The 70,526-nt window shown below is 37.6% G+C and overlaps 6 protein-coding genes and 1 pseudogene across 13 annotated transcripts in view; 4 read left to right on the top strand and 3 right to left on the bottom strand.

The window, feature by feature from the left end:
• Window positions 1-528: 528 nt before the first annotated feature.
• LOC103945442 lies at window positions 529-2,714 on the bottom strand (annotated as a pseudogene).
• A 1,305-nt stretch (window positions 2,715-4,019) lies between these two features.
• Window positions 4,020-13,040, top strand: LOC103945443 (50S ribosomal subunit assembly factor BipA). The gene is given in 20 exon segments (XM_009356012.3): window positions 4,020-4,479; window positions 4,624-4,698; window positions 4,821-4,971; window positions 5,806-5,874; window positions 6,125-6,144; window positions 6,146-6,298; window positions 6,773-6,910; window positions 7,390-7,515; window positions 7,956-8,054; window positions 8,773-8,893; window positions 9,077-9,140; window positions 9,633-9,687; window positions 9,766-9,890; window positions 10,233-10,306; window positions 10,655-10,704; window positions 11,098-11,184; window positions 11,743-11,793; window positions 11,890-11,973; window positions 12,233-12,283; window positions 12,629-13,040. Coding segments are annotated over 20 exon segments (2,016 nt in total). The 5' UTR covers window positions 4,020-4,140; the 3' UTR covers window positions 12,713-13,040.
• A 1,493-nt stretch (window positions 13,041-14,533) lies between these two features.
• LOC103945444 (acyl-coenzyme A oxidase 3, peroxisomal) lies at window positions 14,534-19,343 on the top strand. Its single transcript, XM_009356013.3, has 13 exons — window positions 14,534-15,090; window positions 15,204-15,321; window positions 15,407-15,514; window positions 15,704-15,876; window positions 15,978-16,077; window positions 16,158-16,232; window positions 16,362-16,492; window positions 17,082-17,217; window positions 17,295-17,414; window positions 17,948-18,094; window positions 18,209-18,313; window positions 18,405-18,506; window positions 18,915-19,343. The coding sequence occupies exons 1-13, from the start codon at window positions 14,633-14,635 to the stop codon at window positions 19,164-19,166; spliced, it is 2,025 nt and encodes a 674-aa protein (XP_009354288.2). The 5' UTR covers window positions 14,534-14,632; the 3' UTR covers window positions 19,167-19,343.
• A 584-nt stretch (window positions 19,344-19,927) lies between these two features.
• Window positions 19,928-23,265, bottom strand: LOC103945445 (transcription factor VOZ1). Of its 2 annotated transcripts, none has more exons than XM_009356014.3 (5): window positions 23,108-23,265; window positions 22,618-22,883; window positions 22,326-22,505; window positions 21,164-21,677; window positions 19,928-20,961 (listed from the first exon to the last, which is right to left on the bottom strand). In XM_009356014.3, the coding sequence occupies exons 2-5, from the start codon at window positions 22,840-22,842 to the stop codon at window positions 20,486-20,488; spliced, it is 1,395 nt and encodes a 464-aa protein (XP_009354289.2). In that variant the 5' UTR covers window positions 22,843-22,883; window positions 23,108-23,265; the 3' UTR covers window positions 19,928-20,485. The 2 variants fall into 2 exon arrangements, with proteins under 2 accessions (XP_009354289.2, XP_048439925.1); XM_048583968.1 differs by having other exon boundaries at window positions 22,618-22,913; window positions 23,108-23,242.
• Window positions 23,266-43,579: 20,314 nt separating this feature from the next.
• On the top strand, window positions 43,580-47,803 carry LOC103945446 (transcription activator GLK1-like). Of its 6 annotated transcripts, none has more exons than XM_018647015.2 (6): window positions 43,588-44,670; window positions 45,121-45,261; window positions 45,774-46,217; window positions 46,709-46,792; window positions 46,969-47,091; window positions 47,320-47,803. In XM_018647015.2, the coding sequence occupies exons 1-6, from the start codon at window positions 43,981-43,983 to the stop codon at window positions 47,467-47,469; spliced, it is 1,632 nt and encodes a 543-aa protein (XP_018502531.2). In that variant the 5' UTR covers window positions 43,588-43,980; the 3' UTR covers window positions 47,470-47,803. The 6 variants fall into 6 exon arrangements, with proteins under 6 accessions (XP_018502534.2, XP_018502531.2, XP_018502530.2 ...); XM_018647014.2 differs by having other exon boundaries at window positions 43,589-44,670; window positions 46,966-47,091; XM_009356016.3 differs by having other exon boundaries at window positions 43,590-44,670; window positions 46,709-46,771.
• A 12,205-nt stretch (window positions 47,804-60,008) lies between these two features.
• LOC103945447 (26S proteasome non-ATPase regulatory subunit 2 homolog A) lies at window positions 60,009-69,014 on the top strand. The gene is made up of 25 exons (XM_009356018.3): window positions 60,009-60,212; window positions 60,511-60,611; window positions 61,519-61,639; window positions 61,746-61,805; window positions 61,970-62,037; window positions 62,230-62,272; window positions 62,687-62,752; window positions 63,219-63,257; window positions 63,356-63,438; window positions 64,371-64,485; window positions 64,730-64,804; window positions 65,232-65,390; window positions 65,577-65,684; window positions 65,777-65,881; window positions 65,977-66,117; window positions 66,192-66,296; window positions 66,543-66,764; window positions 66,981-67,094; window positions 67,323-67,538; window positions 67,776-67,835; window positions 67,920-68,033; window positions 68,128-68,213; window positions 68,307-68,415; window positions 68,510-68,688; window positions 68,775-69,014. Exons 1-25 carry the CDS (start codon window positions 60,093-60,095, stop codon window positions 68,848-68,850), a joined length of 2,685 nt encoding a protein of 894 aa, XP_009354293.1. The 5' UTR covers window positions 60,009-60,092; the 3' UTR covers window positions 68,851-69,014.
• A 996-nt stretch (window positions 69,015-70,010) lies between these two features.
• LOC103945448 (nuclear cap-binding protein subunit 2) overlaps window positions 70,011-70,526 on the bottom strand; it is a 4,744-nt gene continuing 4,228 nt past the window's right edge. For both annotated transcript variants that reach the window (XR_007258312.1, XM_048583973.1), the window contains exon 9: window positions 70,011-70,413. Coding sequence is in view for 1 of the 2 variants with exons in the window: in XM_048583973.1 (XP_048439930.1) it covers window positions 70,342-70,413 (72 nt within the window). In the remaining variant the exon portion in view is untranslated. The remainder of the gene's footprint in view (window positions 70,414-70,526) is intronic.

Genomic DNA, 70,526 nt, shown 5'->3' on the forward strand with positions numbered 1-70,526 from the left:
CCCATACGCTAATCTCCACTCTAAGCTACTTCAATCTCACGTCCACTGCCACACATCCAAATCAATTTGAACTGTACTGCTTGCTTCATTATCCGACGCCGTCCATATCCCAATATTCCACCATCATTCAAATTAATTGGGATTTAGACAAATTTTAGGTTTAAATAATTTAATATATTACTAAGAGATAATATCATGATTAAAATCACAATATTATTTCTCAATAATAACTAAAAATCATTTCAACCACTTTATCATTCCATGGTCTAAAATTCTACTCATTCAACGCCCATGATTACTTGGGCCAATAATGTAAAATCGGGTCCAAACAGTAGGTTAGTCAGATAGCGATAGATTGCATTTTTTTTCTTTTTAGTACAACGATATATTTTACACTAAGGGGAGGGAGGAGTTTGGCTACGTCACACAATAGGCAACTTCATTTGGTATCGAATCCGCCATTTATGAAATTCGAACCCAAAACCTCTCACTTACAAGTAAAGAGGAATACCACCAGACCGTAGTACTGATTGACGTGAAAGATTGCATATTCAGTAGCAGCCCCTGATAGTACTACACTTTCAAAACAGGAGGTTGTTGGGCGTTCTCCGCAGCAGCAGCTGTTGAAGGAATTAATAAACTCAAAACTGGAAACCTGGTGTCACTACCAGAACAAGAACTTGTGGACTGCGATGTCAACTCTGGGAACCAATGCTGTAGTGGTGGATTCACGAAGAAAGCATTTAGTTTCACAAAAGATAATGGACTCTCTCCACCGGAGAAGATCATCCCTACAAAGGATCAGATGGTACCTGTGATGCTGATAAATTGAAAACGGGCGCTGTGAACGTAAGTGGCTACGAAAGAGAATACCCGTTAATAATGAGAAAAGCCTACAAGCCGCAGTTGCTCACCAACTAGTCTTTGTTGCAATTGATGCTGGCAGTTATGCTTTTCAACTTCAACTCTATTCTTTATCTTCACTGGTCATTGTGGAAACATCAACCATGGAGTCACCGCAGTCGGGCTATGGGGAAGATAGTGGTAAAAAGTACTGACTTGTGAAGAATTCCTGGGGTCTTGACTGGGGTGAATCTCGTTATGCAAGAATGAAACGCAATTTGGTTGATAAGGAAGGTACTTACGGCATTGCATGCAGGCTAGCTACCCTGTTAAGGCTTGAGTAGTATGATAAATTAACCTTCTTCAATGTGGTAACAAGGTAAAATATGCAACGGTCGAATTCCAATTAGTGCAAAGAAAACAAGGAAGATAATTCAAACTTAATGGGTATTAACTGGGATTATGTAATTTATCAAATAACATATGGTTCCGAATAAGTTTAAAAGCGCAAACTTGTTCAGCTCTACCAAGAAGTTATTTTTCAACTCGAACTCTACTTGGCCCTAGCATGAAGTATTAAGAACCATGAATTTACCTTCAAATGGACTGAGTACCAGCTCCCGTCTACGTAAAGGACTGGAATCTATGGACTCAAAGAAATACAGGGAGCTACGACTTCAATTCTCCAAATCGTTGCCTCACAGAACAAGCCAGCTCCCATTCACCAGCGCCAGCCAACCTTTCAACAACCTTCAGTCTGGTCCTGATATAAGGTATAAATCCTCCCTCCGTCATCCTAATCACCACCTTCCCCGCCAAAATATACTCACCCGCATCCAAGCACCCTTTAACCACCAATTCATAGCTCTCACAGCTGACAGGGTAACCCTCCCTCTCTAAGAACCTAATCATCTCAACTGCTCTCCATATCTCTTTGTTTGCCCGCAATGCTACTGCCACTTTCATAACCGTCCCCTGCCTTGGTGTCAACCCAAATTTCTCCACTATCTTTATCATATCTACTGCCTCAGCTGTTCTTCGGTCAGTGCACATTGCACCAATTACTATGTAAAAACTCTCCAAATCAGGAATACATCCTACCCTACTCATACCCTTTAAGAGTTTAACCGCCTCATTCAACTGATCACAGAACACAAAGAAGATATCAGGTAATTGCACACTCCACAGTCGGGATGATATCCAATTGAATGCATTTCCAATAAGATCTTAGACACGGACAGAGATTCTTTCCAGAAGTCCATCCAAGCAGAAGAGAGAAGAAGAAGGGTTTGGGGGACAGGGACGCAGCCAGAGCGAAGAGTCCGTTGGAGAATGGCAAGAGCAAGAGGGAAGGATTGGAGCTCTTGAGTGTAAATGAAATGAGGCAAGAATAAGTAATCTGCACTCGAGAGCAAGGCCTTAGAGGGATGAAAGACTGCAAAATCTGATCAACCACCAGTGTTCAAGGTTGTCGGGATAGGTCGAAAGGAGTGAGAAAGGATTGGGGTTTTGGCATGCTTGGGCAGAGGAAACGATAAGATTAGGTATTTTCTCGTATGCTCTGGCTTCAACCGTATTTCTTATGGTTTCCTGAAGCAATTCTGATGAAGAGATCAAGTGATTGGAATGATGCTGCAGGAGACGACAATGTAAAGGAAGAAGACATCTGCAAAGCCTTGCATTTGCTGCTCTGAAAGCCATGTTGTATTTGTAGATTGTGTTACGTCAATATTTGCACGACATACGCGGTATCTCAACAATTACAAAACCAAATCTGAAGAATTTTATCATTGCAACAACATTAACATGAGTGTCTTGCCATGAATCTGCAGTTGGTATTAAGCAAATGAACTTGTAAACGTGCTACAAAGATAAGGATATTGGTTGAACAAAGATTTAAGAAAAAGATTACAAGGAATTTGTCTTAGAGGCAATGGCGTAGCCAAAAATTATTCGGTGGGTGAGCTAAGCTAAAATTATTACTACGAAATCAAGTTTTTAATCCTATGTTGCCTACATAAAGTTATATAATAGTAAAAACTTGAATGTAGTAATTTGAAGCAAGAATTTTATGCTATGTTTTCTATGTTTCTAACCTTCAAAGTTTTCAAGTGAATAAAATAAGGAACCATTGTGATATGGAAGTTTTAATTTATTACTATTAAATATAATATTGGTTAAAGTGATGAGTTTATTTAACATCTATTAGCTCTTATTATTCTTAAAAATAGGCTTACTAATAAAAAATTTCATTTCTTATGTGAAATATAACAATTAAAAATCATAAACTAACCTAAAAATTAATATTTTAAAGCTTGAAGAACCAAACTCTCCCTATGCTATAGCCTAGGGGAGCCTTGTACTTGGCTCCGCCTTACTCGAGGAATATTGTCGAACAGGAAGCAAGCATTCAGGGGCATATTATAAATATAATAACACGAGCATAGTAGAGACTGATTATATTTTGAGTGAATTTCTAGGAATGAAAACTGACAAATAGGATTTTGCATGTTTTTATTTATTTATTTTTTATGAAATGATAGATCTTGTTAGATTATAAGTTAGATTAGTCATCGATGGAGTTTGAACTCACGCCGTCATGCAAGAATTTATCATTTTTTCACCATCGTGGTAAGAGGCCACTTGCTGCATGTTTATAATTTAAGAATGCATATATGATATTTTGAAAATGCTTTTTTAGAATGGAATGTAATTCAGTGTTTAGTAGTAATGGTGGCACTGGTGGTAGTAGCTTATGGTGGTCGGGCAAGGTTCCCGGACTTCCATGCGGTTTTTCTTTTGGGTAGCTGTTCACTGTTGGATCTCGCCATACAACACCGTTGGACTTCCAGGTGATTTTTCTTTTGGGCAACCATACATCACCATCGGATCTTGCCCTCCTATAGTTTTCTTTACCGAGATATCTTTTTTTCCATTGTTCTCAAGTATTGGCTGGTGATAGTAATGATGACAATAAAGATGTCACTAGTGGTGGTGAGATAAAGGTGGTTACTAAACGACATTTAATTCGAATAATTTTTTTAAATGATCTTCCAAAAAAAAAAAAAAAAAAAAAAAAAAAAAAAAGAAACCCGAACAATTCTAATTTTAAACTACGCAATGAAAGAACATTATTTGCAGAAGGTAGAGATGAGTAAATTGATATAATTTCGAACTTTCACCGTGGTGGAACATCATGGCCCATGTAAAATCTGGTTTAGTCTTGAAACAACGTTAAACCTTAAACCCTGGCAATTGCACCGGAACTACTCAGCCATTTCTGTCTCGGTGTTAGAAATGGCGGGGCCTTTGCTTCGCTCTCTCTGGTCTTCCACGCGCAACTCCTTCTCTTCATCCTCCGCGTCCACCACTCTCAAACCCTACCCATTAACCCCACGCGCATCTCCACTCGCACGCGCCTTCTCGGCAGCCACGGCGGCCTCCAGTGCCACTTCACCGAACAGCTTCCTGGATCCTAGCCGCCTCCGCAACGTGGCGGTAATAGCCCATGTCGACCACGGCAAGACGACGCTCATGGACCGCCTGCTCCGCCAGTGCGGCGCCGACATACCCCACGAACGAGCCATGGATTCCATCAGCCTCGAGCGCGAGCGCGGGATTACTATCGCCTCCAAGGTCAGGACTGACTTTGTATTCAAGTGTAATCCTATATTGCTATGCGAATTGGAATCTGAAATCTTAAAAAAATGGAAATGTTTTTGTTTACTTCGGTTGTTTTTTTATTGTGGTTGCATCAATTACCTTAAAATGGTTTTGCAGGTTACATCAATTCCGTGGAAGGAGAATGAGTTAAACATGGTTGATACGCCTGGACATGCCGATTTTGGTGGTGAAGTCAGTCCCTTTTCGAAACCAATGACCAATGTTTTTGTTTTGTCCCTTAATGGATGTAAAGTATCTATTGCTTATGAATGTTGCAAACTCATTTCATTACATTTTTGTGGATGGCTACGTAGGTGGAGCGGGTTGTTGGTATGGTTGAGGGGGCGATTTTAGTTGTTGATGCCGGAGAAGGTCCGCTTGCACAGACCAAGTTTGTACTTGCTAAAGCCTTAAAATACGGGCTGCGCCCTATTCTTCTTCTAAACAAAGTAGATCGTCCTGCAGGTACTTATCCGTGCTTGGTGCATCTTTAATTTGAAAATTTGAAGTTATATTGCATGAATGCTTCTAGATTGGGGACATTAATTAAGGAGGACATTAGCAGTCTGGATGGTTTAAGAGGTCTTTGTTTGTTCAAGTCCGTATTGGGTGACATGTCATAGTATAACTAAATGAACTCCATCTGAAAATTGTCAGTGACTTGTCATAGTATAACATTTTTAGAATGAATACATACTTTATATAGGTTATTTGCGTTCTTTAGTTGCTTGGTTTGGGTTAAGAAATAATCCGTTAAAATCTTGATTTGGGTAAAGAAATAACTTCTCTATTTTGTTCAGCTTAATAACTTCTTTATTAGTTAAACTGAGTAACTATCCTTTTCCAAAAACTGGAGTTATCCAAAGATTGGGTTGTGCTTGAGTTGGCCGGGTTTATCCAACCAAAGTCCCACCTGTAGGACTGATGTTTTCTGTACGATATATAAACCCAAGTTACAAGCAAACACAGGTTACATCATAAGAAAAGAAGAGTTGTGTGAAGATGATTGTGGGTTGCTTCTTTGAAGGCAATCTGTTTTTGCATAATGCTCTCTCTGTATGTTGGGTGTCTGTGTCTGGTTCTCTTCACTTAATTTGTCTCAAAGTTTTCCCATTTACTGTTTTACATTCATCTTGTTTACTTTCTAGAATTCTGGCAAATAGTTTTTATTTCATTTCCAAAAAGAAAACATTTTTCATCTCTCAGATCACAATTACTCTTGTTTACTTTCTAGAAGCCTTAAAATATTTTCCGTTACTTGGATTATTGCTTATGTTATTCATTCTTGTGATTATGCAGTTTCTGAGGAGATGTGTAATGAAGTCGAGAGTTTGGTATTTGATCTTTTTGCGAATCTTGGTGCTACAGGTGTGGAAAGACAAGAATCAATATGGTTGCACCCACGTTTGCTGTTGTCTTTTTAATTTATTTTTTATTTTGAGAAAATAAAAATCTCACATCTGATATTTGAAGCCTTGCATCACAATATACAAAATCCTGGGTTTCTCTGTCCATTTCTATTTGGTTTTGCTTTATGTTCTAACTTTAATTTTCACTTTCCTAACTTCGTATTAGTCAGATGAAAAACTAATTAAACTTATTCCTATTTTTGAATTAGAGGAGCAGCTAGATTTTCCATGTGCTATATGCTTCTGCTAAAGAAGGATGGGCTTCGACCACTTTCACCAAAGATCCTCCTGCTGATGCAAGAAACATGTCACGGCTGCTTGATGCCATTATAAGTCATGTTCCTCCACCAACAGCCAATCTTGATGCACCTTTTCAAATGCTGGTTTGTATACTTATCCCCTGTATGCTCTCATCTTCCCCTTTAAACTGGAAATATGCAGGTTGAGTCAATATTAATTATAAAGTGCTTTCACTTGAGATTTCCATGTGCACATTTCAAATTCGATAGAGGCCGTTGTTCTTGATTCTTTGTAGAAAATAAAAAAGTTCTAAATAAAGGCTGTGTTCTTACTTTCCTATATTTTGCTCACTATGCACTGCGTCTTTTTGTCTTTTGTGTCAAATGCAGTTAAGTTTGTGAACGTTTTGGCATACTTTCATTTGTAGAAGTCTATAATTCTGTGACTGTAAAACCTGTGTCATCTGCACTGACCTGGTAAAACAAACTGGCCAAGCAATATTATTATTTTTTAAAAAACTTAACGGATAAATGACTAATTTTGTATTTTCCTCTCGTTCATTTTATTGTTCATAGTACTGGCAAAATTAAATTAGCATTTATTGATGTTTTTGTAAGGTTTCTATGATGGAACGAGACTTCTACCTTGGACGAATATTGACTGGACGAGTTTCTTCTGGCAGCATTCGCATTGGTGACAGAGTTCATGGGCTTCGTCACAAAGATTCTGGAGTTGAGAAAATTGAAGAAGGGAAGGTTTGTGGTTCTAAATTTGCCTCATGGTTGTTAAAAATCAAGAAGTTTTCTTTTGGACTGGACAATGTTTGATTCTTTATGACAGTGAGATTTTACCCATGTTGGGTTAAAGCTCTTGTAGCGTTCACCATTACTTATCTGAAATGGCTTCCTTAATTTTTCTCATATTGGCCCCTTTAACTACTATTGCCCTCAAAAGCCATCAGTTTAAATTTGATTAATTAAATTACTGAGGCCTTCTAGCTTTATTTTCTCTGACTAAGAATCTGATATGAAAAAACAACATCTGAAGCATCTTCATCTCTCAGAGAACAATGAAAAGTTTGATATTTGTGCTCAAGTGCCTGCAGCTTTTTACGTTATTGAAAGGCTCAACTTCAGATTGAAATGTTAAAATACTAAAATACTAATTTTTTGTTTACTTCATCTTCTACAAGCTTTGTGGAAGTAATGTACTGGATAACTGCTTATTTCTGCAGGTTGTGAAGCTGATGAAAAAGAAGGGAACACATATGGTCGTAATTGAATGTGCTGGAGCTGGGGACATAGTGTCAATGGCGGGGTTAACAAGCCCATCTATTGGCCATACAGTTGCAAGCGTTGAGGTATATTAATGCAATCTTGGTTTTAGACTTTATTTTTAGTTCGTCCGCAATTCCTTTTGATTTTATTTTTCTCCTATTTATTTTAGTAAATATGAATTATAGCTTCGTTGTATATTTTCCTGTATCCATTGTACTTCTGTTCCTACCTTGAGAAGGCTTGATACTGGGGCCCTCACTAAGTTTTGTCATCTCCCTTTGTTGTAGGTAGCCTACATCCATTGTGTTTGTCCGTCAAATTAGTTGCTTTGATAACTTTAGCTACTTCTGTCTCAAGAAGATGAAAACATTATGATATGTATTTCTTATTTTGCCATGGTATTTTAGCATCATTCCAGGGTTTTTAACTTTTTATCCGTTTCTTTTGAGAAACTTTGTATCTTTTTATAACATGTCATGGTGGTACAATCTATGCAAAACTGACTTGTGGTTACATCTGATAGACAATGACTGCATTGCCCACCGTTGTGTTGGATCCGCCAACTATTTCCATGACTTTTGGTGTCAATGACTCTCCCTTAGCTGGTCGTGATGGTACCCATGTAAGTCATAATTTTTTCCTGTTTGCAATCAGTTATTAATTTATTATACATGCTCTATTTATACTACATTTTATCATCAATGTCTGTATTTTTCATTGAGTTGTTTTCTTGTTATAGTGGAAAACACATGCACTTTATTTTCTTACTTTGGTTTAAAATCATTGATTTATGAATTATCTGTACTTGATACACGCCTCGGATAGTGACGGAAATTATATGGACAAAATGTATATGGGAAGAGTAGAGATTTGACAGTTTGTATCATAATTCATTCTTATCATTTATTTGTTTTCCTAAATTTGACGTTAAAGTAGGGTTTGATTTATGTGTCCAATGGAAACTATATAGGACATGTAGCATGGTAGGAATATGGAAGATGTCCAGCAACTTCCTAGTTCTAAGTAAGGAATTTCATTGAACTTGCATAATAATATGTGAATAACTCCTTCTAGGGTACTCTATCCTCTCAGGTAATGTTCAAATATCTGTTTTTGTCCACCAACCTGTCAACACCCTAGGCATGTTCTCGACAAATGTTATTGGGTTTACTGTTCATGTTACATCTTATTTGAAGTTTTAACATGACCTTATCTACCCCTATTCCTTTCTACTTAATGTAAGGAAAAAAAAAAAAAACTGATGACTGCGTCTTTAAGAATGGGTTGGACTTATGGACCACTGTGCATAATCTGACATACTGGTGGTGTTATTTTTGTAGCTCACTGGAGGAAAAATTGGCGATCGACTATCAGCTGAAGCAGAAACAAATCTTGCCATTAATGTTCTCCCAGGCTTATCTGAATCATTTGAAGTTCAGGGGAGGGGAGAACTTCAGCTGGGTTTGTTTCTCTTAAATTTACAGTCATTTTCCGTTTTCCTTGTTTAGTTGCAAGAGAATATATCAATCATCAATAAAAAGAAGACACAGTTTAGCTTATATTAACGAGGTTCTGGCCCGTACATTTCATTGGCAATTAAGTTTAAACATATTATTGATGTAGTTTTCATATTGTGTAAAACAGGTATTTTAATTGAGAATATGAGGCGGGAAGGCTTTGAGCTGTCTGTCTCACCACCCAAAGTCATGTGAGGCACCCTTTTGTTGCTTTTATTGCGATGCAATGTGATTTTCTTTCTATATACATCGAGTTCCCCGATCCAGTGATTTTATCTTCAAGGAAAAAGAATCCCCATATTATGGAGATATTGAGGTTCTGAAAACATAATTGAGTAGATTGGTAAAACCAACCAAATATTTGCACCAAAATGTGTACTTTCTTTGCGAGATACCGATAGGCATAATGTTGTATCATACGCTTTACAAAAATGTATAATACCCAAATTTTACTTTTACCTGATCTTTGCAAAAGGGAATCAGTGATTATTCAAGTTGCAGCTCCTATTTTCTGTTTTATTTTGGTACATTTACGGCTTTTGCATGTGTTTATGTGTATGTGCTCACATATTATTGTATGTATATGCACACACAGATTTTTTATTGTATGATTATTCGTTTATTTTTTTATTGTTGCATTACTCATGTAAACAGCTGGCGCAATTTTTGCTTTACTGAATCAGGTACAAAACAGAGAGTGGTCATAAACTTGAGCCAATTGAAGAAGTTACTATCGAGGTATGACTTTGAGATGTAAATTTTGCTGCTCTTTTCTTTCAACAACTGAGACTCGTATGCATTGGCTATTATTTTCAGGTAAATGAAGAGCATGTGGGGTTGGTTATGCAAGCCTTATCTAATAGGCGAGCTGAGGTTGTTGAGATGGGTCCTGTTCCAGGAAGCGCCGACCGGACTAGATTGTCTTTGACATGTCCATCAAGGTTCTGTTTCCCTCTCAATGTCAATTCTCCTTTTCTTCTCATTTTGTTATTGTGCTGTATAAGCGATCATTATATCATTATATATTGTATTGTTTATATATTCTAGCATAGTGATATTGTTATCAGGAAAAAAATCATCATATCATCTTACTGATTTGGTCTCACGGTGACTATTTACCATTGCACAACCAATGTCGCATGGCATAATCTTTAACCATTTCAAAGCATGTGATCAATTAGTTGGATTATCATTTACGTTTTCCTTTTTTATCTGGACCCCATCTTGATGACAGGTTTTTGGCAATCAATAATAGAATTGATCTTTTCTGTTGTATTCTTCAGGGGCCTGGTTGGTTACAGAAGCGTATTTAGCAGTGACACACGTGGAACTGGATTTATGCACCGTGCTTTCTTAAGTATGATTTTCCCCATTGTTATTCCTACCTATCCATTCCTTTGCCTTTCTGGTTCCCTATGAATCTGTCATGTAATTGGGTTCTTGATAGGGAGTTAATTCTTATCCTAATTGTTCATTACCTAAATTAAGCCGGGACACGGCGTAACCCTGAGGCTGGAAATTGCAAGGATTTAACATGTTTTTGTCCGAATATCTGTGCCTATATTCATATATTAGGGGTGGACAAATACCACCCTAACTAAAATCTTACCAGTTTACCACCCAGACTCTTGTTTAGCTTTGTTGTTGCTTGATTGAAAATTCGTTTGATTTTAACGTTCTCATGCATGTTATCTGTTTTACACAGAATATGAAAAATATCGAGGTCCCCTTGGAGATGTCAGGAAAGGAGTGTTGGTATGTGTGTACTTGCCTTTAGATTTATAATGTATTCTGTTTTAATATTGTTAAAATGTCTTTATTGAATATTGATCAAACTGCTATTTTTTAAGGAGATGTATGTATTTAACGACATCTTAAATACTAGAGACGTCTCTGAAAATCTGCTTTTGGTTTTATATTTTGATCTAAAGCTCGCTGATGGTTGTGGCTCATTACAACATTGGCTATTTTAAAAAAATAAAATGAAATAAAATTTGTAAGCATGATTTCCCTTATTTTAAAACAAAAGATGATGTACCTCTGCTCCTAACATATCTTATTAAATCTTCTATATGTTGCCCCTGTTTTTTATATCAATGTTGTATGCGTTAGATGACAATTAATATCTGTTTGTGTTTAATTCTATAGGTGTCAATGGGCTATGGTACAACCACAGCGTATGCACTAATGAGTTTAGAACCTCGCGGAACTCTTTTTGTCACTCCTGGGATGGAGGTTGGTACATGTTTGATCGGTTCATGTCACTGCTTGTCTTCTTCCTTCCCACAATTTGATAAAATTAATTCATATTGACTGAAGGCTGCTTCTTTATTTGATAAGATATCAGTACGTTCCTTTTAACAATTGGCTCTCTGCCGAAAAACATCTTATATGCTTGGAATACTTTAGATCCTTTTTCCTAGAAATGAGTGTGGTCCAGTTCCGACAACAAAAAGAAGAAAAAATTGAGTGAAGTGCTGTTTTTCGTTTCCAGATTATAAAGAGAGTGAGAAATTATGGACAAGAACATCGGTGTTTCTGAATTTTTTGGGGCAAATTAACTGAAACAGAGTGGCCCAGGATAAAATTGATTTCAAACCACAATAACGGGTGAAAAATATGTGACTGTAGTAGAAGGGTCAAAGCTGTGTTTCATAGAAATAAATATGTTAGAAAACTGGATAAGCAGTTTGATTTAAAAAGAAATTAGAACCTAGAGTACCTTAGCAAAGGAACCAGGTAACTTGGTTTTGTTTGATAATAAACTTGGTTTTCTTTTGTTCGTTAACACAGACATATGATGGCATGATTGTTGGCGAGCACTCGAGGGACACAGATCTAGATGTAAGTACATTTTATGCTTTTCATGTTAAGAATTGTGTTAATGTTTAGGGTATCGAAAATTGTGTGGTATTTAGTTGACTGACCTTGCTTGTGCAGGTCAACCCAGTTAGAAATAAGGAACTTACAAATGTGCGTGCTGCTAGCAAGGATGAGAATGTGAAACTATCTCCTCCTCGCCTTGTACGTATCAACCAATCTATTCTTCTTTATTCTTGTTTCATAGCATGCATCGTATAGTCACGGCACTTTAATCGGGATTGGTTTGTAGCCATATTATAAAGATATGGATTATGGACAACGATCTTCCTTTTTTATTCTGCTGTTTTTTATGAGAAATTGGAAAATAATAGGAAGATCATTGCTGTAATATATAAAGGTTACTGCTATATATTTTGTATCTGTTCCGTGATTGCTAATATCTGAAAGCATTGGGATGCAGATGACTCTTGAAGAAGCAATAGGGTATGTAGCTTCTGATGAACTGATTGAGGTAAGTCTGATTTTAACTTCATCCTTCAACTTATGATTAACACCTAATAGTTAACGTTGGTCGTATATTGCAACGGAAATTACATTTCAAAGTTCATACAGATGCTAGTTGCTGAATTAGTTGAGAAAATTCTTATTGACTTGCTAATTCCAGAAAGAAAAAAAAAAAAAAAACAAATGGACGAATAGAATAATGTCGTTTTCTACTGTCTTAATTTTATGTCATTATCTACAAAAAAAAGGTTTGAAAACCAGAAGGTTACCAAACAGGTGCTAAGTTTGCTCGTTTTATATTAAAGTTGTTGCTTTAGACGCGTAATTATCCCATGATGCTTTGTACATACAGGTTACACCAAAGACAATACGGTTAAGGAAGAAGTATCTGGATGTTAACAAGCGTAAAAGTATGAGTAAAAGGCAAAAGGAATGAATCCCGCCTTCTCTGCAGTTTTGTAACGTCGTTAGGTATAATACTTGAATGTATCAAGAGTAGTAATTATACGATGTATACTCTCACTTTACAAGTAGACCGCATTTTTGCTGGAATTTTATGCGTCGCGGAAGATTTATTGGATGTCTGGTGTTCTTGATATTCTTGAACAAAATATTGATGAGCAAAGAAACTTGATGTTGTATTTGGTGAGAAGGAATAATGGAAGTAGGATATTCTTGATTCTTGCCATTTTGTGTGTAAACTTAAATGCACACACAAATGAAGCAAGTGTTAGAGTTAATAATATGATACCAGATTTTGGTTATAACATGTGTATCTTGTGGATGATTTTCCAAGGAATTAAGGTTTTCAATTTTCTATTATTCTAAAATTTTCAAATTGCACTGGAATTTTTCCATTCGGATTTTTCGGATTCTGGAATCGGAATTTATCAGAGCTTTTGGAAAGTTTTTAGATATTCTCGAGCTTCATATATATTCTGGTCCTAACTTGGGCCAGCTATGTATAAAAATAAACTCTACAATGTAACAAGTTATAATTTTTTTAGGTTCCGTTTTGAAGAAACTTGCCTCCACATGATAATAATTTTCTATAAATATGAAAATAAATGCAATGTCACAAATAATGTTGCTTGGGACCATAATTTATTTTATAAGAGTTGATATCATGGCTTTTTGAGCCTAGTAGTATGTAATATCTCGTCAATGTGGACATATTTTTGGATTCTTAAGTATGTTTACAATTTTTTGGTATGAAACTTTTGGTAATTTATGTATTGCGTTGTCAAGATTATCTCCTTCACCTTCTTGTCTACGTGCAACAATGATTTCTTCTTTAGTTAAAGCATACACAACTCAACACAAATATTTTCAGTTAGCTGATTAACTGGCATGATTGATTTTAGCGTGTGGGTCTTCTTTCATTTGTTTAATTTAATAACTATAAATTGAGGTCCATGAGGTTGAAAAATTTGTGCAAAAGTCCTTTTCATTTTTTTGTTTACGTTGACAAGCAACAAGAAAAGACAAAAGAAATTATCTAACACTTTATTTCGATATTGAATGTGAATGGCAAGTATGGATGACAATTCCCAATTCAAAAAGATAACATTCAATTAGTTAGCGTCTAATGTGACGAGCCACATTATTTAAAAAAATTTACAAAACTCAAAAAAATGAAGAAGAAAAAACTCCTTGTATACCACAATTATCATTTAATTAACTAGTTTTTCTTAATTATTAGTTTATTAAATAATGAACTAAATTTAAAAATCTGATTAATTCAAATGATGTAACTGTTTACGCCACCTAAAATGGTATAAAAATGTGGTATAAAAACTGTCCACTCACCGACGACTCATCGAGTGGATGAACCAGGTCTGGCCCACTCCCTCCCTGCGCGTAAATCCAAATCACTCTTTTTTCTTTCTTTTTTTCAAATAATGTGACTATTCACGCCACCTAAAATGGTAACCTAAAATCATATAGATATGTGGTATAAAAACTGTTCACTCACTAACGACTCATCGAGTGTATGAACCAGGTCTGGGCCGTCTGGCCCACTCCCTCCCAGCGCGTGTAAATCCAAATCACTCCTCTCTCCCTCTCTCAAATAATGTGACTGTTCACACTACCTAAAATGGTAACCTAAAATGATATAGAAATGCGGTATAAAAACTGTCCACTCACCGACGACTCATCGAGTAGATGAACCAGGTCTGGCCCACTCCCTTCCTGCGCGCGTAAATCCAAATCACTCCTCTCTCTCTCTCTCTCTCTCTCTCTCTTATATATTCATATATTAGTGGAGTCAGGCAACCACCAACCCCCTTCACCAAACTCTATCTCTCTCGCTCGCTCTCGAAATTCATCTGAAATTCCTCCTCCGCATACGGCGATGGATCGCGTGACATGGCGAACTCGAGTCCTCTCAAACCATCTCAACCAACCCTCATGGAGCTCGAACCCTCTTTCCCCCAACCCCTGCCTCGGCTTTTCTCCTCCCGAGCTCTCGGAACCCTTCGAATTCGACACCAAGGAGATGCGCAAGCTCCTCGACGCGCACAATCTCGAGGACCGGGACTGGCTCTTCGGCCTCATGAAGCAGAGCAAGCTCTTTAATCCGAGAGAGGCTGGCGGCCGGGTGTTTATCGCGCCGGACTACAACCAAAGCATGGAGCAGCAGCGGCAGATGACCATGAAGCGAATTGCCTACTTGCTGGATCGTGGGGTTTTCAAAGGCTGGCTTACGGATAGAGGGGTCGATGCCGAATTGCGAAAGTTTGCGTTTTTCGAGGTTATCGGGATTTTTGATCATTCCCTTGCTGTCAAGCTCGGTGTCCATTTCTTTTTGTGGTATAACCAATTGAATTTTCATGGCATTGTTTGTTATTTCAAATTTTCAATTGTGGAATGTTAAGGAAGGAGTTAATTGATTTCCAAGTTTTCGGATTGTTGATGAATTTCAGGGGCGGTGCCATTCAATTTTTCGGCACAAAGCGCCATCACGACAAGTGGCTGAGTGACACTGAGAACTATGCAATCAAGGGTTGCTTTGCAATGTCTGAGTTGGGCCATGGCAGTAATGTATGTTGAGCTCATGCCTGCAGATTGTTGTTTGTCTTATATTTTGCTTAGTTTTCGCTTATTGCTTTCGGAATTGTGTTTTTAGGTTCGAGGGATTGAAACAGTCACCACTTATGATTCAAGTACTGAAGAATTTGTTATTAATACTCCTTGTGAATCAGCTCAGAAGTATTGGATTGGAGGAGCAGCTAATGTAAGGATCATTATTTTTCTGATTTTTTTACCTTTGATAAGATAATGCAAGGATCACCTTAAAAGCATAGCGTCGTGCTTTTTATATTTCTTGCCCCAATTATATTTCATATTACTGCAAATTCCCAATAAAGTTTCTCCATCTGTGCTGTCTGTACACTGATATATTACTTTTCTTGTTGATGTTTAGCATGCCACACACACTATAGTCTTTTCACAACTCAGTATCTCCGGGAACAACCAAGGCGTCCATGCTCTTATAGCTCAGATCAGGGATGAAAATGGTAATGTCTGTCCAGGAGTTCGTATTGCCGATTGTGGTCACAAAATTGGCTTAAATGGTGTTGATAATGGTCGAATATGGTAATCATGTTTTTAGTTTTCATTTTAATTGACTATTCATGTCTATTACAGATTTCTGTAAGTTTAACTCTGGCTTAGAGGATTTAGAAATGTGTTTACAGGTTTGACAACATTCGAATTCCGAGGGAAAATTTGTTAAATTCAGTAGCTGATGTTTCTCCAGATGGGAAATATCTGAGTGCAATAAAAGACCCAGATCAGGTAGTTCTATTTCCAGCTGGACATATATGTTTTCCTTTTATTTTCTCTCGTTTTATTGTCACTTTGTTTCTTTCATTCAGAGATTTGCAGCATTCATGGCTCCATTGACATCTGGTCGTGTAACTATAGCAGTCAGTTCCATTTACTCATCACAGGTAATGGGTTTCAAGCATGGTGGCCATTAACTATTCTTGCATCTACATATTTGTAGATTGAGGGATTGCAGATATCTTCTGCCAACTGAATTTTCATCATTGACCAATCATTTATTTCCCTATGGTCAGGTAAGTTTAGCAATAGCCATAAGGTACTCATTGACAAGGCGGGCCTTTTCTGTTACGCCAAATGGGCCTGAAGTCCTACTGCTTGACTACCCCAGTCATCAACAGCGGCTTTTGCCTCTCCTTGCAAAGACGTAAGATTGTAGCATTGCAGTTTCTCGGTTCAATTGGAACTTATTGCTAGAACAGCTTTTGCACAAGTTAAATTATACTGTCTGTATAGAATCACTGGTTTTTCATGTCTAGGAAATACTTCTTATTGTCAATGTAGTTACTGATATATTTCATGCTCTTAGATCTTGGATATTTTGTGGTAACTAAGACAGCCAGCCAAGTTCATAATATATTTGCTACTTCTGTAACCAAACTCGTGACACAGAACCGAGCGCAATGGCGTTATAGGATTCATATAGCTGACCCCACTTAGTAGGAAAAGGCTGTGCTGTTGTTGTTGTTGTTGTAACCAAACTGAAGACAAATTCTGAAATTTCTTTTCTTGTTGGTGTCAATATTACAGTGAACATGTGTTCAATAAGAAGAAGTGAATAATAGATATTTTCTATTTTATAATTATGTGCTTAAGGGTCGGTCCTGATTCTTTCAGATTTGGTACAAGTGGCCAATGACTATGTGATGAAATTATTGGCACTGTGAGCAGAATGTTGAAACATTAAACCACTAGGTTTTGATATTATTTTTATTATTATTTCTCTGTTGCTTCAGATATGCTATGAGTTTTGCTTCAAATTACTTAAAGATGATTTATGTTAAGAGGACGCCTGAGTCGAGCAAAACCATCCATGTTGTTTCTAGTGCATTCAAGGCTATACATACCTGGCATAACATGCGGACTCTTCAGGTTAGGAATTGAATTATGAACTGCAAATTAAAGTTATTGTTCTATTTGGCCTTGCTGAACTTTGATGTATACTTCAGGAATGCCGCGAAGCCTGTGGAGGGCAAGGTATCAAGACTGAAAACCGTGTTGGTCATTTTAAAGGTGAATTTGATGTGCAGTCCACTTTTGAGGGGGACAACAATGTTTTGATGCAACAGGTAGTTTCAAGTCTTCTGTTCAAACTGCAAGATATTTTCTGTTGACATAGAATTTCTAGGAACTGAAGTAAATTTTTCTTAACTAGAAACGAAAAACGCTGATGTGAGCTGCAGTGTGTTCAGAACTTCTTTTATAATTGCCTTTTGACGCAAATTTGACTATAATATAGGAATGACCTTCTTGGATGGACATCATTTTATGTTCAAACAGGTTCCAAGTTTGTTACTTTGAAATTGATTGTAACTTTTCCTGTTTTGCATTGAAACCAAGCTGTTAGTAAGGTAACATATATATGTGTGTGTGTGTGTGTGTGTGTGTGTGTAAGATTAATACTATATCCGGAAATGCTTTCTTGCTAGAATGTTTAGTAACACGGATGAATTAGGTTAGTGGACGGATAATGGTGCGACTATGCTAGTAGATAAGTATTCTTTTAGTCTCTGAACCCGCCAGGAAAGTAGAGCATTGTTTTCTCTTTTGCCATTCATCAGAGTTCTATCTCAAATAGTGGAATTTTTGGATTTTAACTCAGGTCAGCAAAGCATTGCTTGCAGAGTATATAGCAGCTCAGAAGAGAGGCAAACCATTTAAAGCTTTGGGACTAGAGCATATGAATAAACCTTGCCCTGTCATTCCATCTCAGCTTACAAGTTCTACCCTCCAGTGTAGCCAGTTCCAGGTTGATCTTATTTCTTAGATCCAGTGGTTTATGTTTAAATAGTATTAGAAGCATCATTGGATTGTTTTTTAAGATTATTCATGTTTAAATCTTCTCATTGATTGTCGACGTTAGATGGACGCTTTCTGCTTAAGAGAGCGAGATCTATTGAATAGATTTGCTATGGAAGTGTCACAACGTCAAAAACAGGGAGAAAGCAAAGAGTACTCAATCATTCTTGTAAGAATCGTCTTCTCCTTACTAAAACCTCTCTGTCTCTGTCTCTGTCTCTGTAGAACTCTCTCATTGCTCTTCACTCTTCCTGTACCAGAGTTATCAGCTTGCAGGGGACCTGGGCAGAGCTTTTGCAGATCGAGCAATATTGCAAACCTTCATAGATGCTGAGGCGGCACTACCTGCTGGTTCATTAAAGGTAAATCTTACCAACTGTTTTTGACATTGTCAGACATGACGCTTGATAATTTAGTCCTAGGATCTGAAACTGCTTGTTTATTACTGCAGTACACATTCTAGTTTAGCATATGACTGAAGTAATCGGATATGCAGTCATAAAACTGGATTAGAATGAGAGATGGGTTGAAAGGGAGGGGGTGTTAGATTTATGGATGCAGAAATAATCTCAGGGTTTTTCTTTGCGTCTGAGTCGAAATCGTCCCTCATCGGACATTTTTGTCTGGGTTCTTTTTCTGCCTGAAGATTGCTTTCCCCACTATAATGATGTGAACACTTTCCAATCTGGAATGTTTGTTAATAACCTCGCTTATGCCCACATCATTTTTAAAACCTATGAAGTTATGGTCAGAGTTTTGTTTCACTGCAGAATGTCTTAGCTCTGTTGAGGTCTATGTACGCATTGATTTGCTTGGAAGAAGATGCGGCATTCCTCCGATATGGGTACTTATCGACCGATAATGTCGCTGCTTTGAGGAAAGAAGTAAGCAGACTCTGTGGTGAATTGCGGCCGCATGCACTGGCCTTGGTGAGTTCCTTCGGCATCCCCGATGCATGTCTGAGTCCCATAGCTTTTAACTGGATCGATTCAAATTCGTGGTCTTCAGTTGAGCGGCATTAGCACAACTAGCAGCTTTTCCCAAATGATTTCTTGAGCCACAAGTATTGTCGTCTAATACTTGTAATAATGTACGCCATTTTATATCTAATTAATGGCATCAACTCCAAAGTAATGTTGTGAAAATAAATCTGCTGGCTTTTAACAACAAAAAATGAATCCTGCTCTTGTTCTCATTTAGTTTTAATCCTCGGTTTGTTGGCTTTTTTATTTTTTATTTTTTATTTTTTACCAAAATTAGAGGCGGTGTTTGGTATTGTTCTTTGAATTCGGTTCAGTTTTTGAAACTACCGAGTTCTCAATAATTTAGCTACATTTATCATTTTTGCAAACAAAAATTGGATTCAAAACGGATACCAAGGACTTTTAGTAGGTTACCTTCTATAACAAGTAGAATGGACAAACGTTAAGAAGACTCAATAGTGGGACTTTTCATGAACTTTGTTGTCTCATATTTTTTTACATATGTTAGCACGATAATTGACATTAAACTGTAAAACGATAGAAAGTCCATCAAAACCAACGAAAGTTGTGTGCTACACAAAAATATACGAATGTAGCAGCACAATTATTATCTGAATGGCTGGATTTGAATCTTTGAAATGAATGGTCCTAAATGAACCAAGTAGTTGAAACACTTTCAAGCTTGACACAATCGACGCCAATCGACACAAGGTCACAAGGTTTTGTTGAGATTGGAGAGTAGGGTAGTAGCATTCATTGTCTTATTAGACACAACGATTTTCATTGAGCATTCATCGATTCGAATCGAGAAACTTGAGTTGAGATTCCAGATATTGGAGTCAAACTGATCCCTGTAAACATCTTCCAGAATTTAGGAAACCTGCCAGCATCAAAACACTCTAGGGAAAGGAACTAAACATATCGGTCCCCTCATGACCGAAAAAGGGGTGTGCTATCCACACCCTGTTTTACTTCTAACATACCCTTTAATAATTTCTGTCCGTTGATCTTCTTCAATTCATCCGATCCGACGGCTGAAAATCAAAAAGGTGTGAGAAGTAAAATGGGATGTGTGGATATCACACCCCACCGAAAAATAGTGTTTAGGTAGAAAAACGCCATCCCTGGCGAGTAACCCAAACAAAATGTCACTAAACTCCAGCAACTTGACCACTTGATCACTTGACTGTTATATACGTTCTACATGCAGGCAAGTATTCACAACCAAGTGCCACGGTCGTCAAGTCATATTAGAGGCGATATGATTAAGCGATCACAAAACTAAAGGTTTTGGTGAATGCTGCCGTCGTCTACTTATAGAGCAAAGCTAACCTAACATTTCCAACTCATCTCGGAGTTTAAGTAGTTGGAGTTGTTTGATTATCCGAGCCAAAAATATTTCCAGCATCAGCCTTTTTGCCAGCTTTTCCCTTACTGTTGTTTCCAACTTCTGTAGAAGCCTCAGCAGTGAGCCTTCCCATCTTTTTCTGCAGGTCAGCCAGCGGATCACTTGATAATTTTCCTTTGGAACTTTTCTTTGCCGTGCCAAATTTGAGCTCCAACCTATAAAGTGCACAGGCGTCTGAGTTGTTGACCTCATACTCGAACAAATGCCACTCGTGATCGCTAGAAGGCTGTGGATCCATATAATAGGACCTTTTCTGCCCCCCATATTCCTTCATTACCTGCTTTCTTGATTCATGCCAACCACGCCCGCTGTAGTCTGGCAGTGACCTCTGCTTCCTATTTCCACTCTCAAAGGCTCTTCTAGGCCTACCAAAAAAGAGCCACTCCCTAAGCGTTTCACCCTCGAGCAAAGAAAGATGAAATAGCTCTGCAATATTGAATTATTGGTAGCCAGTCAGTGATAAATAAAGTAACAATTTACTTCACTCCGAACCGATAAATGACTTGCTAATAGGAAAAATATGACAAACAAAAGTAGGTTGACAGAAGTGAGCAATGCTGTAGAATGGTCTGGAGGATAACACCAAACAAGATAATATATATATAAAAGAGGGGACTCCGGCATATACCTGAATCTTTCCATGGAGATCTTAGAGTAGCAGCCCCATCACAATTAGGGATTCCGACATCCTTCCCCTGTGTCTTAGCATTAAGCGCAGCAAAAAGTGAACCATCCTTCAAAGCGATGCCCCCAGGTCGTAGAACCGGAGTGTTCCCAGGAAGACCTTCATTTCTTGCTAAAAGGGCATGGCCACTACTGCAATAGTCCTGACACAAAACTTGGGCAGGCCTGGAACAATCCCAAAGAGCACATTTTGGCCCCAAGAAAGCAGATACTGGAGGACATATATCCGGCATAACATTTGGCACAACATCCTCTTCAGACTGTTTAATGTCATTGTGACTGATGAAAGGCCCTTCATTTAAGTAATCAGGAAATTCAAAGTGATTATCATTCATTTGAGTAGTCAAATCTGGGATATCGACCACTGTATTCGGGAAATTGGACGCAGTGTGGCATTGGTCAAGGTCCAATCCTTGAAAAATATCTTCTTGAGGTTCCTTAGAAGAAACAAAAAAGTCCTGAAAAATTGGTTAAGCATGGAGCTCATCAGTAATCAATCACAACTCAAGTAGACATATCCTTAAAAATTCCAAAACCACAGCATAGTAGAACAATGAGTACTGTCAAGAATACAATAAATCATACAAAGCAAATCATATGCTTAATTTCCCAATTCATGGTTTCTATCTTCCATTCCACGTTTGGGTCAATTGACAAGATTTACATTAGTCACCAGAAAGCAACCAATATGGGAAGAAAACATTGAATTGGACTTTAAAACTGTTGAAAACTAGCACAAAACATCCCTAAATCAAACAAATATGTTGTTCAATAAACCTCTTGGTTGTCCAGGACTCCAGATACTTATGTGAAGGACGATAAACACCAAACAATGTCAAATATATCTCAAAATCTTGTTCATTTGCAGAATTCCACAACAGGAAAGGAAAACCATGTTGCACTAAATGCGAAAACATCAAGAAAATGTCATATTGCGAAAACATCAAGAAAATGTCCTATTGCGAAAACATCAAGAAAATGTCATATGAAAATTTAGCTAATATACGATCAGACTGAATGATGAAGAAAAATTAAACTAATATGCAGACGAGTCACATAAACAACCGTTGGAAATCTTCCACTACAAAAAAGAAAAAAGTATTTACCTCGGTAAATTCCGTGAAATTAATCGAGTGAGGGTTTTGAAGATTAGGTTCTGGGCCTTCAAGCTTAGGTTGTGGCAATTCCTTCAATGGACTTTCTGCATCATCTTTCTCATCACAATGTTGTTTCAAGAGCCGGGCTAACTCCTCAGAAAATGATCCAAGGCTTCCATGGCTACCACCCTACAGATTTCGAATGTAATCGGATTTTATACACATACCAAACATTACTCGATACAAAAACATAAAATACGAAAACATAAATAAAAAACCAGCAAATGAGAAAAAAACCCACATGCAAAGAAGATGCAGGGGACGGGTCATTGAGCTCGGCACCCCACCCGCCAAGCATCTGATGCATTTGGTCCTCCCAGATAGCAATGTCGGCAGTCCGACCCTCCTTCCTGGCATTTTGAATATTGGTGACCATCCCTTGAAGCTCTTGGACTCGAGTCTTTGCTTTTTCCTTCAGTAGCTTGTGAGAAGCAGCCTCACACTTGCCCTTGGAGTCCTTCAGCATTGCTGCCCTCTGCTCTCTCCCTTCCGCTTCTAATAAAATCCCTAAAATTTTTTTTTTTTAAATTCAAGAATCTTTCTTGTATGTTAAGTTGATAAGCAATCTAATTAGAGAATTAAACGAACAAAAAACATAATTGAAATCATATTGGGGATAATACAAACCCTAATTATAAAAATCCAGAGAAAGATGAATGTTTGAATGAAATGGAAAAACGAACAGCATAGAGAGAGAGAGAGAGAGAGAGAGAGAGAGAGAGAGAGTATACTTCGAATCAACTGAACTAAACGTTTGTGCAGATTTTTGGGTTCCGAGATTTTGGCTGCTCTTCCGTCTCCTTCCGCGATTTGTTCATTCACTCGGCCGATCCGTCCCTCTTTGTTCTCGATTTTTTACCTATCCCTTATTTATAGGGTACAACGGCGGGACCTCTGTCCTTTTTACTTTGTACTGGGGTGACGTCTCCCGAGAGAGAACAAAAATGGTTGTCTTACCCTATATTTGTACTACTATTTGTATGAGTACTAAACTTTTTAAATTAAATTAACAAATCTGACGATCTGGTAGTAAATGATTAGATTATTAATTAAGTATTGATTAACATGTTTATTTGTTATTGATGACACATTATTTGATTTACGGAGTAATGTTATTCATACCATGTTTTTATATCACATTTCTATATCACCTTAGGTGGTAGATGAGTTTCAAGCTACATCATTTAATTTCAATCTTTTTATTAATTAAAACACTTAAATAATCTTAGGTGGAAGAAGGAGACTCCTGGTATACCATAATCATCATTTAATTAACAATTTTTTATTAATTATTGATTAACATTTTAAAATTAAATGCTAATTAATTTAGATGATATGGCAATCCAAATTAGATGCCATCTAAGATAGTATACAATTGTGTTACAAAAATATGGTAACAATAACATTATTGTTACTTATCACCAAACTTGAAACACCCATGAACATATTATGAGTTAGGTGGCGGAGAAAATTTGGTGCCTTGTTACGACTGAGACTTGTTGGAAAGGTTGGAACAATTATTTTTAAGGAAAACTAACGAAAAGTTCAAAAAAAACTTTAGTTCTAATGAAAAATAACAAATAAAGCTGTAATGATTTGTATTGATGGTTTTTCTTTTTTAATACGTTTCTACAAAGTTTTTGGGAACAAGAAACCTAGTTGGGGAAGAACGACTACTACATGGTGAAGGGAAAGTCTAAGAAGAAAAAAAGAATGGGAAGAAAATGGGAAAACATATGGGTCATTTGATACATCTAATCATGAGGAAGTCAAACTTGTGTCCAGAGAAGGTTGAAATATCTCGTAAGTCTTTCTGGTCTCCGGAATGGGTGAATAACTGTAGTTTGCCACTAATTGTCTCATTTTTTAGAGAAAAATATTATGATGATTTTAATGATAAATACGTAGTAAAAAGTTATACTCCAGCTTACCATGTGACAAATTTTAAGTAAATAGTAATGTCACTTGGTAAAATTCAGTTAAGGTTGAGCCCATCAGACGTTTTTTTCCTCCATCTCGGTCAATCTCGTTCGAATATGTGCGCGCGCTCGTAGGGTCTATATATTTGTGCGCTCCTGGGCCCACGTAAACTGCACCGCCACTTTCCAGCTATACCGGGCCAAATTGCACTTAGCCCAAATTAAAATCTTCTAAATCTAGCACCAGCCCACATAGCTCACTCGGCCCACTTAAAAATTCTACCGGTCTTTTTGTACTTTAACCATGAAATCCATGCTTTGTTCTCAAATCATGTTTTCAACAAAACTCGTACTTTGATAATAAAAAATAAAATAAAACTCGTGTAAAAGACATTCAACCCAACGATTTAATACAAAATCATGAATAAATAATAGGTAAAAGAGGTATGAAATTTGTATATAATTATGCATGCTCGCAACAAATATGAAGAAGGGATGCATCTGTTGGGAGACATCTTCTCAAATGGGTGTTTGCTCTCTGTGTTTCACCACACTTCAGACTTCATTTGAAAAGATGAGTCTATTGGTAAAAAATAATTAATTAATTATTAGAGCCCGAGCCCAAACCTAAGGTTGAGTCCAATTTTATTTTCTATGGTCTATCACTTCCAATCACTTTCTATAAGAGACAAAGCCTTATAAAGTGAGGGAACTTTTTGGTTGTGACCAATATGAGACGATAAAATTCTACTCAAAATTTCTAACAAAAGGTATACCACCAACATCGTCGATATTGTCCTCAACTTAATCACGTATTGCTGGATGTGACGTTTTATCACAAAATGCCTCTTTGAATCCCCCACATATCAGCTGTACACTATTTTGTTACATACTGATTGTGTGACTTGATTCTCCAACGTATATTACTACAATGATCTATAAGAGAATATCAGTATATGCATATAACAAATATACATGTACGCGTTACTGCTTAAGTGGTAACTTTGAAGTGGCGTTACTGCTTAAGTGGTAACTTAATTGGATTAAAAGGGTTCGCCTTGAACGAATTAGTGGTCTCAAACCATAAGGTCGTTAGTACAACTATACTGCAACGTAAAAGATCAATAGCTCAAGCCCTAGAATCAAGTTCTAGTTAGTCTTATAGATTCAAACAAAGCAGTGAGACATCACTACATGATTTGGAAGCATTTTGAGTAATAACATCATAGGAAAGCTTCTACAACGCAATATGCCTACTAGTTTAGTGCTTACGGTTGACATCAAAAGGAATTAGTAAATAATTGACTTTATTGCAAGTCGGAGAGTGTTAGATATGCCCTAAAAGCCAATTATAAGATGGAACGTTTGGCCAATACAACTGATTAATCTAATCATGCGGCAAGATCTCTATTAAAGACATAATCTCATATGCCTAAACAGTGTTTTGAAAATAGGCCTAGTTGTTAGGCAACTGGTCATTGCCTCGATTAATGCATATTTACATAAAAAAATGAAAAGTATATTAAGCGGTACTTGCGCGAGCTAGGCGGGCTGAGCACATGCCTCTTCTTCAAGCAAATACGAATCGTAAAGGGTGGAATTCTAAACTTACTTTTAAGTATTTAGCGTGTGTTCTTAATTTATTTTGCATGAACACAAGCACATCGATTAATCACGATCACTAGAATTAATTTAATATAATTAAACAGAATCCAACGTTCAGTTAACTATGCATGCATGTTAATATGATTAGTTACGCTTACTTCACCTGTCAATCTTGCGCACATGCGGACTAAAGTATTCCACAACCTAATAGTTGCTATGTTTCTCTCTCCAAATACTTAAATATATATTAACCATTTTTTAAATACTATAACTAGTTGCGAGATCTGCCATGTGCTGGATTATAGCATAGATTAACGAATTCTGATTTTAGGCATAAAATGTTGGTCTTAACAAACACACAAACATGAACAAAATCAACAAGCTGCTACCCTTCAAACCATACACAAAGATATTGAGAAACCATTTTATGGACGCACTAGTGTAACAATCAATGTATATTTTGTAACAAGGTAGAAATCGAGTAAACAATGTTGTTCATAATGCGAAAATTCACTTTTTCTACCTACAATATGATTTAAAACTCGGCGCACTCGCCAACGAGAATTTGGTTTAGTTGGTAAGGGCGTGCTTGTGGTTAATCCCTAATCCAAGTTCAATTCATGCCGTCAGCAGTTCTCTTTGGTGCACGTTCTGTAAATTCCTATGTAAATTTATATGGATGCAGTTGACAGTTAGTGCCACGCATAAGTCCTTCTAGCTTGAGGTTGTAAGTATGACCTGGCATTGGTGATGAGAATAACCTATAAACTTTCATTTATAAAAAAAATAAAAAAAAAACCTTAATGCACTTGTGTACAAGTTATCTTGTTTATTACATTACATATTTCACATGATAAGATTTGATAGAGACGAATTGAAATTTCGTCATTTTAATTTCAGTCATTTCATAATTTATTAATAATCTTAAATTTACTCATCAAAAAACAATGCAAAACAATTGCTGCGCTACATTTTAGTATATATAACTATTAGTTGATGTTCTTCCTGACTGATCATCCTTTCTCATCGAACAAAGCTTCTAATTTTAGCCTGACACTCATATCCGCAGTCGTATATGGCGAATTTCTAGCTTGAGATGGCTTGATCTTACTTTCTCCTCAATTTCCGTTTACTCTGAAATGTACGTTAGTTGTTTAGGCGAGTCTGATATTTATATATAAGAATCAAGCATCGTGAGTTTGATTCGTAATACAATATTGTCACAGTGGTATAAGTTTGATACAGATGAGTTTTACATTTTAAATGTGAGACTCATATACTTTTTATTTATCTCTATCTTATGATCAGCGACCTATTTTCTTTCTATTATTTATTGTATGAGTATCACACTCATGAGTTTAATATATTGAACTAAAAAGTAAGATTCGCCTCTTATCACTTAGATTTTTGACCTACTATAGGAGTTTGATTCCTATATTTTGGTATCACGCTCAGTTTCCGGTCTAATATGAAAGGCCTTAGAAGCATTTTTATCAGCTTTTAGTCATTTACTTTATATTTGAAGATTTGTATGCTTTCGTCTAGTATTTTTGTGAAGGAAAAACAAGTAAAAAATCTCTTTATTTTTCTTCTTTTTCTTTGTTTGTCAAAGCTAGCTTCTAGTTTAGGAACTACATAGTATTGAATGTTACGAAAAAATAATAACTGAAATTAAAATAGAAGATCAAAATAGTTGTGAAAATCAAATTTAACAGTTAAAACACCCTGAGCATTAAACAATACGTATCATTGAAGTCATACCCCATAATTTCTCAAAAGAAACTAATGTGACAATACGTATTGCATACATTTTTTTAATATAAACAATATTTATATCTTAACAACTAAGGCAAAACATGCATTGAATATTGAGTTTGGGCGAAATTATTGAAGAGTGGGGACAATGTTGGGTCTATGTTTGTGTTGTTTTAGGCTGTGACAAACGGTGACCTCTTTGAAACAGGATTGATAGAGAAGGTCAGATTCATATTTACAATGTATATGTATATAATCACAAGCACAAGCACAAGCACCACCAGCACCAGCACCAGCAATTATTGCTATTTTGAGGACCCATTTGAACACGTACATGTGCATGCATACTAGAACCATCAATGAAGACGTGTACGTCCTTTTTACTTTTTTAGTACTACTAACAAACTTGTCAATTGTCAAGAGCCCCTCTAATTAATAAATCTTGATCTTATATATGAAACGAATTCATCATTAGGCGCGTTTCGATCTATTAAAATAATAATGTTAATTTCAGTTAATTATCCTAAAGTTTCTTGGTTTTCAACATTTGAAACATTAAATTTTTTTTCGTCCCAGTCTGGTACCTAAAATTATAATTATGGAACACTTTCATACGTCCGTTAAGTTTTCCGTCTCCTACCTCATCCCTCGCACCCTCTGGTCCATCTCCCTCCCTTCTCTCTTCTACAACCCGCACACTTTCCTTCCCTTCTCTCTTTTACAACTTGCACCACCCTCCCTTCTCTCCTATGTAACCCGTACCCACCCTCCATGCACACCTAACCCAACAAAATCCCACCCAAAGGAATTCCAATTCAACAAGAAACCCATCCAATTTCTAAAATTTATCAAAAACCCAGTTGACTCAAATCCCTAATTTGGATAAATTCCCAAATCCTAACCGATTCTTGAGCATTCCTAGCCCCTGCCACCACCCCACTGGACTTCGACAACGGCACGTGGTGACTCCCTTGCTTCGGTTCTTCTCTCCTCGAGTGGCTTGCGAACCGTAGCTGATTCGAATCGAATTTCGAATTTGTGTTCCTCAAATTTTGGCAATTATGGTTTTTGCAAAGGGTGGAGGTGAAAATGATGGAGGAGAGAGAAGGGAGGGAAGGTGAAGAGGGTGGAGGTAGGTTGAGTATAGAGCGTTGGGTAGGCGCAGAGGAAAGAAGGGAGGGAGCGGGGGTGAGGTGAGGTAGGAGAGGTGGGTGTGGGTTGCAGAGGAGATGAGGGATAGTGGTGCAGGTTGCAAAGGAGAAAAGGGAGGAAGGGTGGGTGGGGGTTGCAGAGGAAAGAAGGGAGGGAGGTAGAAGACGGGTGGGTTTTTTTTATTTTTTTATATTTTTTTTTGTGTTCTTGTATTTTTATTTTTATTTTTTAATCAAGTGGGCCCATATTGACATATGGTGCCCAGTTATTATCCACGTGGGCGCCACGTCATCAATTAACATAAGTTTTAACGGAAAACTTAATGGATGTATGAGAGTTTACCAAAATTATAACTTTAGGTACCAGACTGGGACGAAAAAAATTTCATGTACCAAATGCTGAAAACTATGAAGCTTCAGGGTAGTAAACTGAGATTAACCCAAAATAATAATACGTGTTGAAAAATTTACACGTGTAATTGTTTTACTATAACAAAACATCATGGTTGCAATGAAATCTGTGCAGCAAAAATAATCACAAGGCGACACGTGAATTTTTGGATAAAAAGACAAAAATACCCTTGGGGTGTATCAAGATTCCTACTCGCGAGTAGCAGACAATCACCCTCAACCAAGTCAGAAATGCCCAAAATAGGTAACAATTCAAAACCTATTTCATTCCATATATTTCTTACCTCTTTTTCCCTCTTTTAGCTAATCAATCAGCTATCATAACATAACCTTCAAAATATTCATTCCAAAAATATGTTAATTGCCTAATTAATCCATTAAATGTCAATTAAGTCACCCAATTAACCACAAAATATACCCCAAAATCCCAAAAGGCGGGGCACCCTTGTTGATCTCATCATATTTAACTATTTTATCATACTAATTAGCTAGTTAGTTTGGTAATAATTCTATTTGCTAAATTAACTAGTCAATTATTCCCATAACTCCTAAATTCAACCTAAATCAAGAACCTAGCCCACAAAAGAAGCTAGGTGGCCGGTCCTTTCTTACCCAAAGAGGCCCGCCATTCTCTTATAAAAAGGCTCATATTTTCTCCAAAACACACTTCCAACTCTCTTGCTAAAATTCTCTAAAAATTCTCAAACACTTTCTCTCTAAATTCTAATTTTGGCATCGGAGGTTCTTCTGCCAAAGCCCTCCCTCCCAATTCATCGTGGGCGCGTAAGACACTTAGCCTTGACCAAATGTGTTAATTGTTTTGTAGGTGCAATTTTGTCCAAGAAGAAGGAAGCGGAAATTTGCATCCACAGATTGGTGCTTTCATTGAGAGCTGAAATTCACACTCGTAGAAGACTCTCGCATAAAAAGGTTTTTTCTCCATTTTCTAGTCCACTTGTATTTTTCGTATGTTCTTATTATTAGAATTTTTTACTTGCAAAGATTATTTGATAAAACGAAAAAGAGAAAGACAATGGTTAGAAATTTAGAAAACTTCATGAGTGAAAATTCCAACATTCAAGAAATGGGACCACGACGATCCACGAGACTAAATGTGATCCTAAGGGAAGCGGCACCACCATCACAAGGTTTCACCATAGGAACCACCGCAGTGGCCACCTACGACGAGGTTTATAGCACCACTACCACGGCTCGAGCCGTGCCACCAAAGCAAGCCCAAGTCGTGCCATCCAAGGCTCATGGCACCAATACCATAACCTAAGCCATGTCATTCCAAGACCAACGCGTTGCCAAGCTGAGCCCTAACCTCGCACCCACGTGTGCCGCACGCTAAGCAGCCCACTCCCGTGGCCCAACTTGATCTCGCCGAACAGCCTGCTCTTGTGATCCAACCTGCTCTCACCGAGCAGCCTGCTCTCACCGAGCAGCCTGCTCCTGTGGCCTTCCAAGCATCCTAAATCGGTCTACGACCAGTTTAATCGTCCCGGCTTCAAATTTCAAAACCGATGATCAAATCAGGAGCATTTTCACCATATTTTTCTGCGGATTTGACATTTCACAGCTCAAATCTCGTGCCCGAAGTCTACCACACTTCCACTGCTCATGGAGAAACATTCTTTCCAAGCTCTTTCAATCCAAATGGCGAACAACACTTGTCTCAACAAGTCATAAAGTTGACGAGCGCCCTAGCACAGCAGACGGCCTTGGTGAACCAACTCTTGTAGCACACCAAGATGCAACGTGTTCCAAACGAGGTGTCCCGAAGAAGGACAAGGGCAGACTAAGAACCTTGCCAGTAGCGTCCCGACAAGTAGCCACTCGACCAGCCACGAACAGAGCATTTGGGCAGTATACACTTCTAATTGGCCTCCAAGTTAGTGTATACTCTCGTCTTAGCGCGTGGAGGAGCGTGTACTCTCGACTAGGCCCACGGACAAGCATACACTCACGGTTAAGGCCACACTCCAATAATCAACATGAGCAACCTTTCAAGCAAAGTGTTCATTCTCAGCTAGGCCCGTAAGGAGCATCCTCCACACCACATCGGAGTAGGCAGCATGACGGGCGGAGAGAAGCAGTCACTCAATCCGGCTCAAGTTCAACCAGCAGCCTATGAAATCCCTCGCCTGCTAGAAATCTACCACATGCACCGCTGCCGTGACATAGACGAGCCCAGCACGTAAAAGAGTAGCCTAGACCAGCAGGTCAATAGTGGGGGCAGCCGAGAGCTCCGCTACACCAACAAAGGCAAATTCAAGAAGAAATAGAAAGGTTCATAAACAAACGATCGTGTGATTTCCAATGCAACGAAGTGGTCGACGAGGCTCTACGATGGGACATGACCAACATAAGTAGGTTACCCTGCACGGAGAGATTGAGCAGGCAAAGCCTCTATGCGAGTTCAGCATGCCATATTTCACATCTTTCAAAGGGGATGAAGACCCGGAGAGACACCTAAAGCACTACCGAAGCGCAATGATCCTCTATTGAAACAACGACGATTTTATGTGCAAGATATTCGCCAGCCACTCTACAAGGTGAGGCACAAGATTAGTTCTACACCTTGCCGACACAATCTATCCAAAGTTCTGATGAACTTTCTTTGGTTTTAACCAAAGAATATTCATCATATCGCTCGATCAAAAAGAAGTCTGACCATTTGTTCAACGTCAAGAAGAACCCAAAAGAGTCGTTTTGTGATTGTGTGAAAAAGTTCAAAACAAAGAAATCAAGGATAGTCAGATGCAACGACTTAATAGTTAGAGCAGCCTTCCAAAAAGGACTTCCAGCAAACCACTTGCTATTCAGAAAATTGATAATGAAAGAAGATCTAGCTTTAGTAGACTCTTTCGCTCTGGCAGAGAAGCATGCACTTTGGGACGAGGCACATCAATGCACATTCAAGGACTTGAAGAAGTACCCAACATCACCTCTCTACTATCTAAACCAGAAGCATAAAATGACTAATTCACATGTTTGACGATATCTGAAGCAGCAATAAGCTCTACCATTATATGAGAAGAGTTAGGGGCTCGACTACCTGTATTCCACAGTTCAAAAACTCTCCTCGATGCTATCATAAATTCAAAAGCTAACTTTGGCAATAGTTGTTGCAACATGAAAGCTTAAGTTTTACCTTCAAACGTACGCAGTCATCCTCATGACGCATTATTCCGCCCAATCCAAACACACGACGATAAAGGCGTAAACCCTGGCGGATGCAAAGCTTTCTGACGAACGCAACAACTCGGCCTAAAAGACACGCCAAAGGTAGACGAACACTGGAATGACACACTCGGAAGCAATTGTCTTTGTCACCCCAAAAGATTCTACATAGGAGCAACATGTACCAACAGTTGAGCACTACCTCTTACTACGCGTTGCACGGCCCTAGCCGACCCTTGCTCCATAATTTAGCTCTAGAATGGTCCAATATTGGCAGTTGAGCATCTCCTGCTACGTGTAACATGGCCCTAGCTCCACGACTCCCTACCATGCACCAAGATGTTAAGAAGTTAGTACAAAAGTGTGACCTCTACCAGCACTACAAGCCGATACCAGCACTATCCAGTTATTATGTAGTTCCTACCTTACAACTAAATTCCCGTTTGTTTTACTCGTTTTTCAAATGAGGAATTCAGAAGTAATCACAACTTGGCTCAGCTGCATGCTTACAACAACTGGTCACTCCTGTATTTCAAAAGAAGACCGTTTCCTTCTTAGGGACTCATTGCAGAAATTGCACCCCCTGAGGGACGAACCATGTTCTCCAGTGCGAGAGGGTAAACCAATTCCACAACACCCACACAGTTCAGCTCTCCAAGACGGGAGGATAAACTTTACACTTCGAATATCCAGACGTGGATAAGCCTGGCTACCCTAGTATAACTAGATGCACGATGGCTTGCGTCGGGATTCCTAGAAGTAGCCACAATGGTCTTTTTCAAGGCTTAGCTAACTGAAGGATTTTGGGTTTCTTGGCCTAATCCATGGGGAACCGGGCCCAGAGACGAAGATGGCACATTACGCAGTACATCTAATGGACGACTGCCTTGGAACCCTAAAGCTGCTACCGAGTGCACTAAGCTAGCCTACAATTTCCAGAAAACTGCATACGGCTTGCCCTTCGAGTAGTAAAACCATGCTAGACTTATACAACCGCACATTCTTGTGAAAGGTTAAACAAGCTAGCATCCATATACGAAGCTTTATCCACTGCCGACATGCTACGTAGTCGATAAACTTCACCTCTGCCAAGCACAAAACAACTTACACCATCCTAAAGTGTTGTGATACTTGCTACGCAACCTATGGAATTAAAGAAAGCCAAGGTTAACAGCCTAGTGGTTACGCGGATTTGTTTGGTTCTGTAAGTAAGGCATCCGGCTGCCAACCCTATGGCTAACAACTTTGCAAAGTTCTATACTAACACCTACGGCTGCATATACTATGCGAGCCTGTCTGCTTATAGAAAAGTAGCATGCCTGCCATTGGTCTATAAAGTGTAAAGGTTAGGGCATGAACAAAAGAAGCGAAGATGAAGAAAACAAAGAAATGATGTTTATAAACAACTTGAAAAGGCCAAAAGAGTTCAAGAAAAACAAGAGCTACAAGGGAAAACAAAGAAAATCCTAAAGGCTACCTAGAATACTACACTCCAACAGCTTGGACATCTCACAACTACTCGATCACCATACCTTCAGCAGTAGTGACGCTCTTAGCAGCGGCATCATCCAGCGCTTCACCCCCGACTGCCCTAGCCTGGGCACCAATTTATTCAACTACTTCACCAATGGAAGCCTCAAAAGTATAAACAAACAAGTCTTCCGGAGAAATAGAGAAGGTCTCGAAACCTCGAGGCCATCATTCTCACCCTTCAGCTGCTCATTCTCCTAGAGCAAACCAACACGGACGCGTTGCAGCTCATCCACTTCCTTCTTCAAACTTTCGTTGATCTTCAGTACACCTTGAAGTTCCAACATTTAGGGTTCAAGCTTATCGACGATTCTCTTGAAGTGGATCACTTGATTATAAGCAACAATCTACTTTTCATCCTTTGCATAAGTAGCGAAATGAAACTCAGAAACTGCAAACTCAAGATCTTGAATATGAGGTACGTAACATCTAATCTCATTTTCTGCACTTTCATACTTAACTTGGATCACGTCAAACCTAGTCTTCAAGCCAACGATCTCTTGCGAACGGTCTCAAGCTGCAGAAAAGTGAGGGCAGAAATATTAGACCCTTTCAAAGCAACAAGCTCCGAGTCCAACCTCTTGATCTCCTTGGATGAGGAATAAGCTTTAACTGCCATAGTCTTCACCACCTCATTGGTAGCCTTATTGTATATGCATCATAGCAAGCAAAACAGTCATTCTATATTGGATTGTATGCTTCACAAAGGAACTTGGGCAAACAAACCTTTCTAACATCATCAACAAACTTGGTACAAGGGTCCATGTCTTCAAGTAGATCTGGTTTCAAGAGCACACAGATCTCAGCAGCCTCCCTAGAAGTAGGCTTAGAGGATTTCTCACAGCTACCCACACGAGCAGTCTCCTCCTTCCTAGCAGGCGAATCAGTCTCAGCAACAAAGGGAGTGGGCATTAGCATCACTTTAGCAGTAGAGCCCACCTTATTGCTCTTCATAATAGTAAGCATTTCCGAATGAGAACTGGATTTAGCTCTCAACGAACGTCTTAGCACAGACTTCGGCACTGGGGGCATGACAAGACCTCCACACTAAGCAATACTATCAACAATCGAATTAGCCATTCTTGACATATCAGGCGCCATAGGCTCAGATCTAGCAGCCTCATTTTTCTTCCTATTGGAAGAAGTCATGTCAATCACAGGCCTCTTGACAGCAGGTGGACCTCACAAGCAGCAGAGGAAGTCTTCAGTTTTTTCTTAACAAGCATCTCTTAAGCAGACGGGGAAGATCTCTTCCGCCTTGATCTTCTTTACCTTCTTGATAGAAAGCAACCCATATTTCTCTCGGCGAAGAGAACTAAGCATCATTTTTTCTCTCAGACCAGCAGGCAGGAGGCCTGCATGCCCAGTATTCCAACAGTCCATGAGGTTCTCGACCTCCTCATCTCTCTCAATTGCAGGCATGGCCCTCATCAGGTCCAAGAAGCTAGAAGACATGAGCCATGCGACTTGCCTAGCATTGCGCCCTAGCGCTTCAATCTACGGCCCTAATCGCGAAAGCTGCCCTTGGCTCTAGCCAAGCCGAGCAACCCAAGCAGTGGTCCTTGCCACAACACCTTCTTAGCCCATGCCAAGCCGACTCCTGGCCCTTGCCAGCCAACGTGCCACACCACCCCGACGACTGCCCCGCGACAACACTATCCAAAGAGAAGACAAGGAAAATTAATTTTTTCTTATCTTGGTGCAGCGCGGAGAAGACAAAGAAAGCAACGAAAGACTATCATTTGCACATGCAAGATGTAGAAGATTGCTAGAGGAAGGGGAACAAATATCCTTTAAGCTTTCTCTCTCTTATAGGGTAGAATAAATCGATCTCCAAAGTTGATTTAATAACCCACTTAACGTGGACTTAAATAGGTTTTGAGAGAAATTTATTTCCCTTTCCTAGAAGGATCTAATTTCCTATTAAAAGAGAGAATTAACATCAAAATAGGAAACAATTCAAAGTTTCCCAAGACAAGAAAATCTTTACACCTATTGCCCTTTTCTGCGAGCAGCCCAACAGGTGTGGGGACATTTGTGGAGCCAAAAATAATCACAAGGCGACACATGGATTTTTGGATAAAGAAGTCAAAAATACCCTTGGGGTGTATCAGGATTCCTACGCGCGAGTAGCAGACAATCACCCTCAACTAAGTCAGAAATGCCCAAAATAGGTAACAATTCAAAACCTATTTCATTACATATATTTCTTATCTCTTTTTCCCTCTTTTAGCTAATCAATTAGCTATCATTACATAACCTTCAAAATATTCATTCCAAAATATGTTAATTGGCTAATTAATGGATTAATTACCTAATTAATTCATTAAATGTCAATTACGTCACCCAATTAACCACAAAATATACCCCAAAATCCCAAAAGGCTGGCCACCCTTGTTGATCTCATCATATTTACCTATTTTATCATACTAATTAGCTAGTTAATTTGGAAATAATTCTATTTGCTAAATTAACTAGTCAATTATTCCCATAACTCCTAAATTCAACCTAAATCAAGAACCTAGCCCACAAAAGGAGCTAGGTGGCTGGTCCTCTCTTACCCAAAAAGGCCGGCCATTCTCTTATAAAAGGCTCATATTTTCTCCAAAACACACTTTCAACTCTCTGGCTAAAATTCTCTAAAAATTCTCAATCACTTTCTCTCTAAATTCTAACTTTGGCATCAGAGGTTCTTCGGCCAAAGCACCCCCCCCATTCATCGTGGGCACGTAAGGCTCTTGGCCTTGACCAAAGGTGTTAATTGTTTTGTAGGTGCAATTTTGTCTAAGAAGAAGGAGGCAGAAATTTGCATCCACAAAATCGTTATATGTAAGTCTTTCTTTCTTTCTTTTTACCTTCTACACATTCCTCTTTTTAAATTCGTTGGATCAAATGAACTAAACTGAAGAATATCAAATTACATAATTAACAAGAAGTGTAGAGAAGGTAAAAATGGTACATTTATGCAAACCACCCTTAAGTGGTGGTAGTGCTCACCACTCAACTTATTATCATGGATGAGTTTAAATTTTAATATTTGTGTCTATCAACTACACAGATTTCGAAATTTAAACTCATCCAACGATTATAAATATGGTGGTGAACATCACCATTACTTAAAAGTTGATACCAAAAATAATCTTAGCAAAAATAATCTTAAATGAAAAAGGATATGTGAATAGGTCAACGATATATGTACAAGAAGAATGAGGATCCTCTTCAAATCCTCTTTGTGAGGATCCCGTGGATCCTCCAATCATATCCATTCACCGTATATCGTGAGGTCAATTTTTATCAGATACTGTTTATATTTAATTTTAAATAAAAAAATTTACAATGATTTCTAACCGCACGATATACGATAAACGGATGTGATTTAATGATTTCTAAAATCTTCACAAAGAGGATCCAGAGAGGATCCTCATTCGAACAAGAAATGATTAAGATTTAGACTAAACAAAAACAATGAATCGAAGTGCCATTTTTTATTTCATTTCAATTGTCTTTTTCTTTCTTTTTTGGCCCAATTTCTGTGATTGTGACTGTTCATCGTATATCGTGCGGTCAGAAATTATTTAAAACTTAAAATTAAATATAAATAGTACCTAATAAAAATTGATCGCACAATATACAATAAACGATCATAATCACGAGATCTTCATAATCCCAGGATCCTTTTCCCAATTTCAATTGTCTTTCTTAACCTCCGATAAAGTGAAAACTAAATGCAGACTAGCCAATCGATCATTACAAAGGTAAAACTACTTGAGCTCAAGTAATTAATTAAAATTTTGACAAAAATAAAAAATAAAAACTGATTACTTACATTTTAGCTTATACATGTAGGTCACAGATTGGCTTTCAACATTTGTCTGGTAGGAAAAAAAATCTTAGTGTATTCTTCTTGCATGTGACAGTTTGACAGTGAAAATGAATGTGTATTATCAGATGCAAACAGACCATCTTGAAGAATATCTAAGATACGACTTTCAACCAAAAAAAAGAAGAAGAATATCAAAACCTTATATTTTTGTATTTATCATTTACCAAAACAATTTTAAACTTCCACTCATAATCATCTCAATCTTGTTGATGACTTAGGGTGTTTTAGGTCATCCATTTCAAAACTCCAAAATAGTCGTGCGTTTCTAATAGGAGCACATTGAAGTTTTTAATAAAAATGCAAGTACTTTTGAAAGAAGCACACAACACGTGCTTATTTCAAAAATCACTTCAAGTGTTTTTTTGTTCTTAAGTAATTTTTTTTTTTTTTTTTTTTGCGAAACATGATCAAAAGCATTTTTAGTGATATAACATGCTTAATTATTTTAAAGCACTTTCAAACATGCCCATAAAAAATGTAAATATACTATTTTTAAACTCATAAGAATTTTTAACTTTTTCAATTAACCACGTTTTTGATAATTTAAAAAGTGTTCTCTTCCAAACATGCCCATAAAAAATGTAAATAATATTTTTAAACTCATAAGAATTTTTACCTTTTTCAGTCAACCACGTTTTTGACAATCTAAAACGTGTTCTCATGACTTGACTCAATTTGAAAAAAATTACATTTTCCAATTAAGATGCTCTTACTTTCCACTTATTAGGTTAGATCGAGTCAAGTCCTGATAAAGCGTTTACTAAGTTCCTATATGTATTGTAAAAGATGAATCGATAATAATACTAATAAGGGTTGTGAACTTTTTACTTCTCACACACTTTTTTAATTTTCGGTCGTCGGATCGGATGAATTGAAGACGATCAAATGACAGAAATTAACAAGAGGTGTGTGAGAAGTAAATAGGGGTGTGTGGATAGCACACCCCTACTAATAATTGACCAAGAAAACAAATTATCCATTTCAAGTTTGATGATCCTTTCCTTTGTGCGAAAGGTTAAAGGACAAATGGAGACATAAGTGAAAGGGATGGCACTTGCACTATTATAAGAAAGGTATAAAGACAAGAATGACACAAGCCAATAGATGGTGATGGATGTAATGGCCCTTACCAAGAATGGTCGATTTTATTTTTCAAAAAAAAAAAAATTTATGTGCATCATTCATTCAGTTTTATTTTCATTTGAGTGAATCTGAGGGAGGGACCATCTTCATCTTCAAGCCTTGTGATCCTCTACATTTACAATTTATATCATAATTCAAGAAGAAAAATGCAAACGTGAGAGCGTGGTTGCGTTGGACAGAGAGTATATATGATTCATACATTTGCATTCGAGTTTGAAACATTACAAATAATTCAGGAAAGGAGTTTGGGATGCATGAGTATCCTATCTACTAGGATATTGGACCAACATCCTATCTACTAAGATATTGGACCACATGATTATTCGGCTAAGTAAGGAATTGTTTTTTGGAGAAAGCTTTTCAGGCCTAGCATGGTCCACCACCAACATCACTGGTACTGTTTTCAATTTAGACACCTATTACTAGATGCAAGGTTTATCATAAAATGTCTCGATGATATTAGAGGTGGAATCTCCATATATAAGTTATATATTATTTTGTTATATATGAGACTATATTCTCCACCCCTTACGAGTGTCCCCACATAGGGTCACGCAGAATTGGTCATTTAATTATTTTGAAGCTAAAGTCAATCTTTTCAAGTGCCTGATCAATATTCATTCACTAGAGTCAATGCTCTTCTTTTCGAAAACCTCACTGGAGGCTGGAGCCAAAATCAATTCTTTTTGAAGACCTAGTATTCAGTTTATACCTTTAAGTTGGAGTTAGAGGAACTTTTGGAAAGCAAATCTTAAGGAAGAAAATTCAGGCTCAGTAAAGATTGGCCTAGTCATTCAGTCAATACCCTTAAGTTTGAGCTAGCGGAACCTTTCAAAGGCACAATTTAAGGAAGAAAATCGAGCTTAAAAAAATCTAGCCAATGACATGTCAGAAGAATAACCTGCTCTAATATCATAATAAATTTTTTAGTCCTAGTATAGCCCATCACCAACTTCACCGATATTCTTCCCAACTTAACCACCTATTACTAAATGTGAAGTTTTATCAAAAAAGATCTTGGTGATATTAGGGGTCGAATATAATGAACCTCTTAGTTTGGCAAACTCTAGCCAGAGTAATTAGGCTTGTTGGGCTTCTTGGCATATTATAGAATAAACTTAATTTGAATAGTTAATTACACAGTGAATAACATACAACCAGTTATCTTGATTATATATTCGGTTGGTTGTAATTACTAATGCAACAAAGAACAGGGGTGAAGAGATTTACTTACATGAATCAAGTGTGTACTGTTTTGTAGGATCTTTTTTGTACTTGCGTTCTTCTTTTTCATGATGATTCATGAGAGAACTTCCCAAGTGTGCCTCTAGGAGTATTCACACTAACACACCAACGACAGATGATAGTGTGAGGAATTCGATTGTCCTAACAAGATCATTCACTTGGAACAATTAGTTTAGGCGACACAAGGTGGTTTTTGACTTTTGGATTTTTCTCTCTTTTCTCTGAGAGACAAAATTGATTTCACTTAGCATATTAGAGAAAACACAAGTGTTATAAATAGACACGTTGCTACATCCTCTAGTCGTACCTCCCTATAGGGTTTGACTCTTACATCTTGTGCTTTGTGTCAAGCCCATTCCTTTGCTCACTTTGAGCTTGTGACTTGGACCTCTTTTTAATTAAATAAAGCCCAAAACCTATTTAATTAAAATCATGTCTAAAATGACCAAATTATTAATCCAATAAATTAACAATTAGTTACATCATTCATGTAACGCCGTTATTACTATCATAGGTGTGTGACCTCCTAGGTTCTAACTAAAGACGACAATGAAATTATTAATTAATTTAATTCCACATGGCATAAGTAACATCTTGCACCATGTTATGGCTACCTGAATTACATAGAAGTATTCGTGATATAATCATGATACTCTTTCGAACCTTGATTATATTTACAATGCAATTCGATTCTTCTATTATCCATATCCCGATCAAAATTTATGTAATATGGATGTTAGAAATGTGCGCAAAAGCCAATCATTATATGATACTTACAAATATTTCATATGTTATACTATTCCAGATTAATCCATGGACAAAGATTATATTAAACGTTATACGCTTAAACGATAAGTCCAATAAATATGTAATTAAGATAATGTAATATAAATAAATTAAATTTAGGGTAAATTACATAAAACTACCTCAACTATTAGGTCAGTTACAGTTTCATACCTTGTCTTTAAAAAGTTTCACTGTCATACCTTATCTTACGATTTGTTACAATTTTATACCTTCCGCCAATTTGTCTATCAATTCTTCCGTTAAATAGTGATGTGGCTTAAAAAATTAATAAAATATTAAAAAATTAATTAAATATTGAAAAATTAATTAAATATTAAAAATTAAAAAAATAAAATCATTTAATATTTTTTCTTTTTACATGGGGGACCCACCCTCCTAAACCACCCGTATCTTCTTCCTATCCCACTTCTCTCTCTCACTGTGCGCAGAACCCCCTAACCCACCTGAATTTTTTCATCTACCATCCTCTTGGATCCCTTCCATCTAATCTCTGTCGTCCACTTGTCCTCTTTTTCTTTGTCCTATAGACTGGCCCCGTCTACACCTTCCCTCACCAGATCCCAACCCTCCAGCCTCCGCACCACCAGCCTCACCTCGTACTTCTTTGTCTTCAGAGGTGGCCATGGTCGCCACCTCATCATCTTCACCACCATTCTTTTGAATCAGTCCCTACCCATCGACCTACCAAAGCCAAAAAAGAAAATTTGAGGAAAGCAACCCTTAATCTGAATCAAAAAATTTCTCAGGGGGCTGTTTGGTTCCTGGGAAAATAAATGTTTCTAATGGGTTCTTGGGTTTGTAGTGAAGGATTTTCCGAGAAAAATTGGGATTTGATTTGATTAGTTTGGGGGGTGGGTTGGGGGAAGACGGGAGTGGGTGGGATTTGGATTTGGGACCGACGAGGCTACTATTGCAGCATGAAAAGGAGAAAGGGAGAGAGAATACATGAGGAAAAAGGATAGCGGATGAAAAAACCCATGTGGGTTGGGGGGTTCTGGGCACAGTGAGAAAGATAAGTGGGGGAGGAAGGAGATACGGGTGGTTTAAGGGGGTGGGTCCCCCATGGAAAAAGAAAAAAAAAATGATTTTATATTTTTATTTTTTAATATTTAATTCATTTTTTTAATATTTAATTCATTTTTAAGCCACGTCACTATTTAACGGAAGAATTGACAGACAAACTGATAGAATGTATGAAATTATAACAAATCGTAAGATGATGTATGACATTGAAACTTTTTAAAGACGAAGTTTGAAACTGTGACTAACACAATAGTTGAGGTAGTTTTATGTAATTTACCCTTAGATTTATGAGACATTTCTCTTTCATACACATATCCTAAACGTTTAGGATCATTCAATTGCAAATTGGGCATTGATAATCCGGATAATCAGTACATACTATGTCTTCTTTTCAGAGATTGACTGTTCTCAAGTCATTGGTGAAAAAGACACCAAGGCAAGTATGTAAGTGCTCAATAGAAATTAAGTCCATTGAACACAATCAACCAGGAGTTCTCATACCCGTGTCATTTGAGAACTCACTATTTTGGATAATGCAAAGTAGTCCTTTAACCTAAGACACCACAATGTTCTTTTGGTTAGGTCTCTAATCTTTGACTATGTAAATGCACTTTGATGTGTGAGGGTGTCTATTGCATCATTGGGATTAAGTTACCCAATCGTGGAGGCATGTGAGGGTACACAAGGGATTTCAGATTTGATTTAATAAGTACTAATTATTTAATTTAACCATTAGTTAATTTGAATCTTTAATTAGGAAGTTAAATCCTAATTGATATAATTTGATCAAATTAAAGTTAGTTTGTCTCCTTTTTAATTTGGCTTGTAATTAAATCAAAATCTTTAACTCACAAATCAATACTAACGAATTTTTAGTTTATCGACTAAACCTCTAATAAAGCTAAAAATTTAAGAACTATTGCTTCAATTACCTCTTTTAATTAGTTGGATGGATAGTTGAACGAAAATAATCAACAAAACTAAATACATACCTGTCAAAAATGGCAGTCTGAATATCATTTTCCCTACGAATTATCTGCCATACAAGTACAAAGGTCAATTAAAGAGGTCATCTCCAGATTTCTTCTTCTAAAGTCACTAAATTAAAAGATCTAGATTTTTGAAATTTGATCTAATGATAAAAAATTATTATAATATTTAAAAGTTTTTACTAACTTCTCTGTCGTTAGATCAAATTTCAAAAGCTCAGATTACTTAATTTAGTGATTTTGAAGGAAGAGATCCAAAAAAGATTTTTTTTCGCGTCCATATGACCATTGCATCAATTTTTTTCACTGTACAAATGGATGAACATGAGCTGACAGTATATCATTCCAATTTCAATTTCCAATTTCAGCCCTACACTGACAGCAATTTAGCAATTTGGAGTTTCTCTCACCTACTTTTAGATATCAAAAGTTTATTAAATAAAGCTCACGAGACATTCTGAATCTCTGATAGATTTTCAAAAGCTTCAAAAAAAGGCCATCCACAAACAGAAACATACATAATAACAAAGGAAAAATTATACGTAGCAGTCTCATATAAAACAAATACGTGAAAACAAATTTGAGAGAGAGAGAGAGAGAGAGATAGAGATCTCAACACAAATTGTGGTCGATATCCATCCGACCTGTATAGACTCCCACTATCAACAGCAAAAAGCAACAAAAACCCTTGAAGGATCCAACCTCATTATACAACTTGTCTGCCCTCCTCTCATCTCCTCTCCCATCCTCCATTCTTTATACAGTACCTACCGGACGGGAAAAGAGCATAGCTACTCCGATGGAGCAGTACTTACTGGCTAGCTGCTAACCCTAGAGGGCGAGCCGTACGCTTGAAATTATTTTTCAGCAGACAAGCTAATTTATTAGCTACCGGTGCTGTAAATTTTGATATATATATTTTTTTGCATCTGGAAATTAACCAAAAATAATTTCTTGATGCTTCTTTTATCACCTTTGACGGAGGGTCGTCATCATCATCAGCTCAAAGATGAAAAACAGTTAGGTGATGATGGTGACGTGGAGAGTAGTTTTGCTTTTAATGGCGGAAATAACACGGTGCTTGATTTCCCAGAGTTTTCGGGAGGAATGGGAATGGGGAATCTGCTGGATAGCATCGACTTCGATGACCTCTTCATTGGCATCCATGACGGAGACGTCTTGCCAGATTTGGAGATGGACTCGGAAATACTTGACTTTTCAGTTCCAGCACCCGCCGACGATATCAACACAAAAACAACACCACCACCACCGTCCAAAGAGGAAGAGGAGGTTGCTGATGATTACTATAATACTACAAAGACTACGACGACGTCGTCCAAAGTGGAAGACCAGGAGGAGGAGGATTTGCATGGACATGGTGAGGTTGCTGCAGCCGCAGTTAGTATAACGAGTACTAATAATAATTCAGGGTTGAATCAGAATTACTCCAGCTCCAGTACTACTACTACTCCGGATAATCGAGGAGATCAAGAAATAGTGAGTAAAAGAGATGATATTAATCAAATTAGGGCAGCTTATCGTCCCTCCTCCGGATCCACCCGAAGAAAATCAGCTGACCACAAATTAGCAACAAAGTCTTCACCCACAGCCCAATCCAAAAAGTCTCATGGGAAGCGAAAAGTTAAGGTACATACTAATATACAGCTTAGCTTTTATAATTATCAATTAAATTTCTAGGTTTGGCAGTACTAGTATTATACTTTAGTTGGATGAAATATATATAGGAGAAGCTCGTGCTGTGTAATACGTATAGATAACAACTCTCTCTCTCTCTCTCTCTCTCTCTCTCTCTCTCTGTGGGTCATGTGATATTCACTAACTTCATCAACTGCAAAGAATTCACGGGAATCACGCAGGAACGGATTGTAATGTGTTCATTTATTTTCAAGTTTGTGAATGGCAATGTTCTAAAAAAGTTAAAGAATGACAATAATTGAGGGTAGAGAGAAGAGAGAGAGTTATTTTTTCTTTTGTATCTTTTCAATTATTTGGTAACTTTTAAAAAGGTTTTTGCTATTACATATGCATTGTGGGATCTGAAATTGAAAAGAGTTTTGGTTATTGAATTGTGTGTAGGTGGATTGGACACCAGAACTGCACAGGAGGTTCGTGCAAGCAGTAGAGCAACTAGGGGTGGATAAGGCAGTCCCTTCTAGGATTCTAGAGCTTATGGGAGTAGATTGCCTCACTCGCCACAATATTGCTAGCCACCTTCAAGTACAATACTTTCCCTTTAATTATATTTTCCCCACCTATAATTCTATACTACTCTATTCCATCTCTAGCTAATCTCGTTAATTAGCCTTTACACATAACTGTAGATGGTGCTTAATCGTAATGGTGGAAAGCAATCATGCCTATGCACCATGGTGCATATTTGATTCACACTCATCCCTCTTCCCCTAACAACCAACAATTTATCCACTGATGCTATTGTTTTTAAAAATAAACGAAGAACATGAAACTAGCTGTATATAGCTTATTCATTTGTCAGCCTGAATTTTAATTTTTTTGGTTGTACTTTTCGTCTCTTATTTAGTTTAGAGAAAAGGATAATTTCCTTCAAGATTGATATTCCAACGAGCGGTATAAAATAGGGTTTTTTTTTTCTAAAGAGAAACAAATCTATTTGGGAATTACAAAGAAGTTTGTTTCTTTCACGATTTTGGAATTCGTTTTAGTTACATTTCCAATACATTTAATTTTATAAATTATCATTTTATGTGCAGAAATATCGGTCGCATAGGAAACATTTGCTAGCCCGTGAGGCAGAGGCAGCTAGCTGGACCCAGAGACGGCAAATGTATGGGGCAGCAGCTGCTGCCGGAGGAGGAGCAGGACCAAAGAGTAGAAGGGACGTCATGATGATGAATAACCCTAATTGGCTTAATGCACCCACCATTGGTTTCCCTTCGATAACTAGTACTACACCTCCTCCCATGCACCACGCTCAGCACCACCGCCAGTTGATCAGACCCTTACATGTGTGGGGTCACCCCACCATGGACCAATCCATGATGCACATGTGGCCGCCAAAGCATCATCTTGCCCACCATTTCCCACCTCCAGTACTACCATCTCCACCACCAGCTCCTGCACATGCATGGCCTCCTGGTCCGCCACCTCCTCCAGACGCTTCGTACTGGCACCACCCTCATTCTCACCACCAGCGTGTAAGTTCTCTATGCATTAATATCTCTCTCTCTCTCTCTCTCTCTCTCTCTAAACAAATTGGTTTAGTTCTCTATCTCTGTGTCTAATTAAGTAAAGTGCTTCTTAGTATAATTCTCTATCTCTAGGTCATTTCTTTTTTCAGTTTTTTGCGTCTTTTGTTTATATTTGTTAAAAATAAAGTCTAATTGGTAATTGTATTCAGTTTTCCAAAAACTGAAAGTTGAAAATTAAATCGCAAATTTTGAAACCTTGTTACAAAAGTTGCTTTTAGTTTTCAAGAACTAAAAATAGTTGTTAAACAAGTTGATTTTCTTAGTTAGAGTAGTGTGCTCCATCTTCTACACTCACGTTTGAATATATTTCATAGTTTAGATAAATTTCTATATATCCTATTGTTTTGCACATATAAAAATGAAAAAAGACTTTAACTCAATCAACATTGGGTTCTAAAAAATGAGCACTAAAATGTATTTATGACTTGATGGTCTAGGCTCCGGACGCACCAACTCCAGGAGCACCATGTTTTCCAAGGCAGCAGTTGGCTGCTCCGACGGTAACTAATCATTCCTTACAGGTTTGGAGTTAGTAGTTTTTGTTGGTACAAATACAATACAGTGAATAAACTTTTTGGAACATTAAGTACGTACCATAGAATAGGTGATACGTTGGATGGCATCTTTTGTGAATGCATGTGATTGTACTTTGTACATTGGCTGAATTACTTTTGTTTGAATTTGTATGATGCAGCAGAGATTTCACACCCCACCTGTCCCGGGCATTCCACCACATGCCATGTACAAAGTTGAACCTGCAGGCATTGCTGCCCCCACTCCACCACAATCTGGCCTTCACCTTCTTCTCGATTTTCATCCGGTAAGTCAGTTAGTCACTCAATTCATAGAATTATTTCTTGGAGAAATTGTTCTCGTATGTGTACTCATTGGTGACCATGAATCCTTGGTCACCGGGTGATTAAGAAAACGAAACTCTTATTTATTATTTGCAAATGTAAATTCAAAATCATTAATGTCGCAAAGTAGTAACTTTAGTTTAGAACTAATTAAGGATGACAATTTAATCTCTTTTGATTATATGTGACAGTCAAAAGAAAGCATAGATGCAGCTATTGGAGATGTTTTATCGAAACCGTGGCTCCCTCTTCCTCTTGGCCTAAGACCTCCCGCTACCGATACTGTCATGGTGGAGCTACAACGACAGGGAGTTCAGAAATTTCCACCCTCCTGTGCTTGAACCTGACCAGATTGATACCACAATTTATAATGTTGTATCAATCTTGATGGTGTTTGTCCAAGACAACAGAGGTAGAAAACCCCAAATTTGACGACAAGTCCTTTCATACATAATATTGTGCGCATCGACCTGCTCTGCGAGTTTTTTTTCCTCTTTCTTTTCTTTTTGGCCTGTCATTTTTCTTGGTCTTCTTCCTAAGCTAATTGAGTATAAACTACTTCTTCATTATATGTGTACAAGACACCTTATATTAGCATATATCTGTCGGAATAAAGCGAATGATTTTTGGAGTAGGTTGCTCTGAGTAAATAAATTACGAGCTTTTTATGCTAAACACTGTTAATTTGCTTTACTTTCCACAATTATATGGTCACGTTTGGTATGATGAAAGAACAAAATGGTAGAATATCAATGCTTTAAAACTAATACATAAAGCTTTTTCAGCCTGGGTATAATTTGAAAGTTGATCTCAATTTCTTACTTGAGTTATCCAATCTAATTCAACCTAAGTATTAAATTAATCTGGCCTATAAAAGGCAATCTAAAAACATTTCAAATTGAAAGTTAAACGGTTCTGCAATTTGCAGCAGGCTTGAGCCTTGCGCAAATGTGGGTGGCTTCCATTCCTTGCATTTGATTGTGGGTGCTCCGTACGTTTGCAGTATTTATTCATATCAGTAGCTTTTTCTTTATAAATAACCTAGGGATATATCCCAAGTGGTTAAATGTAACTCAATAAACTCTTCACTATGATAAACACACACTGAATTTTTCTCCCGCCTTACCCAAGATGCCACAGCACCTGGGAATATCTCAAAAAACTAACACAGATTATGCTCCTCAACAAACCAATCCTTTGTTAACAATGTCCAAACTATAGGTAGCAGGGCACTTAGAAATGCTGTCAACAAGATGAATCGCGTTCTCCATAGGGGAAAATTATTGCAGTCAAGTTTGATCGTGAGGAAGTTGTAAACATTAGAGATGGGGGGTTGAAGTGGGAATGTCAGCAGCGGAAGTAGACATGATGAGAAGAAAAGTTGTCATTAGAGTTTAGATGGATGATATACCATATAAGAATCTGGGTGTGGTATAATATTGCTCGATCACGATGATTAGAGTTGTGTATGTAGTGATGTATTTGTTCTCGACCACTTGACAGTGTCCTTAACAATTGAACAACAATGATCCAAATGAAATGTTGGCCTCCCTCATAGTAAAAGACTTTTGCAAGTTGAAGACTTGAAGTATTTCTAGCATCTTTTTCTAATGGAATTCCATAGACCCTTGAGGCTGTTAGGATTTCGTTTTATGTTGCAAATAACCTGCAAATAATGTTGTTGTGCCCTAACCCAAAAAAGCACTAGTTAGCTTATTGTCACTTTCAATAATTGGATCTTCCCTAACAGTTAGGTAGGCATGACATATCACTAAATCTTTAAGAATGTAAGCTTGACATCTTAATTGGATGAGAATCCTCACATCTTAGCCATTCATTGTAAATTATGAAGTCAATTTTCGTTAGGTATTATTTGTATTTAATTTTAAATAAAAAAATTTAAAATTATTTCTGACTACATGAGGTATGATGAACGATTAGATGAGGATCCTACAATTTGAATCCGGATTCGACCCAAATCCATCTTAATTGAACCAGCAAGTATTTTCAGCCAGTACAATGAGATTCGAAGACACCTTCAGGAGCATTGCAGTAATTAAGCCTTCAATAAACAGCCTAAACCTATACTTAGCTTAAATCATTCGTTGGCCCTTGTTTGTTTGTTTATTTATTTATTTATTTTTTTTTAGATGAACACAGAAATTTCATTAACCCCAAGGGATGCATAAAGCATGGCAATCTTGCCCCAAAACAAAAAAAAAACAAAAAAAAAAAAAACATGGCAATAGAACACATATCACCAAAGAGAAGGGTTCCACAAATAACATGATCACGTCATAATTCTAATTTGTATAACGGTTGGTTTAATTACTCCACATACTCATACTTTCTACATACCTCCACACTTTCCACGTTCACCCTACAGTAACTTTGTGTTCCCTATACCTTGTTATAATGTCAAATAATGGTTCTTTTGTTTAAACTCCATTAGAACTTCTATCCATTTTTTGTCCTTTTAAACCCTTTATTTTGGATAAAAGGTCTAAAAGAGTTAGCTAAGAGGATCATTGCTCCATATTATAATAAGTTCAAGGAGACATATATTCACAAATTTTTAGTTCAGGAATCAAAAGCTCTAATGAGCTGAATTCAGGAATCATTGGTCAATTGTGCTAAAATTCAGGAACACTTGCTTTGCTCTGTTGTGGTCTATTTTATCTGACAAGGTAAAAGAGGGTCGGCGGCAAGGATAAGAGAGAGAGATATGTGTTTGTACAATTGTATTGGAATGTGTGTTGTTATCCCTCCTACATTGTGCCTTTATTTATAGTAGTAAAAGGAGAAAAGATATTCCTTCATCCCCAAGGGATACAAGATATAATAGGAAAGGATAACTAGAATCAAATATAATCTAGGATTTAGACAATCACACTTAAACTAGGAATGTTTACAACACTCCCCCTTGAGTGTGTAAATACTCAAGGTAGATTTAGCATAGTTGAGGAAGTCGACTCGTCGACACTGATTCTAAGGAACAATGCTTATTCTTAATAAGATAGGAACTTGCATAAGTAAGTAAGTTTCACTCAAACACCTAAGGCTATGGCAAAAACCCGAGGAGGGACAAAATCCATAGTCTAAGGAAAAAGCGTGAGAAATGTAAAGTCAAAATAAACGTTCACGGGACATCATCAGAGATATGACCAGCTCAAGGTGGGTGCCTCGTTAAAACCTAGTTAGGTAGCGAAAGCCTAGTAGAAAAAATGCTCCTAATCATAAGGAAAAAAGTACATTAAGATTAAGCAAATATCTACAGGATACTCCCCCTGAGTTTGACATACTTCCAAAGAGAAATAGCAAAGTTACAATTCAGAAAGTTTACGCATACCAATTCCATAAACAAGCTTCTAAAACATCGTCTTCGGTAGTGATTTGGTGAAGAGGTCGGCCAGATTGTCTTGTGAACGGATTTGTGTGACTTCAATCTTCCGATGCTTTTGTTGTTGATGTGAAAAGAAGAACTTCGGTGCAATGTGCATGGTGCTGTCTTCTTTGATGTAACCCTTCTTAAGCCGTTTGATGCATGCTGCGTTGTCTTCAAAAATTGTCGTCAGGACATTAACGGCTGGATAAAGATCGCAAGAGCTTCGAATATGACCTAGTACTGCTCTCAATCAAAAGCATTCCCGAGTTGCTTCATGTAAGGTGAGAATTTCAGCATGGTTAGATGAAGTGGCAACTAAGGTCTGTTTAGTTGACCTCCAAGGGATTGCGGTGCCTCAAACGGTAAAGACATAACCCATTTGAGAATGCTCCTTGTACGGATCAGACAAGTATCCTGCATCGGCATAACCAACAAGGCGAGAATCAACTCAAGGAGCATAGAATGCGGCACCATTCGAGGATTCGTAGAGATAGAACAAACCCAAATATGTAGTACCCTTAAGATAACGAAAGATGTCTTTTACACCAGTCCAGTGTTTACATGTAAGTGCATTACTATATCTTGCCAAAAGATTAACAACGAAAGAGATGTCAGGTTTACTGCATTAAGCTAAGTACAATAAAGCGTCTATCAAACTTAGATGAGGAACTTCAGGCTCCAAAATCTCTTCATCATCCTCCTTAGGACGGAAGAGATCTCATTTTGCATCTAGCGATTGAACGACCATATGAATACTTGAAGGCTTCGCTTTATTCTTATTAAAACGGCGCAACACCTTCTGGGTGTAGTTCTATTGATGTACTAGGATTCCATCAGAACAATACTCTATCTCGAGACTGAGACAGTATCGAGTCTTACCTAGATCTTTAATCTCAAATTCCGACTTCAGGTGCACGTCAATTCTCGCGAGCCCTTCAAGAGTTCCCATAAAGTTCATGTCATCGACATATACTATACTGCAACAATCGTAAATTCGGAATGTGACTTAATGAACACATAGGGCATAGTTCATTGTTCACATATCCCTAACTAGTCAAATACTCACTCAGACGATTATATTACATTCTTCTAGATTGTTTCAAATTGTAGAGTGAACGCTTCAGCCTAATTGAGAGCGTGCTCTGGGGTTTGGAAATATTTGAACCAGTCAATGTAACTCCTTTGGAAACTTTCATATAAATTTCTGTATCAAGATCATCATAGAGATACACGGTTACTACGTCAATCAGCTGTATATCCAGTTTTTTGGAAACTACCAAACTGATGAGGTAGCGAAAAGTAATCACATCCATAATGAGTGAGTAAGTTTCATCATAGTCAATTCCGGGGCATTGTGAAAAACTTTGTGCAACAAGACGAGCTTTGTAACGCACAATTTCGTTCTTCTCATTACACTTCCAAACGAAAACCCACTTGTAACCAACAGGCTTCACATGTGGATGAGTAAGAACTACAAGTCCAAACACCTTATGTTTCACAAGCAAATCGAGTTTGACTTAGATTGCTTGTTTCCAGTTTGACCAATCAGTTCTACGTCAACATTCATCAACGGAACGCGGTTCAAGGTCATCGCTCAACATGATCTTAGTAGCTACTGCATATGCTAATGTATCGTCGACAATCATCTCATTTCTACGCCACACATTATCTAAGCTAGCATAATAGATTGAAATCTCATGATTCTTGGAGGAGGATTCATCTCTTCAAGGACGCTTCCATAATCTAGAATTTCCTCATGAGTTGGATATAATAAGTAAGCGATAATCGGATTCACAGTAGGCTTTTCGGGACCTTGTGTTGGGGGTTTCCTTTTCCGGGGGTGTGAATCCTTTGAACCAAGAGGTCTGCCACGCTTTTGTGTAGGGCAGATGATTGGCTAGCCGCTAATGTACGTGGATCACTAGAATTGGCATCCCGGGCCTCTAGGAGGGAAGTTCATCGTACATTTGGTACATCCATCTTTGCAGGCGTATTTGCAGTCGTATTTGCAGTTGGAATATGTGATCTTGTCACGCGCGCTAAATCGATAAAAGCATCTGGCATGCTTTGAGTTATGCTCTGGAGATCTAATATGCGCTGTATTTCAGTTTCAGACTGAGTGGTGCAGGGATCTAAATGAGATAAAGTGAGAGTTGTCCACGATAATTCGCATCGTTCTTCAGGAAATTTAACATTTTTATCTCTCCCTAATGACGGGAAGATTGTCTCATAGAAGTGACAATCCATAAAATGAGTGGTAAATAGATTGCCTGTCAAAGGTTCTAAGTAACGAATAATCGAAGGAGAATCATATTGGACATAGATTCCCATCATTCGCTAAGGCCTCATTTTTGTACATAAGGGCGGCGAGATCGATACATATACCACACAACTAAAAACGCGCAGATGCGATAAGTCGAGTTCTTATTCGATAACCAACTGAAGGGCACTAAATGGTTGTGTCGCAACAGGCCTCAGGCAAACTAACTTTGCTACGTGCAATATTGCATGGCCCTAAGCAACGATCAGGAGCTTGGTACGTATGACCAACGATCAAGCAATCATTTGTAAGCGTTTAATGAAAGACTCTGCTAAGCCGTTCTGGGTGTGAACATGGGTACATGATGTTCGACTTCAACCCTAACCGACATGCAATAATCATCAAAAGATTTAGATGTGAATTCTCTAGCATTTTCCAATCGAATAGATTTGATCGGATAATCAAAGTCGTGAGCCCTGAGCTTGATAACCTGAGCCAACAGTTTAGAGAATGCAGTGTTCCTTGTGGACAACAAGCACACGTGTGACCAACATGTGGAAGCGTCAACCAAAACCATAAAGTATCTAAATGGTCAGCAGGGAGGGTGAATCAGTCCGCAAATGTCCCCCTAAATTCGTTGTAGAAAAATGGGAGGATTCGAACAAATCTTGTCATAAGAAGACTTAGTAATAAGTTTTCCCGTTGAACATGTTTGACATGCGATTCCTTAGATCGAACTTAAGCTTCGGGTTAATGGATGCCCATGTGATGATTTGAGGATACGGCGCATCGCTATTCGTCTAAGATGTCCCAAACGATCATGCCAAAGTGTAATTTCGTGCGTGGCCCCACTTGTCATGCTCCGATCCCGACATACGTCCAGGATCGACACATAACGTCACCCAAATACTCATATACCTCACATACCCTGTCTTAGGAATATGACAATCACAATTTGAAAATCAAATTCAAATTGCAAAGAAATTTTTCGTTTACCTTATATCTGCATCTAACCTCCTCGTTAGACTGCCTACGTACCTTCAAAAGGGATTAAGTCATTCGCAGTTCACTTATCACAAAATCAGACGTTTATTCCACTAAGTTCAAGCAGAAAAGCATAGTATTCCTCAATCATTCAATATAACCTGACAACATGTAATTCCTGGACTCAGCAACATAACCAATCCCCATGAAAACATGATATCTCTCCTATCCAACATATAAATCATTATATCTCATCATGATATCGCAATTCACAACGCACATCATATTTAAGAGCCGACTAAACACAAAACCATCCTCTAGCCGCATTAATTAATTAATTTGATCAAAGTAAAACAATCATTCTCATATCTTCTAAATTCATACCTTATGAAATCATAATCGAATGATAGAAAATCCCGAAGGAGTCACTCAGATGTCCAACATCTTTTCTAACTCAATTCACAAGACTTTTGAAACCATTGACACAAATAAATGTATATATATAACTAAGGCTAGAGTGACACAGTTAGGCCAAGCCTACTTCGCCAAACAATGGGATTTTAGGCCATTCCACGAAATTCAACAACCTCGGGTTCCAGACCATTCAACGGAACCAAACCAAATATGATCGCCCAAAAATGTACCATGTACAACTAATCATCATCACCTTTAGAATGCGTATGGTCCCCAATCGCGGATATACCAAGCAGGACCATAAGTATAAACTCATCGTGCAGGCAATGATCAACCATCATGGATATACCAAGCAAGACCATCCATGTACCACAACTACGTGGTGCAATCACATCATCACACATTAAACATAATTATACGCATACATGCTATCGATTCCACATATCAACCAACATCAAGTCAGATGGAGCACAACACAAGGAATTCCCTTAATTACTATTTCTACTAAAATTCAATAAAGTACCTAACTCATCTCCTGACTTCCATCTCCATCTCATGCTAGGTAATAGTGCCAAGTTCAAATAGGTATCCAGTTGGCAAGCATATTCAAATAATTATCAAATAATAATTAGCTCCCATAATCATCATAACATTCATCATAATTATCATTCACATTATTAAAAAGTTAATTAAACACATATATATATCACAAACATCATCAATACACAAGCCAAATCATAGTTAATTAGCATAGGTTTATGACTAAATATATAAAATTCACATTTCAGTAGAAATCATAATTATAATATCAATTCATATTCACAAATGATACCAATATAAGAAATCAAGGTAATAACCATATCACATATGTTAAAGTTTGGTGACGATCCAACGGTCGGATCGTCGATTCACACTTTTACCAATTAACGTATCGTAGAGAATTTAGGTTCCAACCATCAACCTATGTCATACAATTACCAAAACTAAGCTCAAGGTATCTAATTTAGCCTAAGAGTGACATCAACGGCCCCTTGGCCATGCACCACTGCACGCGCCGCCGTGTGTGGCTGTCGGCCGCCCCGACTCGCCTGAAAAAATCCAACTATTTCCAAAAATTACCAAAATTTACAGAAATGAAGATCTCAATGAGTAGAGTAAACTTTATACCTGCAGCCAATGTCAATTTGGCCGGAAAACACCCCAAACTGACCATGAACCGCTGGAACCCTAAGATGGGTGCTTTTCAATTCGACTTCCTCAAGGTTCCAACACCTCTACAATTGCTTGGGTCATGTTCCTAGGTCCAATGGGAGTTGATTAAGGGTGGTGGTGAGTGGTGAAACTCGCCGGAATGGCGGAATTGCCGTGAAAACCCTTCGGTCACCCGCACGGTTTATGCGGTTTTTAGGCTTAAAATTCCTTCAAAATTGTGTGGAGATGGTAGATGGGGGACAATGGAATAAGTTGCAAGTGGAGGAAGGGTGAGAATGGCCTGAAAAAATGGTGGAGATTGGCCGGAATTCGGTCAGGTTGAAGTCGAGTTTGTGGGTGCACGAGTTGACGAAATAGAAGGGGGAAAAATCCCTCTTTTCTTTTCTTCTTTTTTGATTGGCTGCTGCCTAACCATTCCCCCCCCCCCCAAAATCTGATTCCTCCCTTCCCTCCTTTAACTAATTGGCCCCTTAATCCAAATATATGATTGGCCTCTTACCCACAAAGTGGGAGTTGAAATAACTTGAAACTAGTTTAGTAAAACAACTTCAAATGCCCATAACTATACCGTTAGAACCCAGACTCGTAAACAGCTTTCGCCTATGCGCTCGTGGCTTCGAGACCTATTCGAAAACGTTACTTGTGACCTCTTCGTAACTAGTTTAATTGAAATCTAATTTCAAATAAATCAATATAAATTCTCGAAAAATAATATAAAATCTCAATAATACAAATACGTAGATTATAACAGTGAAATCCGGGAACAGAATTTCATACCAATAGTAGGGCTGGCTATATAGTGACATTTTATGAGGCGTATGGTCGTAGTATACAGATCACTCGAGATACGCTCCATCTTATCTAGAATACGATTCTGGCCATATTCGTAGGAAGTTATGCACAAAAATTCAACTTCGTTTTCTACGTGGATTTCAGCGTGGTAATTGTTATTTCTAATGTCCTTAAAACTCACCAATGTTCTTTCGGAACGTGGAGAATAGAGTGCCTCAAAAATGGTCAAGATTGCACCATTGGACAACATTATACATGCTTTACCGTATCTTTCTATCAGGTTGGATGGGCCTGAGAGGGTTGTCAAAGGTGCATTCTTAGGTATGAAGTTAGTGAAATAGATGCGTTCACGCAAAAATGTATGTGTGGTTACATTATATGTGTGACAACTAACTTTCCCACTAGTCATATCTAGAATGAAAAATTAATTTGAAACGGTTACATGCATAAAAGTTTTAAAAACAAATATCAATTCAAAATAATTTCATTTATTCAAGGATGGTAATTGATTAAAACTTAATATCCAAAAAACAAATCACCAACAAATAATCCAAACATAAAGGAAAATTGTTCAAAAATCAACCAAAAACAAATAGGGGTTCGGCCACTAAGTGGAATTCGACTCCATTGTCTTATTTCAACTAAAAAATAAGTCTATGTCTAAGATTCTAATCTTCCATAGGGGTGGTATCCTCTTGAAAGTCAAAAACCTCCATCTTTGTAGTCTCCGGTTCATCCACTTGCACAAAGTTTGATTCAAACTTCTTACGACGAGAATGATATTCATCTACAACCTTCTTGGGAGCTCGGCAAACATAGGACCAATGGTCCTTTGAACCACAACGATAGCACATATCCGCGTCTATGGTTTCAGGTGCTTTGCCTTTATTCTTGAAGTTCGGGGTCTTGGGAGCGAGGTTTGGGTGCTTTGGAGCTTTGTTTCTACCCTTAGATAGGCCTCGACTCCGTTGATCTTGGTGGGATGGCTTCTGGCTGCCCCTACCACGCCTCTTTTGGCGTTTTGGGCGTTGGTTAGTGCTATAATATGCTTTAGGCACAACAGTTGCCCTAGTAGGTCGAGCTTGATGATTCTTCATCAATAACTGGTTTTGCTTTTCAGCGAGAAGTAAAATAGAGATCAAATCCGAGAACTTAGTGAACTTCTGAGCTCTATATTGTTGCTGCAGGACAATATTAAAGGTGAAGAAGGTCGAATAGGTCTTCTCCTGAAGATCCTCTTCGATCAAAGTTTCGTTGCAAAACTTAAGAAGTAATTGGATTCGACAAACTTCAGAATTATATTCATTCACAGACTTAAAGTCTTGAAAGCGTAAATACTGCCAGTCGTGTCTTGCTTCAGGCAAGAATATGTCATTTTGGTGATCAAAATGATCAGCCAAAGTGACCCATAATGCACGTGGATCCTCCTCAGCAAGATACTCAGTTTGCAGAGCATCATGGATATGTCTTCGGATGAAGATTATAGCAGTGTCTTTTTCAGCTTTGCCAACAGGGTTGTCCGTTTCTTCTTCAATAGCGGGACGTAAGTTCTTGGTAGTGAGGTGGAGCTTCACATCTTAAACCCACTTAAGGTAGTTCCTTCTAGAGACATCCAAAGCAATGAAGTCGAGTTTGTTCAAATTTGACATGTTCCTATCACAAAATAGATGAACAAGGTATGGTTAGTGTAATGGAGAAAAATCAATCCATTCACATAGGAGTAGAACATAGAAGTTCTAATAGACATGTATTAGTTTAATTTTGCATGAAAAACTTCAGGTTTTCATGGGTGATGTTTTTAAGTGAAAACTTCAGGTTTTCAAACAAGGCATGTTTGTAAGAAACTTCAGGTTTTGAAATAATTATGAACTTCAGGTTCATATATTCCTGTATGCAAACACAAATATATACATAGAAAAATGCAACAAGAATATGCAAGAATAGAACTTTAGGTCTATAATTATAAAGGAAAACTAACAAAAAGTCTAAAAAAACTTCCCTTTTAATGAAAAGTCATTTTTAAAGGTATAGTGAATAGTACTAGGGAAAGGTATAAATGTGGTTTTTCGTTAAAAGTGAACTGTACCGGGAATGTTTTGTTAAACCTCCCTAATTATAATTGAATTTAATTATTTGGACTTCAGGCCAAATTAAAGTGTGGGTGAAAAAATATAAAACCCAAATTATTTAAAAATATTAAATATTCGAAGCTCGAGGCTTAAAAATATAAGCCATAGCCCATGGGTGGCTTAAGTAGTTATAGTCCGTGTAACCTAGGCCCAAAATTGGGTTAGGGTGTCCTCGGGTGAGGCTGCAGGCCCACAGGGAAAGGATAAAAAAAAGGGGGGGGGCTGTAAAAGGCATGCCCTAAAAAAAAACACGAGCAGTTAAAAGCTAACCGCTAAAAAAAATGTCCAAAAACATTTTCATTTTTTTTTCTCACGGGCTGGGGGAAAACATGCATTGGGCCAACACAGGGAACCCAAAGGGTTTTTGGGTCATTGCAAGTGAGCCAAAAAAAAAGGCCGAAAAAGGGAGCCCAATAGGGCTCGAGTTGGGTCCAAAGACGCCTCAACCGTAGCTGGGTGTTCGTCGGGAAAGAAGGTTGGCGCTACCGATTTAGGCGAGCGTGCTTTGGGACAACGGTGCTCAGGGCGAGTTTATAGGTCGTGGGAGATCTCAAAAGTGAACAGAGATATGAAAAAAGAAAAATCTCAACATTCGTTGTAAAACCCTAGAAATTCGAATCGGGTTTATAGAAAAATTTCGATGAATCTTAGTCCAATTCTGGTGTGGGATGACTTCTGGTTGTCGTCGACATGAACAAAACGTTCAGGGTGGTGGCTGCAGGCCATCCCGTGGTCGATATGGAAAAGGACACCGTCAATGGTGTTGGGTTTTATGGGTTTTCACCTGGAGCTCTCAGCTTCGGCACGGTTTAACCACAAGCTGCAGGCTTGGGCGAGTGCTTGAAGTCATGGGTTCGAAGAACCTAGGCCGTGGTTTCCGATTGTTTTTTTTTTTAAATTTTTTTCAATTCATATATAATTTAATTCAAATCATATTCAATTCAATTATATGCATATGCAAAACAATAATATGTTAATTGAATTCAATTTGATGCATAGGTAAATATCAAATTCACATAATTCAACAATTATGATTATGATGCATATACAATTTATGTAGAATCTAAAATTTGAAAAACGTAAAGTTGGGTCATGCATCATGGTGAATGCTCATGCTAATAGGGCTGCAAAAATATCGAGATAAAAACCATTGTTTTGAAAGAACCTGATTGCGTGATGATATGGATGAGCTGGTTTGATGCAGAAAAATTCTTAAACGTCAGATTCCTAAGCGCAACGGTAAGAGCGTGCTGATAACCTGTTGTGATCTACTTTATTTGACAAGGTTAAAAAGGGCCGGCGGTAAAGAGAAGAGAGAGAGAGACGTGTTTGTAGAATTGTAGGGGAATGTGTGTTGTTATCCCTCCTACATTATGCCTTTATTTATACTAGTAAAATGAGAGAAGATATTCCTTCATCCCCAAGGAATACAAGATACAATAGGAAAATATAACTAGAATCAAATCTAATCTAAGATTTACACAATCACACTTAAACTAGGAATGTTTACAACATTCTCCAATTATATCTTGTTTGATCATGGTCCAATGTTTTAACTGCAATGATCAAAGCCAAATTTAAAGAATTTGTTAAAAAAGAAAAAAAAAGAAAAAAAAAAGGAGGTTAAAATACAAGGCCCAATACAGCAGCCCAATAACACCGTACAGTCCAGGCCATTTTTCATTTGGTATAAAACAGCTGCAGAGAGAGTGAATGGAGAAAGGAAAAGAAGTGTGAGGTTTTCTTGTTCAAGAGGAAAGCAGAAAGAGGAGAAGCCGAACTTCGACCATGGCACCTCAAGATCCAAACGCCCCGAGCGGCAGCGGCTCCGGCAAGCGCAGTGAGGATTCCGTTAAAGTCCCCGCAACGGATCTCAAGAAGAAAGATGATAAGAAGGATGAGGATTTGGTAAGCAATTCCAGCGGTTAGGGTTTCGTTCACTGCCTGTTTGGTTCTCCAGAAAATTTATCAAGCTGAAGTTCCTGCACCTTATTCATGTCTATTTGTATCAAAAGCTAGAACTGTGGAATATAAAAATCGAGTTTTTTTTTTTACTGAATCAAGGTCGTGTTTTAATTTCTTTATTCTTAATTAGTTCATGAGTTGCGATGCGTTCGACTGTTGAATTGATTAACAACGATGTTTACGGTTTAGTATTCTATGAAAATTTGCTTCTTTAACTGAGCTGCATTGGATTCTCGTGCAGTCTGAGGAGGATTTGGAGTTGAAGAACCAATTAGAGTTGTACGTCGAGAGGGTTCAGGATACTGATCCTGGTGTGCAGAAAAATGCTCTGGAGAGTATGAGGTAGACCCTTTTTGTCCCCTTCAAAGTTAGTAATTGATAATCAAGCAACATGGTTTGTAGTATAATTAGCTTATAAAATACCCTTCCCTGTCTATGGCACTATGGGTAATCGGATCCTATGTCGCCTATTTTCTACCTCTCCTGTAATCACTGTCTGTGTGAACTATATTCTATACTTTATTTCAAGTTTCAATTTTTATTGAGCTGTTTTTAAGGGAATAGAAAAATGTGTAGAAATAGAATATTTATGAAATTCTAAGTGAAAGTTACTTGATATTCTCAAAAGGGAGCTGAGTATAAATGTAATATTTTCTTCTACAGTGAACCGAATTTCTTGATGCTTTATCTGCTATCTTTTAAGTTATGGCTACAGGGCCACTGAATGAAAGAAATGCGTCTTTGAGCCCTTTATATTTATGATTATTTGTTTTTATGGTAAAGAAACAAAGGTAAAGAGGGGTTGGCTTTGGGGTATTTCATTTTTCTTCCTAGTGAATCTGCAAAGAGGAATTGGTAGTCAGCAGTATATATTGCACTATAAAGATCCAAAAGGTTTTTTGGTGGGAAATTGTTTTGTCGCTCGAATACTGTTGAATCTAGACTCTCTAGAAAATGTAAATTTATGAAAATCAGAGTGGTTTTCTAACTCTGACCAACACCATTATGGCTGTGATGTGTGTATGATTATTATGTTATAAATGCAATTTACACCTGATTATAAATGCAATTTACACTTGATAGTCATCTGCAATCTTTGGTCAGTGTAGAAAGTGATTGATTTGTTATATTCATTTTTTTACTATTACATAGAAGTTACCATGCTTCATACCCGGATTGGAACCAGTAATCTTTTTTTATATAGTTTTATCTCATATGGTGTGGCCTCACACAAAATTTCATCTCATAGGCAGGAAATCCGTACCTCAACTAGCTCCATGACTTCAGTTCCAAAACCATTAAAGTATCTACGCCCGCATTACGGAACTCTAAAAGCTTACTATGAAACAATGGCAGAATCAGAGTTGAAGGTATACTCATCTATTTCTCATAGAATATGTATAGTTCATGTATTTGTACCCCGCCAACTTTAATAGTTCACTGTAGTTTAATTAACCTACCTTCTCTTACTCGCAGAAATACCTAGCAGATATATTGTCCGTTTTGGCACTTACCATGTCAGCTGAGGGAGAACGGGTATGCTAGATTATTTTAAAATTTCTGTTCAATTATTCTCCTTGTTGGTTGGTTTAGGTTATTGTATTTATACTAGTATCCTTGTTCATTATAGTTCTGGTTCACCTTCTTTGTGATTTTCAAAACTTTTGTATTCATCTTGTGTATATGCCCACCACTTACAGGAAAGCTTGAAGTACAGATTGTTGGGTTCAGAGGGTGATATTGGTTCATGGGGACACGAATATGTCAGGTCAGACTAATCTACTTTAGAACTTTCCACTTGGGAAATTTTATGGTATTATAATATCACAATTCCCAACCTATTTAGGCTTTTTTTGGGGTTTTAAAGGTCCTTAGGAGTAATGTTTGAATGTGTATTCAGAAGTGGCATATATAAAGATAAATTTGCTCACTAATGATTGACTTTCTTGTTTCTAATCAGGAACTTAGCTGGAGAAATTGCTCAGGAGTTTGCTAAGCGACAGGTTTGACATCTATTCTGTGCATATGAAATAGTAAAAATTTTATTTGGAAAGTTATGTTAGGTTGTTCGGAACATATTTTTTACATTGTTCTTAATCATTTCTTTATTGTTTACTTGGGAAATTGAGATTAGCATACGCCTGGTTAATGTAGCTAGGGTCCAGGGATATGGTCATTGTTTCTGTTGATGTATATGACATGCTGTGGTGTTGGATTGTGTTCAATACCAGTATCCCATGTGGATATTAGCTCCTTAGCCATATCTTATTTTACTTATCTATTCTTGGTATCCTTAAATTTGTTTCTGGTGATTTGTCAATAAATAAGCGAGACGAGACTTTTAATGTTTCATGTCATTGTTTATGGTCTCCTTATAAAAATTTATTCTAAATTTTACTTTGTTATACTTGTAACAGAGTGAAGAGGCCTCAATTGAAGAACTAATGGAACTAGTGCAGCAAATTGTTGCTTTTCACATGAAGGTAAGATTCGTAACATGTTTACGCCTTAAATTTTTTTTCCTTCTAACTAGAGTAGACGATCAAGTTACACAAATACTAGATAATTTAAAAATGCCTCACTGAAGTTGGGTTGGATGTAAAGCCAAATCAGGCTCCGGTTCATTTGTGTTCTAAGTAGAGTTCTACCTTGTATTATCTTTCCCATTGCAAACAAAAGCTTGGAAATGTATATAAAAACGTTCCAACAAGTACTTAAATGCAGCAATATTTAGTCATTCAGCTTGAAGCCTTCAAGTGGATTATGATACATTGTTCACAAAATTTCAAAAGCTGAACTGCTCTTGTTGATGCACTTCAAGCCATTTAATTCAATTGAATGGGTAAATTTCCATCTGGAAGATAGAAAATCCAACTTTGTAAACAGTAGACAATTTTTAATTGGGAAACTGTTTTGGTTTTGCTTCTAATTATTTGTTCTGTATTGCAGCACAATGCTGAACCTGAAGCTGTCGACCTTTTAATGGAGGTAAAATTTATTAATTAATTCTTCAATATTCTTTTGCCTGTGAAGCGTTTTTGTTCTATCCCTTTCTTCTTGGGCCTGATAGTTTGACCAATGGCCAGGTTGAAGACCTTGATCTGTTAATTGAGCATGTTGATAAAACAAATTTTAAGAGGACCTGTCTCTACCTCACCAGTTCAGCAAGGTAAGCAGATGAAGTTAAGAAATTCTATTTGCATGTGACATTCTTTTGGGGTAAAAAGTGGCATAGTTTCTCACTACTCAGAAGTCCGATTTAAGTTGATAACTGAATTTTTCTTTAAACAAGTTCATAACATCAGATGTGGAGGAAATATACGGTGTTATTCCTATATATGCACCTACTACATATGACCATACCTGCCTAAGGACTTAGTTTTTCCAAATTCTTTGATTTTGCTTCTTTGGGGATGATGTTAGAGCATCTACAAGGCTTTTCAATACCAAGTGGACCTGCTTTCCAATTTGGATTGCATTCTAGTTAGTTTAGGGTTTTAGTTATTTTCTTCTTTCTTGTCTGAAATTTATTTTGTATTTAGTTTGGCAGATCGTATTTATTAGGCTTTTTAAGTGTTCGGATCATTTTTGAAGCATTTCACAGGGGTAGGGTTGAATTGTTAGTTAAGCAAACAAGGACTAGGATGCTAGGCTTACTAACCCTAGTATAAATCTCTTTTAGGAGGCTCAGTATGCATTTTACCCAGTTTACCTCAGAAAATTAGATTTAGAGTCTATCTATGCCCTAGAACTGACCTATCGACTTTTGAAATTTGATTCTATTGCTTTCTCTATTGTTTCAACTTTCCTGTTATTAATTGCCAAAAATTCCATTTCTAGTGGTGCATTACCATAAAACATTTTAAAGGTTTCAGTTGCGGAATTTGGCTGTTAAAAAATAATATGCCATGTATTTTTTCCTTATAGTCACAGAATATTGTGCACCAGATGCTTTTATATACTTGTGAGACTCTTCATTTCATATTTTTGTATATCATATATTAAGTCGCTGCCAGGTGCCATTGTATTATTTGATCTTTTATTCTCCTTGACTCTTCTCCCCAGTTGCTGAGTTTTTTCTACTTATTTTACGTTTTGCAGATACCTTCCTGGACCAGATGATGTTCTAGTTCTGGATATTGCATACACAATATATATGAAATTTGAAGAATATCCAAATGCACTTCAGATTGCACTGTTCCTTGATAACATGCAGGTTTGTGCTATGCAATAGTTTTGATATTTCTTGAAACATGTATTTATATAGTATCGTTTGAAACATGTATTCATAAATTATAGTTGAGTATGGAACTGTTCATTTTCTTTTGTGTCAGAGAGGATTATTTCTCTGTGAAATGAGAACTTTGCAGAATTTATATGTTGCATATGTCATTACCTGTATCTGGTCTTTACATATTTCTAATGAATTGGTACTAACAATCATGTTTGTATGTATGCAGAATATAAAGAACGTCTTTACATCATGTGATGATCTGCTTCGTAAAAAGCAATTTTGCTACATCCTTGCTCGACATGTAAGTGTTGAATTTTCGTTATTTTTCATTTCCCTCTTTACATGAAGGAATGCATGCTTATGTTCCTTGTTAAACTATGTTCTAATCTATGTTCTGAAATAGAGTTATTTATATTCTCTTCTCATGATGCACTCATGGTGAGATTTTAGCTTGATTCCTTGACAGGGAGAGTGAACTGTGATGGGTTTGTTCTGGGTGGGGTAGTGTATCCTCTTGTTCCTTGTTCTTTCTCTCTCTTTGGCTTGTTATTATAAGATAAGTGGGTGCATGTAGTTAGGTGTCATTGCTTTAACGATATCAATTAGCCTTGGAAGTATTTTGTGCATTTTTCCTGAAGGGTAACATTGGACAGTAATGTCGTATGGTATATTTTTTATGCTTGTTTACTTAAATATAATAATTTTAATCGCATGTATATTTCATGCAGGGTATTAGTTTTGAGCTTGATGATGAGATGGTTGCGGAGGATGATGACAGGGAAGTATTGCAGGAGATTATCAACAATACCAAGCTAAGTGAAGGTTATCTTACTCTTGCTCGTGATATTGAGGTCATGGAGGCCAAAACTCCAGAGGATATCTACAAGGTTTGAACTTCTGATTATTTGTAATGCTTGATCTACACTGATATGCATGTCTACAATGTTTGTGGGATGTGTAGTGAGAGAAAATAAATGCAGTATAATTATATTTTGTTCATTGCAGTTGTGTAATTTATATCATCCTTCTTATCCCTTTTCTGATAATTATATTGTATTGGAATTTTCATTTAGGCACACTTACTTGATGGCCGTGCAAGTGCTGGTGCTAGTGTAGATTCAGCAAGACAGAACTTGGCTGCAACATTTGTTAACGCTTTTGTAAATGCTGGATTTGGTCAGGTAAAATTTTTTACACTTGATGTATCTGTTAAAAAGTTGACGATTTTTGGAGTTGATTGACATGCAGTCTTTGATACTTCTTTTTGGTGCAGGATAAGTTGATGACAGTCCCATCAGATGCCTCAAGTGGAGGCTCTTCAGGAAACTGGCTTTTCAAGAATAAAGACCATGGGAAGACCAGTGCTGCAGCAAGTCTGGTATGCATGACTATATTACCTTGCTCATTCTTGCTCATTTTATCATCTTAGTTTTAACTTCATTTTACAATATTCTTTGTTATTCTTCTTGACAGGGTATGATTTTATTGTGGGATGTTGACTCTGGACTCGCCCAAATTGACAAGTACTTCCACAGCAACGATACCCATGTTATTGCTGGTGCATTATTAGGGGTTGGGATTGTTAATTGCGGTATCAAGAATGATTGTGATCCTGTGCGTACCTCTATCTTTTCATCTACGGAATATAACATTTGAAATGTATCTCTGAATCTTAATTCCTTTTACAGGCGCTGGCACTTCTCAACGAGTACATTGATAGAGAGGATCCATCTATCCGAATTGGTGCTATAATGGGCCTCGGGATTGCATATGCTGGTTCTCAGAATGAGCAGGTAAAGTTTCTTGGCTTTTCCTTGATATATCTGGCAGGCCTCAGAAAATTTTCCATTTACAATGGGCCTACTCTATGTATCATTCTTGGCTCAAGAATCACATGAGAAGAGTCGGTCAAACCTTCTTTAATCACTACTGCCCTTGGATGTGCTGATGCAGGAGTTTGTTAGTTTGGTTAGAGTCTGGATTGATCTGTTGTTATACGTTAATTTCCATTTAAAGCTAACTTATCCTTCTTTTTTCAGATACGTAGTAAGCTGACTCCTATACTTAATGATGCAAAAGCCCCCCTTGACGTGGTTGCATTTACTGCAATCTCATTGGGGTTGGTATACGTTGGTTCCTGCAATGAAGAGGTTGCTCAGGCAATCATATTTGCACTAATGGATCGAAGTGACTCCGAGTTGGGGGAGCCCCTTGCTCGGTTGATTCCCCTCAGCCTTGGACTTCTGTTCCTTGGGAAACAGGTAAAATCCTGCTGAACTTTCTGGAATTCATTGTTTATTCTTTCTACTTTTTACAAAATCATGTGCTTTTCTTTCCTGCATGATTTTTGTTTCGTTTGATGTTTGTTGTGCAGTTTAAGCTTGTTTGTTAATGTCGTTGTGCCCAAAGAGGCTCATTACAATGTTGAACTCAATAGTTCACAATTCTAATGGTTTTTGGAATTTACTTTCTCACAGGAAAGTGTGGAGGCCACTGCCGAAGTTTCAAAGACATTTAATGAAAAAATAAGAAAGCATTGTGATATGACTTTGCTTTCTTGTGCTTATGCAGGAACAGGCAATGTTCTTAAGGTAATATTTTAGGGAACTATTATTTGCACTCCAAAAACCTAATTGTGCACTCCTTATAAGAGTATTTTTCTTATTAAATAAAGAAAGTTTGGAGTGCACAGTTAGAATTTTGGAGTGTCAATAACACCTCCTATATTTTAACGCTACTAAAATATCATCTGAATTCTGCCACGTTTATGAAGTTGGGAACTCTTTTCTGATTAAGGTGGAAACTCTTTTCTCATGCAGGTCCAAAACCTTCTTGGTCATTGTTCACAACATCTTGAGAAGAATGAAACTCACCAGGGACCCGCAGTTCTTGGAATTGCTATGATATCAATGGCTGAAGAATTGGGAGTTGAAATGGCGATTCGTTCATTAGAGCATCTTTTACAGTACGGAGAACAAAATATCCGTCGGGCAGTTCCGTTGGCACTTGGTCTCCTTTGCATATCAAATCCAAAGGTATTAATCTGGTTACGTCCATTTTGACAGTTAAAAACCCTTTAAAAGTAAAACTTTTACTTCCAATGATAGCTCAGCTGCCCTTGAAATCTAGACCATTCATGTATCGAGAGTTGGAATAGACATGGAACAGTGATTTTTGAAATACTTATCTTGACTAGTGATTTTATGCTGGGAAGTTAAGCTACTTGGGTTATATTTGCCTTTCTTACTGTTCTATTTGGGTGTTTCTGCCAGGTCAACGTTATGGACACATTAAGCAGGCTTAGCCACGATACAGATTCAGAAGTAGCAATGGTAACATATTACAGCATTCAATATCTCCATTGTTGGCATATTTTTCATAGTAAGTGTGTCTAATATTCCATTTGGATTCTTCAGGCTGCAGTGATTTCCTTAGGTTTGCTAGGTGCGGGAACCAACAACGCTAGAATAGCTGGCATGCTTCGCAATCTTTCAAGTTATTACTACAAAGATGCCAGCCTTCTTTTCTGCGTAATACATCTTGAGTCCTATCTTTATGTTCATTCATTTTCCTTTTGAGTTTTCCAGCCTGCAGTTAATATATATCTTCGGCTACCGTCTGCAGGTGCGAATTGCTCAAGGTCTTGTTCATTTAGGAAAGGGTTTGTTAACTCTGAATCCATACCATTCTGATCGCTTCTTGCTATCACCGTGAGTAACGCAAATACACCCTTGTCATTACTACTGACAGAATGGCTCTCGGTGGCTTAGTCTAACATGTATAAATTATCTTTCTACTTACAGAACGGCACTTGCTGGAATCGTTACCGTGCTGCATGCATGTCTTGATATGAAAGCCATCATTCTGGCTAAATATCATTACATTCTCTACTTTATTACTTTGGCAATGCAGGTTGGTGTTTGAACACTTTCTTCTTTATACGTTGCTTTCCCCGGTAATTAGATTTGGTCTTTCTCACTATTGGTAATTGTTTTTCTTGTGCTAGCCGAGAATGTTGTTGACTGTGGACGAGAATCTCAAACCACTGTCAGTCCCTGTTCGAGTGGGACAGGCTGTTGATGTGGTTGGCCAGGCTGGTCGTCCCAAAACAATCACGGGTTTCCAGACCCACTCAACACCGGTTCTTCTTGCTGCGGGTGATAGAGCGGAGCTGGCTACCGAAAAGTATGAATTTTTCCCTGTAGAGCTTGTGTTTCACTGACTTGCTGTTTTACCGCTATGACACGCTAACAATTATTCATTTCTTACAGGTATATCCCCCTGTCTCCCATCTTGGAAGGGTTCGTTATCCTGAAAGAGAATCCAGACTACAGAGAAGATAACTAGTTAATCCGGTTCGCCCAACAAATGTCTGGAGAGTTTGTAATCTTATAATGAATGCCGTATTTTTCTTGGAAGCATGTTTTTAGCAACTGCATTCAGTGACTGTTGATTGTGTAACATGACTCTGTATTACTCTAGTTTTAATTACTCGTATACCCTTCGCTGTATCTGGTGAACTCTTCAAATTTGTGAAATCTCCCTTTCGAAACGATTGATAATCGTGAAGAATTTCACTTTGTTTGCTTAGTTTTGGACAAAACATGTTAGTGTGAGGTTGAGCTCAACCGAAGAAAGTTTCGGAACCCAAACACAAACTACGTTTACTCATTTCAGGTTTGGTTTGGGTCATTTTTTGGCAACCTAATGAAACCATCCAAGTTGTACATAAATGAGTTAGAGTTGGGTTGACCTTCCAGAGCGGTTACAAGTGACAGATTGTAAATTTTGTTGGAGTTAATCTATGTAGGTTCGAATCCTGATTCTCCCACTTGTTTGTTAAGAAAAATAGCTCAAGTCAATGTTCGATTACCAGGCTCCACGGGCCACGGCATTGAAGTCCCAATCAGCGGGTGACTGGGTCATGCGTGGATGCAAAGCTAGACTTTTAAGTTAGAAGTCCAAGATTTCATATAAGGAAAACACGGACGTGGTGGATGAACATCCAGCTTGCACTCTTAATAAGAGGAGGCCATAGCCTCATTTCTCAATGGAAAAACCAGATTAAGATTTGAGCATTAGTTTTGTACAAGTTAATTTCTCTCTTAGCGAAAGTGATTGATTGATGTCCTTGAACATAGAAAGAACATTGTTGAACATTGTCGAACGTAGATAAAGGTTCAGGGCCAAAATGGTAGAGGAAGATCAAGGACTTTGGAAGACTCTAAGGAAAATTTGAGTACTTGAATCTAATAGAAGACGCGACACAAAACCAAGTGCATTAACATTTTAAGATTCATATAGCCAACCCCACTTAGTAAGAAAAAACTTTGTTGTTGTTCTTGTGTTCACTCTCCGACACAGTCCACATCCCAGGATGGATACCCATTCGACAACATCCTTCACGTGTTCGCTGGCAACCAAAACCCGCTGATCTACGATTGACTACCTTCTCTGGTAAAACTTTCCTCAGAATAACAGCAACAGCAGCCAAAGTAACAGGTACATGGAATAATAATCATTTGAGGCTAGATATCGAAACATGCTGTAGCTGTTCGGAATGACCAGTGAAATGTTCAAGTAGAATGCTCATTCTCAATCTCCTTATCTCGAGCGCAAGCGAATCCATGCAAATACTAACATATATGTAGTTGATTACTCTCCTGTGCAGGACTAAATGCAAAAACTAGGCCTTCAAGAAATGAAATCTACAAAAGATGATCATGTCTTCACGTTGTCTGGGGCAGAATTAAGTCAACATTCCGATTTGGACACCGTTGAATTCTATCTGCCGTAAAGTGTCAGTCCACTGATCAATCCCCCGGCTGTGGAATCTGATTAAGCTTGCCGCTTCTGCTCATCTTCATCGTCATCAGAGTCACCACTCTCACGAAATCGTGGATTTTTCTCCTGTTGCAGCAAATAACAAATATATAAATTAAAACGCCAGTCTTTCCTTCTTTATACTTTTTGGTTTCAATAGTGAATGTACAATTGCCCCCGCGTTGCCATTTCAATGAAAG

The sequence above is a fragment of a genome, unplaced genomic scaffold (assembly GCF_019419815.1).
Source record: "Pyrus x bretschneideri cultivar Hongxiangsu unplaced genomic scaffold, Pyrus_bretschneideri_v1 Contig20, whole genome shotgun sequence".
NCBI classification, from domain to species: domain Eukaryota; kingdom Viridiplantae; phylum Streptophyta; class Magnoliopsida; order Rosales; family Rosaceae; genus Pyrus; species Pyrus x bretschneideri.

What these genes read in the sequence shown, in the direction of transcription:
- LOC103945444 (XM_009356013.3), top strand. Translation starts at nt 14,633, where the DNA reads ATGGATCGCGTGACATGGCGAACTCGAGTCCTCTCAAACCATCTCAAC. An exon ending in GGTGTCCATTTCTTTTTGTG is followed by an intron (nt 15,091 to 15,203) that starts GTATAACCAATT and finishes GATGAATTTCAG; the next exon opens with GGGCGGTGCCATTCAATTTT. An exon ending in TTGCCTCTCCTTGCAAAGAC is followed by an intron (nt 16,493 to 17,081) that starts GTAAGATTGTAG and finishes CTGTTGCTTCAG; the next exon opens with ATATGCTATGAGTTTTGCTT.
- LOC103945445 (XM_009356014.3), bottom strand. Translation starts at nt 22,842, where the DNA reads ATGCTGAAGGACTCCAAGGGCAAGTGTGAGGCTGCTTCTCACAAGCTA. An exon ending in CCCCTGCATCTTCTTTGCAT is followed by an intron (nt 22,506 to 22,617) that starts GTGGGTTTTTTT and finishes CGAAATCTGTAG; the next exon opens with GGTGGTAGCCATGGAAGCCT. An exon ending in ATCTCCATGGAAAGATTCAG is followed by an intron (nt 20,962 to 21,163) that starts GTATATGCCGGA and finishes TCAATATTGCAG; the next exon opens with AGCTATTTCATCTTTCTTTG.
- LOC103945446 (XM_018647014.2), top strand. Translation starts at nt 43,981, where the DNA reads ATGCTTCTTTTATCACCTTTGACGGAGGGTCGTCATCATCATCAGCTC. An exon ending in ATATTGCTAGCCACCTTCAA is followed by an intron (nt 45,262 to 45,773) that starts GTACAATACTTT and finishes TTTTATGTGCAG; the next exon opens with AAATATCGGTCGCATAGGAA. An exon ending in TTCTTCTCGATTTTCATCCG is followed by an intron (nt 47,092 to 47,319) that starts GTAAGTCAGTTA and finishes TATATGTGACAG; the next exon opens with TCAAAAGAAAGCATAGATGC.
- LOC103945447 (XM_009356018.3), top strand. Translation starts at nt 60,093, where the DNA reads ATGGCACCTCAAGATCCAAACGCCCCGAGCGGCAGCGGCTCCGGCAAG. An exon ending in TTGTTGCTTTTCACATGAAG is followed by an intron (nt 62,753 to 63,218) that starts GTAAGATTCGTA and finishes TCTGTATTGCAG; the next exon opens with CACAATGCTGAACCTGAAGC. An exon ending in TTATTACTTTGGCAATGCAG is followed by an intron (nt 68,416 to 68,509) that starts GTTGGTGTTTGA and finishes TTCTTGTGCTAG; the next exon opens with CCGAGAATGTTGTTGACTGT.